General features: G+C 42.2%; 1 long non-coding RNA gene and 1 pseudogene across 1 annotated transcript; one reads left to right on the top strand and one right to left on the bottom strand.

Moving 5' to 3' along the window:
- Window positions 1-6,022: 6,022 nt before the first annotated feature.
- Window positions 6,023-7,767, bottom strand: LOC111554415 (annotated as a pseudogene).
- A 32,333-nt stretch (window positions 7,768-40,100) lies between these two features.
- On the top strand, window positions 40,101-47,382 carry LOC111554413. Its single transcript, XR_002735242.1, has 2 exons — window positions 40,101-40,406; window positions 47,091-47,382. It is a non-coding gene; the product is annotated as an uncharacterized LOC111554413 (long non-coding RNA).
- The last annotated feature ends 24,707 nt before the right edge of the window (window positions 47,383-72,089 follow it).

Here is a 72,089-nt window from a genome sequence, read left to right as displayed (position 1 = left end):
CAAGGGTATAGGAGAGAACCCAGGAGCCTACAGGGGAAAGTATTGAGAACCAGGGCTTAACTGTGGCGCTTGGCTCATGAGAGGGTGTCAAGACCATAGGTGTTTGGGTCCCATTTGCTGTTTGACGCATTTGTAAAGCAGAGACAGAGAGCAAGGTGAATGATGTGGAAACACTTTCTAGATCTTTCTGAGCAGCCTTGTCCTGAGAAATTAACTTGAGTGAACAATAGTTTATTGCTCTCTGTCACCTCAGAATCTTCCTCAACCCTCCTTACCCTGGGGGCAACTGAAGCATGAAGAAAACCTGCTATGGAAAGGCTGAGCAGCATTCCCAGGGTGGGGGTCCTCAGGAGGAGGTGTGAGGCAGGCATGGCTGGGGGTGGGTACTGGACCAGGACCCAGCTGGCCTGGTTTCCAGTTCTGACATCATCTGCACGTGTTACCTCGGAAGATCATCACCTCCCCCAAAACCTTTGTTTCACTATCTGAAAACGAAGGACAATGGATCAGGTAATCTTTAAGATTCTTCTTAGCCCCGGATCTGCTTCTATCCAGCTATTAAGCCTGTAAATTTTTCTATTGCCTGTGCTTGCCAGAAACATATGCCTCTCTCTTTTCTGCCTCTCAGCCCTTCGTGGCCTTCCTCCTGAGGCCTCCTGACTTCCCACAGCTGCCCTGCTTTGTTCCTCCACACACCAGGACACAGCAGCCTGCAGGAGCCAGAGACCAATCAGTATTTGATAAAGACAAATTTGTGCTCAGAACAGGAACAGATGTTTAGCCAATTAGGAAACAAAACCCTCTGTTGAAGTAGTTCCGCTTCCATCTGAGGACTTTGGATTTTGCTGTTAAAAGTACTAATTTCTTCAAAAATGCTTTGCAGAATCTATCAAAGCAAGGTAAGAGGTTAAGTCATTTGCTCTAGATAACTCAGTTACAATGTGGCTTCAGCACAATTACCATTCACAGATGTAAAACATCACAAAATCTGAATGTTCTAGAATGGAAGAGACCTTAAGGCTGTTCTTCACACCCAGTGCAAAAATTCCTCTGCAACCTGGTTACTCGGAGTGTGGTACCTGGACATCCTCAGCGTTATCTGGGAGCATTCTAGGAATGCAGAATACTGGGCCCCACCCTAGACCTGCTGATTCAGATCTCACGTTTTAATAAGATGCAAAGGTGATCCACACATACATAAAAGTGTGAGAAACACCACTCTACGATATCCCTGATCGATGAACAGCCTGTCTTAATTTAAACACGTGTAGACAACGATGTAGTTTGCTCACATTGCAGGGTGTTCTATTTGGGGATAGCTACAAACATCACAATGCACATTGTTGTAATAATAAATCTAGTGAATATTTATTGACCTTGGGCCATGTGACCTCTTCTCAAACCTCAACAAGTATATGTTGCCTCATTTAATCCTCACAACAGCCACTTGAGATAAATACTATTTGTTTTCACTCAATCCCCACAACAAGTATATGAGGGGCTACTCCCTTCTTTCTCATTTTATGAATGAGAAAGCTGAGGCCAGAGAAACTGAGTGACTTGCAACAGAGCTGGGGAGTGGACTGTAAACTCTCACCTCAGTGGTTTGGCTCCAGAGCCCAGATATAACCACTGTATTATATGCCTCTGTATAGTGAGCAAAAGTGCTCCTTTCTATTGTTTCTGTTCATGTGTCATCTAGAAATATGAGTAAAATTCTATTTTTTTCTATATGAAAACTTTAAATTATTTAAAACCAACTTCTATGATCACTCTTTAATATGTTCTTCATATGACTTAATTATATATCCTCACCACATTAGTCAAATCCTACTTTGTCACTAAAATGTGGCCTTCAGCATTGTATCCCAAACCTCAGCTATGTGATTTTGAGTAGGGCCAAGTTGTAAAATTATCTTCAGCCTGTATTGAAACAGCATACTTTGAATAATGAGGCCCAAGTACTAATGAATACTTTCATCGTCACAGCATTGATTGATATTGAGCTCAGTGTCTTTTTCACAAAGACTGCTATTAAGCCTAGTCTTTCTAAGTCTGTATTTGTGGAGATGGTTTTTGAACTCAGGAGGGTTTGCTTAAAGCAAACCTCTCATTAGCATCTTGTGCTTCTGCCTACACCGAGCTCAAGTGATATCCCAGCACCATCTTCCAGTGTAGTGAGGGCTGTTAGCACCACCACTCTCCAGGCTAGGGCTGAGTAGGGTAAAAATTGCTATCTGTTCTTATTAAATTTCATCTTGTTAGCTGTGACTCATTATTCATACTGTCAAATCTTTTGAATTCTTGATTCTATCACTCAGCATTTTTACCAGCCGGCCCACCCTTGTGTCATCTGAAAATTCGATCAACACACATTCTGTCTTTATTAAGCAATTTGCAATTGAAAGTGCTGAATGGGCCAAAGTTGAAGGAAGTCCCTAGGATAGGACCTGCTCCCAGAGACCTCTCCTGAAGGCTGACTTCAGATTGTTAATCTGTTCTCTTGAACCAGACATTTAATCATCTTACCATTTTGTAGCTCTTCATACAGCTTCTATGTCTCCATTTCCTAAAGAGGGATAATGATGGCCAACACCTCATTTTAAACTACCAATACCCTCCAGTGAGGTGGCCCCAAATGATTATGGTGGAGGCAGCATTTGTTTAATGGAAGGCACCTGGAATCAGTATTAGCGATAAGGTGGGTGTGAGCTCCAACTTGGCAACTTAAATTGTGTGCTCTGTAGTTAGGGTAGATCAAAGAAGAAACACTAAGAGTTCTATATAATAGGGGATTTCTTGTAGGGATTTGGATGTATGCAATTGTGGGAGCTGGTTACAAAGCATATGGAACACTGTTAGTTCAGTGTATATTGTTAGAGCCTAAAGCAGTAGGGCAATCAGTCAGGAAGAAAAGATGGATCTGAACTGGAGGAATACAAGGGCAAGCTAGGACTAGTGAGGATGTCCTGGAACTAACAGAATGGACTAGAATACACATCAATCTCTCATTACTTCCATGGCTCCAGTTTTGATGATGCAGGTGATCTATAGGAAAAGCTGGCTCCATTATCACATAGAGAAATATGCCCTTGGTCCTGAAGGGAGAGATGCAGTGGGAGCTGCAGGTGCTATGGGCCTGGCCCCTGCCCCATACTAGCCAGGTGAGCCGGCAGGTCAGCAAGGATGTGCATGACCTGCAACAGATGCCCTGCACTGACCTTCTAAGCACACGAATATGTCTGCTGTTTCATTCTGCCTTCCAAATCTTGTGCAATCTGTCTCCTTTTGCTATAGTAACAGAAACTATGCAGGGAAGGGAATCTGGGAAACATAGTTTCAGTTTAGCTAAATTGATATATACCTCTTTTAAACATCCTTACCCTCCAAATGAAGATAATGGAAAAACTGTGCTTCAGCCTAATATAATGCAACTATCTCTTATACAACTAAAAACACATAATCTTTTTCCCAAAAAGTGGATACAGATTCCTTTTATTCATCTTTGGGTGATGTCTATTCTTCCTCTGTTGAGTCACATTCCTTTTTGATATTTTATAACTTAGATTCTAAGATATAAAGTTAGCCATAGCTTATGTTACTTGGTAGGGGAATGAATAGTAGAGGAAAAAAGAAAACATTTGGTTGTTATGTACCAAATCATATTCATCTTAAAATAAGAAAAAAGTATTAGTAACTATTATCATCCTTGTTTCTGCAACTGACTACATGGTTTTAGCTGCTATTTATTATTACCTTCTTCCCCTACTCGTTCCATATTTCCTTTGCCTCTACAAACTACCTCAGCTGCTTGTGGTTCCTTATCAGATAGGCTGATTCAAAACTTCATCCCTAAAGGGGTTTGGGATATTAATAGTACTGCCTATATTGGATTGTTGAAAGTTTCCATTGACTTTAATTGTAGGTTCTGGAGTACTAGGAGATGCTCCAGGGATTCTCTTGAATTGCATGTAAATGCCTCCTTGCCTCTAATATGTAGTAGTAGAAACTCTATATCCTCTTAAAAGCATCAGTTATCCTAATGAGTACAGTGGCCTCCTTCTTCGTGTTGAATTATTGAAAGGAGGAACCCAAAGTGCCAGTTATCTGTCAGCTTATAATTTAAGTAAACATTGTTGTACCTATTGCTGGAAGCAGTCCTCCCTTGGGAATGAAAAGGGCCAAAGTTATGGGTAAATCAAAACTTTCTCTTGTGGAATACTAGGAATGACAATAGGAGAAATCACTCCCACTTTCAAAACCCTTTTCTCAGGATAAGGAATAAAATGGCTAAGGAAGAAACAGCACCCCATATACTGCTTGTTGATTTAAAGCACAATGTGTTCCTGGAGAAATTTCAGAGATCGGTGCCAATACCAAAGACCTGAAGGAAGTAAGATGTGATTTCTACCACATCTTTATTCAACTTGTCTATTTGGCTTGTGTAGATGACAGACAGATCTTGGAGAATGACAGTGAAGTATCACAAAAACAATCTGATAGTGACTCCAATTGCACCTGCTGTTCCAGAGGTGATTTCGTTGCTAAAGCGAATCAGCACATTCCCTGGCACCTGGTGTGCGGCTATTGACCTGCCCTTTTCTTTAGGCATCTTAGTATAGACCTTTAGTAGTTGTTTGGCTTTCATCCAGTAAGACCAACAATATACCTTTACTGTACTACCTCAGGCAACATCAACTCTCTAGCCATTTGTTATAATCTAGTTCTCAGGCAGATCATGCTGGTTCATTACATTGCCGATATCATAGTGTTTGAACCTCACGAGTGGATATTGCAGTAATCTATGATGCATTGGTAAGAAACTTTTGTACCCAAAGGATGAGAAAAATATATCACTTGCAAGATGACTTCAGTCATTAATCTACCCCAGGGCCAGGTGGTGAATCATCTAAATACCTGGATAACACTTGGATGCAGCCTATCTATCTCCATTTTCTCCAAGATGGTGACATCTGGTCACTCTATTTAAAACCACCACCCTTACACCAGTTACACAGTCTTGATCTATTACAGTGAGGGCCACAATGGTACAGTAGAAATACGTGTCATCAACATAAGAATGAGCTAGGTTTGTACCATGGTTTTGCCACTTATGCCTAAATGTTTCCTTGGGCAGGTCAGTTTCTTCAACAAAAATCCAACTCACAGAGTTGGTATGAAGACCACGTGTGATGCTATGTATGATGGAGAATGAATTTACATCTATAGAGCCCTTTTATATTCAGACACTTTATGGATTGTGTGTGTTGGGTCTATGTGCATTTTTATTACCTGTTAGCAGATGAGGAACAGAGGTTCTGCCAAGTGGATTCACTTGCCCAGGCTCGCACTCTGAGGAGGTGGTAGAACAAGGATGTGAACTCAAGCTGTTTTGTTTGCGAACCACTGTATTCTCTTCATTTGGCCTGTTCCCACTTTGCCATGGAAGAACGTAAACCCTAAAACACTAGCAGTGTATAAATACAGGTTCTGTGCTGTTCTTTGTGAATTCATGCTCAACTTCACTGATCCTTCCTTCTCCGATTGCCTAGAAATTCTCTGTCTAGCCATCTGGGGACTCTATCTTTAAAAAGATCAGAGTGTGTTTTTCTTTTATTTTTTAATTCTTATTAAAAAAATTTATGGTTTTATTGTATCATGAAACATTGAAATATCAGAAAAAAATCAATGTCTGGGTGATGAGGCAGCTGCTTTCTCCTTCACTTCCTTGTGTAATTAGAGCAACTTGTCAGTAGATTGTTTTTATTTTAAAAAAGGACAAATCTTTGCATTACTTAGGTCTTTCTAAGGCATGCACTAGTACAACACAAATTTCTCCCATCCTATGCAAGTAGTCTAGCATCCAAACATTATGAACATGTCGATGGCAGCAGTGCACTGCACCCACTCCCACCGCAGTCCTGCTCGTTTGTGTATGACATTTGGAGCAACTGGAGGAGTGTGAATAGTACTGACAAGAGGCAGGAGGGGGAAACTGCATGAGTGCCTGGCTGGGAGGAGGTCAGCCCATGCTGTGCAGGGCAAGCCTGAACATGTCATTGGTGCAATCCCACACCTCCTTGATGTTCCTTAACGGGAACATCTGGTGGAACCCTATGATGGAGTCTTCATCTGCCTTAAGCTGACCTACCACCATGCTGAGGACGCAGCTATCTGGTAGGGGCCTGTTACTGGGAAGTGCTGGAATCCTTGTTTCTTAGTCTTACTTGGAAGAAAGAATTCTGCCAAGAGAAAATTTAGCACTCCCACCTCCAAAAGAAAGATAATTTATTGAAGGAAAATAGAGAGCGGAGAGTTTATTCAGAGAGAAAGGACATTCTGAAAGATGAGGCAGAGTGGGCTGCTGAAAGAGAATGAGCCAGTAGCCTCTGAGAGTTCTGCACTCGGTTTTTATGATACCAGATTTTTTCTTGAAGTTCCCACCTCTGTCATAAGTCTCTGCTTTTTTACTTTATTTAGTTTTCCTGCTTCTGCCTTACGTCCCCCCCCCCCCTGTTTTCCCATTTAGTTCCCACCCCAGACTTGTGGACCTTTCCTTACTGAAGCAACCTCATCGTCTAGGGTAACACCTGAAGTTCCAGGAGATGAAGGATGCAGACACACAAAGAATGAGGTTAAGAGCAGAAATTTAATAGGCAAAAGAAAGAGAATAGCAGTCTGCTACAGACAGGGGTCCTGGGAAATGAGCTGCTCATCCACAGTGAAATGTAGGGATTTTTATACATGAGCTAGTGGGGAGGTGGTGTCTGATCTACACAGGGTGCAAAAAACAAGTTAGGATCAGGTGTGCCATCTGCATAGGGTGTGAATCTCTGGTATCCCCCACCCCAATCTTTTATTGTGCAGGTGGGTTCTCTGAGCATCTCCATGTTGCCCAGTTCTTTCTTACTGTACACATGCTAACAAAAAAGGAAAGGCGGACCCTGATGGTGGACTTGCCTGGCCCCCAGGTAGCCCTTTTCTGTTGGTGTAGCTGCAGGCCTCCCCTTGTGCAAGCTTCCAGCTTCCTTATCTATGTTTGCAGCTTGATCTTTCAGGCTACTGTTGGTTAGAAAAGAAGTAATGTCTAGGGCTGCTTTCTGTTAGAAGGGAAGTTCTGCTGAGGACCCTTGCCCTCACTATCTGCCTAAATAATTTCTTTCTATCTCCTTTATCATTACTATTCATTGGTGCACATGCATGGGCCCAGTGTTGGATAGGAATTCTACCGAATGGCTGCATTGCTCATTACTGCCACCCCAGGAAGGTTGTGTAGCCTTCAAATCTATATGTATTGTGCCTGCATATCTCTTAGGAATTTCTCTGTTGCCTTCTTTCTGCCTTATCAGCATGTAGCTAGCTACATTCTGACCAGCTAACTGCAGAGTGAATGATTACTGGGCATCTTAAGGGGTGTTCCTTTCTGCATAGGTATTTCTCCTCCTCTCTGCTCATATCTAGCATGCATGTTTTGGATGGTCCCTGGGGTGTGAGGTTTTCCAAACCTCCCTTTTCTCAGGGGCTCTCCCTTCCTGCTTATTTCTAGCTATCTGCCTACTCTAACAGGCTGATGATCTTGCACCCTGATGCTGTGCTGGATTTTCTGGACCAGAAGGGAAGGCTAGCTTTCTCCTGGAACCGCTGTCCTTCCCATGTAAGGCGTGACATGTCAATGTAAATTGCACCTACTTGGTTTGTATTGTAATCAAATAACTGGTAGCAATGTTAAATGAAGCTGGGTCCAATCTGCTCCCAAATTGGCTTGCCTCATATTCTGGCATATCATTGGCCTCACTGAGACCCAAGGGGCTGGCACAGTGCCAGCAGCAACACAGTGTGCTCTGCCACCACTGTCCCTTTTCCCTTGTCTTCCTTTGCCCGTTCCACTGCACTCTTGTTTTTGCTTGAAATTTTATTTTCCCATTTTGAAAATTGCCTTTCTATATATTTAGCAGAAACTATATTTAGTGTTCAAAGCACTTGAACGTATGTTCTCTCATTTGACAATCTGTGGAATGGAGGAAATTGTCTTTATTTTATACACAAGAAACTGTGGCTTGGGTAGGGTAAGAACGTATCAAAACTTACGAAGCTGATAAGTGGAAGACCCTCCTCCCTGCAGCTTCAGGGCTTTTTTTGCACTCTCTCAGTGCTGCAAGAGCCTCTAAATACCTGTTATATCTGGGAAGCCAGTTTTCTCTTTTGCCCTTTGTACCAGACATAGCTTCCTTTCGAAATATATGGGTATATTGTAATTCTCATAGAAGTTCTTTCATCATTGGGCTACAGAAGGTCCTGAAATTTCTCAGGATAACTTAATTCCAAAATTCTGTTAGAAGGAACACCCCACCAAAAGCCAGAACCATCAAAACTGAACAAACGTCTGGTTTATCAGGTATGTGGTCTTCTCTCAGCATATCTTATATTGAGAGTAATAAAAATGTTCTCAATATTCACCAGCAGCTTACTTCATTTCAGGTATTATTAAACTAGTCTTCTCTGAAACCTCCTATTAAAAAAAACCCACAAAACTCTTGAAAGAAGAATGATAAATGCTTTAAAAGTCCATCATTGAGCCAATAAGAAAGTTACGTTCTTCATGGCCCAAAAAGTATGAAAGCAGAAGTGAGAGGGTGGGTAAATTGCAGAATGTAGCTTTTTCACTGAGGCCACCTACTGCTTCCTGGGCTGAGCTTCAGATTTTGAGGCTGGAATAAGAAGTCAATACAAAGAGTTCATCTTATGTGGTGGGTCTAATAAGAGCCCATTGTGTAAAAGCCTATCACCTAAGAAGAGGTTCTAAAACACTACAGAAATCCTTACCAATTTTATTTATATTTTTTGTTTCCCCAACATTAGGTTGGACCATGTCAGAATGTTGATTCTTGACGATTATTGACCTGTAAGTGTGGCAGTTTCATGTGATTTAATGTAACAGAATGTCATTGAGAATTTTGCTCCTGGCTGTATCTCCAATGCCTAGAAGAGCATCAGGTACATAGTAGGTACTGAATAAACATTTGTTGATGGGATGAATTAATAAAATCAAATTGGAAACCAATAATCAAAAAACAAGTAGAATAACTGCATATGTGAGTTAAAGTCACATTTAAACAATCCATAACAAAAGAAGAATTTATAACAAAAATGAAACTAAATCTAAGTTTAATATCTGCTAGAAACAGAAGGAAAAAATAGGAAGCAGGGGGTGGGCTCTTGGAGCTGCCTTTAGTGAGATTTGACCAGATAACTGGGTAAACACATTGACTTCCAGGCTCCCCACTGTACTCTTCTTAGCTGTGATTTGCCAGCTTGAGATTTCTGATTTTCATTACCATCTGAATAACACAGATATTAAAAAATAAAAAAAAAAAACTCAAGTCTTTTCAATGTTTATAACCAAATGTAATTTCCTTGAGTAATGTACAAGTTCATATTCATAACAGAAATATGGAATCTCAATTAAAAACCCTATGATGTGAAGCTTTGAAGCCCTCCTTTCAAGAGTTATCCAAGATTATGTGACGTTTCCTCACCACCCCGTCTCTCTTTCATATTTAATCAGATACTGAGATTAGAGATGCAATTTCCTTTTTGTGTCTAGGGAAGTTTATCAGAATGCTGCACACTATTGCTTCCACTCTGCTTCTCCTCATCCCCAGGTTAAAGGAACAAAGTGTCTACCTTACATTTATTCACTAGAAATTATTTACTTTCTTGATTTAATGAACAAAAATACTGTGGTCACATTTTGTGTGGTGGTTAAGTTCAAAAGTCAACAAGTAAGGTGAAAATCATATATCGTTAAAACTTCACATGAAAACCTTTCTACTACCCATAAATTAAAACATGCAAAGTTTTAAATGTGCAATCTTATATAGTATTCCTGTGTACTGGATGAGAACCACTGAATTAACTAAAGACATAAATAAGTGAGAAGCATATCAGTAGATGTACAGCTATTCAAATCCTCTGTCTTTAACAAGATTATGAAATTCATGGGGTAGGTGGAGACTCCTAAAGTACTTTTTGTTTTAATGGTATGCCTCTACCTATATTATACCTGCATGTATTCATTCATATTGAGGATGACATGTTGCATTTTATGTGGGAATCAGGGCCTAACCCTAGGGCTGAGGATCATGCACTTGCATTTCTTTCTTTCCTTTTTTTTTTTTTTTTTTTTTTTTTACCTGAGGTGGAGTCTCCCTCTGTTGCCCACGTTTGAGTGCAGTGGCAGGATCTCAGCTCACCGCAACCTCTACCTCCCGGTTGCAAGAGATTCTCTTGCTTTGGCCTCCCGAGTAGCTGGGACTACAAGCACATGCCACCATGCCCAGCTAATTTTTGTATTTTTTGTAGAGATGGGGTTTTGCCGTGTTGGCCAGGCTGGTCTCAAACTCCTGACCTCAAGTGATCCGCCCACCTCGGTCTCCCAAAGTGCTGGGATTATAAGCATGAGCCACCATGCCCAGCTATGCATTTCTATTATATAAGCAAAAGAGATCACAGGGTACAAAATAGAGATTCAAGTTTTGGGCTAAATTGTTTACACACTGAACCCACATAGCCAGATTGCCTCCTTCCTAGAAAAAGTGTGGTTGTGAGAGAGGTGAATGGGCCTATTAGGTCCTGGGAGAGAGTGAGAAATTCAGCCTGTGGATGTACACCAGATCTGCTGTGAGGATAGCAGCCTACTGTTACAAAGGTCTGTTCAGCCCAGACATGCATGAGTTGGATTTTCAGCTGGACCTGGGATTAGAGTCTAGGTGCTTTAGGTAATGCCAGATCTGTTAGAGATATTTTCTTCCAGAGTTCCTCCTTGTTCTCCACTGCTTCTGGGGCCGGAAGACTAAGAAGAGACCCAGAGGTAATTTTACCGTGAAGATGGTGATGCTTCAGTTTAGGGTTCTGCAATTGCACGAGTCCCTTTTAACATCTGGGGAGGAGTCTTAGCAATATGATCAAATGATCATTTTTTCAAAATTTGTGACATTAAGATATTTTAAATGCAGTCAGCTAAGGCCACTCTTTCTTTCTCCCCAACTTCTCCAGACAAATCCTATTAGTTCGTTTTTGGTGGAGTAGTTGTAGACATTTCTGGGATCCAGCTAAGGAGAGAGTTGCATTGGAATTATAGTGAGTTGGGGTTTTGTGATTCACACATAAGTCACTTCCTTGCAGAGGTGAGTTGTAACTGACTGTCCTGTTGCATGAATGGCTTCCAGGATGCTCTTGCCACCTACTGAGATGACCTGCCTGGTGTTGGCAGGAGGATGTGAGGCCAGAGGCCATGCTGCCACGTGAATGTGTCTTACACAGCCTGGCACTGGATGCCAACGGACAGTGGATGAGAAACCTGAAGAGAAAAAGGCTAAGTTATGGTTCCTCCTCTGCCTTGAAAATGATGTCATAAAACTGTTGGCATGGACAGCTGAAAATGTAGGAAACGTACCAAAAAAACTATGTTAGGTGGTTAATTAATACAAATATCATGTCTTTATCTTCATTTTATGATGTTTGTGGTATTTGTCAGTTTTCTAAAATTTGCGTGCTATGATATACTTTGTCTTTTCTTTATAAGTAAATATTCACTTTTATACAAAATTTTGTTTTTGTAACTGTGCATTCGTTCCTAAAATGGGCTGTCAAAATTGTACATAAGCTTCAGGTCTCACTATAGCTGCATCTCTGCAGGCTGGACTCTTGGCCAAAGAATGTTTCCACACCATACCAAGGCTTTTCTTGCTTGCTTAGGGCATTCATCCACTGCAGGAACATGTGTCTCATGAGCTTCAGAGGTCACCAATCTTTTAAAGGCTACCTGAAATTGAGGACAGGTTGCAGTGCCCAGAGCTGGGTAGCATGTGAAGTCTGGCCTCTGATCTTTGACAGTAAACTCACTCTTTGTATAGGGAAGAACAAAGAATGGCCCATGCGGACCATGAGCCAGAAAGAGGAGGCTGCTTTCCTTCTTATTTGGGAGAAAAAAGGCAAATGAATACTTTGCTTTCATTCCTAGTTGCCCCTGGCTTGTGTGACCCAGAGGGTGGCAAAATCAGATAGAAGCTCTTCCCCTAGACAAAGGCGATCTTCAAAGCCTTTGTTAGAGAGAAGTACTGCTAGTCTAGGAGGCAGAAGACTCAAGTTCTTATTCATGAAGGTACTTCTGCCTCCCTGTGATTTACATTCCTGTTCTGTAAAATGGGAATTTTAGTCCCTTGCTTGATTGTGTTGAAGGACGTATTACACAATGTTGGCTATAGAGCCATGGAAGCATGAAATTCACTAAGTCCGTGTAAGAGATTTGATGAGTAGAAGAAAGTATTAAGGATTAAAATCAATACTGTTACTTAGTTAAACTTTCAGAAAATATTTTCCTGGACTAGCTGTGGGCTACAATAGGGGGGGTCCTGATTAATTATGGTCAGGGAGGCTTGGAAGATCTGGAGTTCTATAATAATGCAGTCTAATTCATGGGGGCCAATTTGTTCAAGCCTAGCCATGTTTGTCAGTATAATTGAAAGGAGAATGATCAGATTCCAAGTGCCCCAGCCAGTAGCAGACCCAGGGGACTGTGCTCTCGTTCTGCCTGGGGACCTCACTAGGCTGCTTGTTCCCAGGCTGGCAGGAAGACAGAAGGGAGGAAACCGTCTTTCTGGATTTTGGGCTGCCTATTAATCAACATCACTTTCCTCATTAATATAAAGGCATCCTCAGCTGCACATTTTGAGGAGATTCCAACAATTCGTTTTTCCTGTGGTTGCAGAAAAATCAGCCTTCATAATGAGGAGGAAAGCTGTGTTTTTCACAGAGCTAAATATTAATTCTTTCAGTTTGTCATTTACATATCCCTCAGATTAGGTTTACTTTTTCAATTTACATGACTGAAGCCCCACAGCTAGAAGATACACAATTAACACTCTTTCTCGGGACAGGGTCAGAGTGCCTGCTTGGTGGGCTCAGGTTTCTCTGAGGACAGTAGCTGAAGGTACATGAGAACTGGAAATTTAATTGGCATAACTAGGAGGATCTCCTTGAAGGCTGAGAAGATTCTCCTCTGCCAGTCGTTTCCACACAAACAATGTTGGCCAGAGAGTGATTCCGCTTTCATGTCTCTTCCCTTCACGGAGGGGAAGCGCCAGCCACTGCCTGTGTGCCTTTAGGGACAGGCTCTACTCTTCTCTGCCAGGATCGAGGAGTCCAGTGGCCACTTGGGAGGTATTGTCTCTTTGCCAGAGCTAGTGGTCTGCATGTGTCAACTAGATCTTCACCAAGGTTTATAGATGCTTTGCTCAAAAACTTGCCTTGGTGTTAAAACAGATGGACTGGGCAGGGTGCCGTGGCTCACGCCCGTAATCCCAGCACTTTGGAAGGCCGATGTGGGTGGATCACGAGGTCAGGAGGTCGAGACCATCCTGGCTGACATGGTGAAACCCCGTCTCTACTAAAAATACAAAAAATTAGCCAGGCGTGGCGGCAGGTGCCTGTAGTCCCAGCTACTTGGGAGGCTGAGGCAGGAGAATGGCATGAATCCGGGAGGTGGAGCTTCCAGTGAGCTGTGATCGCGCCACTGCACTCCAGCCTGAGTGACAGAGTGAGACTCCGTCTCAAAACAAACAAACAAACAAAAAAAGCAGATGGACTGAGTACTTTCTTCTGCAAGAAGCCTGTATGGATGTCCCAATACCTCTTCACTTCCTCCGTCTTTTCCTCGCTCCCACTATTCCCTCCTTCCCTCCATTACCTCCTCCCCTTCTTCCCCTCCCTTCCTATCTCCTTTCTTCTCTCTTTCCCTCCCTCTCTTCCTCCATGACTCATTTCCTTCTTCCCTTCTTCTCCCTCCTTACCTCTCCCTCCCTATCTTCTTTCTTCCTTCCCTCTATTTCCTTCTTCCCTTCCTCCCCCTCCTTTCCTCCCTGTCTCCCTCCCTGTCTTCTTTCCTCCCTCTCCTCCTCCATTCCTCCCTCCCTCTCCTTTCCTCTCTTTCCCCCGTTGCCTTTCATGTCTAGTGTCTATACGCTAGACACTGCCAGATGCTGGAAATACTATGATGACAAAGATGCAGGCTGGTGCGGGAGACAGAAACAGGCATGCTTAGGGCAGTCTGATAACCACCCCCATAGAGGAGAGGATAGGGTTCTGTGGCCCAAAGAGGAGCCAGGCCAGTGGGATGGGTCTTACCTCTGAAATCTCTCAGCACCCACTGTTGACTGTCGATACTGCACACTGGATTTTCTGGTACCTCTTGCACTATTATTTATCTGAAAGGTGTCTGTGATTCTGGTCTTAGGCCAAATTAAATATTCACATGTTCATTTTTCTCACCTATAAAACAGAAATAGCAAAACCTGAGTTCAGTCATGCCATGCTCTTAGAATTCCAACCACAGCAAATGCCTCCTGAGCCATGAATGGTATCAAATAGGGGTTAGGCTGCTATTTGACCTTTCTCTGTAAGTGACAGTTCATGTCATAGAATTACCTCTGATTCTTAGGGACTTAGAAGACCTCCTTGGAAAGCCAAGGCAAAAAAGGGTTCATGGTGTTGGATTCTTCTTAAAACTGCTGAGTAGCTGGATTTCTTTTCTGAATGCCTTCTGAGGTCATTTGAGGTTAATAAGGTGGGCAGTGTCAGCTTTTCATTTTGATCGGGTGAGAAGAATCAAAGTCAAAACTTTGTATCTACACAGCTGGTAGTTCTATTATACATATTATATAATATAATTTTGGCATTTGGCTTAGTGCTTAATCTGTGTTTTCTCAATTAAAAAGAGAATGTCTTGGTGGCAAAGAGTGCTGAGTCTAAGGTCAGATAGAGCCTCATTCAAGTCCTGATATTAAAATGTACCAGCTGAATAAACTTGAGCAAGTCACTTCATTTCTCTAAAGCTCAGTCTCCATTTCCTCTCTCTCAAGTAGAGACAATTGCACTACTACCTTAGAGAAATATTGTGATTTCTAAGTGCTCTTGTCAGGCCTTAAATATGCAATGATTATTTATTATTACGGAATACCAAATGTAGGCATGCTGTGCACATGTGAATCAAAGCATATGCCTGTGGTTTTCATGTACATTAGACAAAGCTTCCTGGCACACTTCACCTCACAGAGGACAACTTCGAGGTCCGTTCATTGGTGTGGTGGCTACTTGTAAAAGACACTCAAAGGGCTATCTCTTCAGCCCTCTTCTCTAATAATTGTCTCTCCTCATCCTTAATGTGGCCATATGAGAGTCACTATGCTGATAGAGTGATTCTGTTCCTTCGCCATAGCTTATTGGCTCAAGGTTCAGACTTGGGAGCCAGGGAGTTGGGTTAGATTCTTTCTTTGTCCTGTATCAGCAAAAACCATAGTCCAGGAGACGTTAGAGTAGCCATTCTTCCTGCCGTGTGGACCTGAGAAGCACAAGAGTTTGGTCTGGAGAGAGAGAGAGAAAGAGGAAGGAAGGAAGGAAGGAAGGAAGGAAGGAAGGAAGGAAGGAGGGAGGGAGGGAGGGAGAAAGGGGAGAGAGAGGGAGGAAAGAAGAAAGAAAGAAAGGATGGAAGTAAGGAAGAGATGTGTAGTGGATGTGCAGAGAGGAGTGGGAATATGAGCTGGGAAATGAATCCCAAGTTATATCTTGTTCCATTTATTCCTGAGATCTAGTCATATTCCGGTTTCTATGCTTTTTAAGATTATCCAGCTGAGTTTTAATAATTCATCTGTACTTTTACTTAAGCTATGGAGAGTTAGATTTTCTAAGTAATACCTTCTTCCACACATATTACACCAGGGAGAGTGCCTAGCACAGATGTCTAGCTGGTATTAACGGATAATAGACACTACACCCACCTGGTCTTTCTAAATAGTTGGTCATCATCATTATAATGACATTAGAGAGTTGCATACATGAGTTTAAAAATTACTTTGTATTTTATTGTTCTTTCTCTGAGTTAGTTCCCTCTGAATGAAAAATAAAATAAAATAAAATAAAGAAAGGTATCATGTTCTTAGTCCAGAGGTAGTCAGAACTAGCCTAGTCATATGAATAAGAGAAAATCTGGAATGGGGTTGTAGCTGCAGAAATTGGCAGTTTCTAACCTTGGGCCCCAGGAGATTAACAGATCAGGAGCACAAAAGGAAAAGTTCAGTAGAGCAGAGGTTCTAAGGGGCTTGCCTGCCCCTTCCAAGTATTGCTGGAGCCACAGTCCTGAGATGCTATGAGGGTCATTTGTCACAGGGAAGAAGATGATCCCTGAAAAAGATGTTCCAGGGTCCTGGGTTCCAAAGAACCGCCACTCTTACCATATGCTATACCTGCAGAGCTAGAAAGCCGAGATCCATCTCTCCTCTGGGGTGGTGGCATAAGAAAGCTGGTAGGAGCATGGACTCCAGAGACAGCTGGAGACTCCCTGAGTTCCAATCCTGGCTCTTATGTGTGATTTTGGGCAAGTTAGCTGATCCCTTTGCCTTTCAGTTTCTTTATCTGTAAGATATGGATAAGACTATTTTCCTACTAAGGTCTAGGAGATGATTAAATGGGTTAGTATATGAGTGTTTGGTACCTAGTGAGTACTATACAAATATTAGCATTATTGTTCCTGCTGCTGTTAGTATTACTAACAACAGCAGCCCTGGGAGCTCACAATCCACAAGGAGGCAGCACTGAGAGTCCTAAAAGCTAACCAATACAGGCAGTTCAGAAGGAAAGGCATTCACAATGAGGATTATGGAAATTGAGTAGAAGTACAGGGAAGACCTCCTCATCTTGAAATCTCTTGCTTGGAGGGAGCCTTAGTTTTCCTCTTGTCTAATAGCTGATAGACTTATGAATCTCATTTATAATATTCCTGTCACACAATTGTCCAACACATCTTTGCACACTTTTCAGTGAGGAACTTGTTTTTTCAGGTTAAAGATACCTTATTAAATGCTTTTGCCAGGTAACAAGTCACAGAAGCTGGGGAACTAGAAGTCAATCTTTACTTTTCCTTCTGTCTTATAGCATTTCTTTGCCCCTCATTCATTTACTAAGTCTTATCAGTTCTTCCCACCTACACCCTAAATGCAAGATAACTTGTACTTCCTGAAAGGACATGGTTCATAAAGACCATACATAGCTGAAAACTTGCACAAGTTAAGACTAAACCTCTAAAAGGTAGCCATGTTTATTTGCCAGCTAACATGTCACTGGCATCTGGTTAGAGTATGAACAAAGCTTCAATTCATTCGACCTAATAGTTTAGAAAAGAACCATGTCAATGCATTTTGCATGCAGGGATTCACATGATTTCAGATTGTCTGTATGAAACAAAACCTTGTTAATATTTTATCTCAATTTTTTCAAAACTATATAATTGAATGTACCTGAGATGGCACCTGAATCTGTCCCTTCCTCTACATCACCACCTCTCCTTTACTTTACTCGTCATCTCTTTGTGCATTGTCGAACCTACATTTTACGTAGTGATTACGATGTCTGTCTACGTGTCTGTGTTCCTATCAGTCTGTATATTGAAGAGTAGGGAACAATTTCTGTTGATATTTTTTCTCCATCTCTCTTCTTGCTTGGAAGTGAGTACACACATTCACACACACACACACCCCCACACACTATCTGAAAGTATTTTTAATTTTATTTTTATTTATTATTATTATTTTTTGAGATGGAGTTTCACTCTTGTTGCCCCAACTGGAGTGTAGTGGCATGATTTTGGCTCACTGCAAACTCTGCCTCCCAGGTTCAAGTGATTCTTCCACCTCAGCCTCCCGAATAGCTGGGATTATAGGCACCTGCCACAATTCCCAGCTAATTTTTTGTATTTTTAGTAGAGATGAGGTTCCATCATGCTGGCGAGGCTGGTCTCAAACTCCTGACTTCAGGTGATCTGCCCGCCTCGGCCTCCCACATTATCAGAAAATATTACTCTCTGTACACACATTCACACACAGTATCTGAAAATATTACTTCATTCAATCTTCCCAACAATTCTAGGAGAGGCAGGTGGATATTATCTTCATTTTTCTAATTAATAAATGAGGCTCAGGGAGGTTAATAAAATTGTGTACGGTCACGACATTCCCAAATGATAGAGGCAGCATTTCAACCCAAGCCTCTGACTGCAAAGTCTATTTTCTACCTACCATGCCAGAACTCTGTTCTGTATATTTGCCTTGCTCATTTGAAGCTTCTCAAGGACAGAAACTATGCCTTTTCCATTTTTATTTTGGTAGCCTTTAGCATAGTAAGCCACAGCCACATCCAGGCTGGCATTCACAAAAATTAATAACTGATGTGTTGGTTATTCCTGGAGAATAGTAGAACATGACCTGGAGAAATGAGGAGTGCTTAGAAGTGGAGCAATTTGGCCCGGCGCAGTGGCTCACGCCTGTAATCCCAGCACTTTGGGAGGCCGAGGAGGGTGGATCACGAGGTCAGGAGATTGAGACCATCCTGACTAACACGGTGAAACCCCGTCTCTACTAAAAATGCAAAAAATTAGCCGGGCGTGGTGGTGGGTGCCTGTAGTCCCAGCTACGCGGAGGCTGAGGCAGGAGAATGGCGTGAACCCAGGAGGCGGAGCTTGCAGTTAGCCGAGATCGTGCCACTGTACTCCAGCCTGAGCGGCAGAGTGAGACTCTGTAAAAAAAAAAAAAAAAAAAAAAAAAAAGTGGAGCAATTTGTTCAGAAGGGATGGTGATTACGTATTGCTGTCCTTTGAAGATGTTACTGCCAGGACACAGGGTTCTACCAAGCATTCTTATCATCGTTTCCCAAAATGATGTAAGCCAAAGTGAAAGTCCCTAAGACCTGGCTGTGATTTTGATGTTCACTCAGCTACTTGTTTAGTTGTTGACCTTGGTAACTGGTTTGTGGTAATTGATCAAATGGAAAAGAAAGAAACCAAACCTTGGAGTAAGCGGCCAAGCCTAGTGGATTCTTCCCCTTTTCTGTACCTCACCCACCGTGTTCAGCAAGCCTGGCACAGTTTTCCTTTTCAAAGTCACCAAGTCACTCCCACCTCAGAGCTTTTGTGCCAGTTGCTACTTATGCCTGGAAACTTCTTCCTCTTTTCTTCTCCTACCCAAATTCCTATTTGCCTTTTGGATCTCGGCCTCAATGTCTCTTGTTTAGTGCGGTCCTTTCTGACTTGTCGGTGTAGGTTAAGAATTTCTGTTAAGCTCTTGCTGAAATAATCCTGAACACCCAGACATTTATTACATAACTGTTTGCACTAGCATTTCGTATCTCTTTTGCATATTAGACTATGAGCTACTTGAAGGAAGGGACTGTGTCAATTTACCACTTGTCAGACCCAGAGCGCCATGTTTTGTACATGATAGGTGCTTAATAAATATGGATCCATGGTAAATGAACAGATGGGGGATAATAGGACCATCTCCCTATTTCTCCCACTAGAAGAAAATGAAGACAGAGAACAAAAGAGGTGATTTTCACTTTCACCTGGAGAACATAATGTTTCAATAAGAGAGAAGAGATTTCATTTTCTAGATTGTTTTCAGAATGTTTGTCATTTAAATTCTCATTTTATTTGCCAGTACACTTATATTACTCCAATAATGAAATTGAATGAATAAATTTTTGAGTCAACCAAGGTGACCAGGAAGCCTAGGCTGCCTGAGCTTGCTAGAGGGTGAGCAGTCTGCAGACATCAGGACAGGCAGAGCACTCTGTCTGCCTTTGAACTGGCACTTTCTCCTTCACCATTATCTTTAAACGTCAGATGTAAGTCTGGGAATTGCCCTGGTCTTCAGTTCTGGAATGTGATGTGTTTTAAATCTTTAACAATGAAAACAACAGGGGCCTAAGTTAAAATGAAAACTCCCCTTTTTTTGTTCAACATGTTCACAAGTTTTTAGGACTTGTTCATTTTCCATCTTCTAAAACAAAAAGGGTGATTCATGCTCACAATAGAGACATTATTGGACACAGAATATAAGGAACCAGACTGGTGTGGAGAATGGCAGAGAGCCCCAAAGAGCTTTTAGACTCTCATTAGGGAGTCTGGAATGATATAGAATTTAACATGTAAATAGGCTGACCGTGTTATTTATCTTCCCTAACTGAGACACTTATGAGAGTAAAAGGAGGTGATAATTATTAAGCTGGACTAACCTGTGTAAACAAGTACTGTCTGGGCTAAACCTGAACATGTGTCCATCCTTTATTTAAAAGCACTTTGCAAGAACAATGAAATAGATAGCTCCATGTAGTACATAACTCATTCATTGCTAACTGAATTTTATAGTTGATAATATTCTAGAAGTTCAGAGAAGGGGCCGGGTGGTATCACTGCCTAATACTGGGTGGTTAGTGGGGGCTGTAAAAAGAAGTTGTATTCTGAGCTGCATTTGAGAGGATGAGCAGATAGAGAGGTAGGTAAGGAGAGCAGATTCCCTCATGGGCATGAGGGGATAGAGATATTTTTCAGGATTTCATCCACTTATCTTGATTATTTAGCCCAAAGTGAAATGTGTGAAAATCATCAATATTTCACACAGAAGAAAACACTTTCTCTTTCCAGCCCTGCTTGCAGTGGAATTCTCTAGCCCTACAGGAAACTCAAACCATCCAAAAATGAGCCTGGATGTGCCAGAGGCAGTGCCCGAGTGATACCTCTCTTTCTCATCCTTGCCTCTTCTTTCTTTCCCTTTTCCCCTTCACTCTCCTTTCCTTTTCCTCTCCTTCCCACCCTCTTTCTACTTTCCTTCTATGGGCAATTATGCCACATACACCCATGTATACTCCATCCTGTTTCTGCCTAGGTCCTGAGGACCAGGGTGACAACAACAGCAACCAGGACACACTAGACTGTCAGACATGTCATTCTAAAATAAAGAAGCTGCAACTCTCCGGGTTGGGGTGACTGATTGGCTCCTGTCCAGGGAGCATGATCTCTTCTAGGCTCCCAAAATTCCCTCAACACTATCTTGAGAAGAAAAACTCCCAGCTGGGGCACTTCCAAAGAAAGGCACCTTCTTTGTCTCTTTCTTATCTCCGAGCCAAGGCTTAATACCATTTTTAGAAGATAGCCTGATCTATTTTTCAAGAGGATTTCTTTTAAAACAAACAAATTGCTGAGCATCATTGTTCTGGTTCTGCCTGGAGAGCTCACTCGCTTGCAGCTGTGAACTGTAAGCTCTGCTCCATCAAGGCAGCTTGGAGGGAGCTGTGTTGCCAGAGGGACGTGAATCCCCGGAGCCTCCAGGACCCTGCCCAGTTAATACAGCTGGAAAGGCAGGATATTTAAGTATATTAGCAGTAGGCTTTTAGTTTTTATCTTTGTGAAAAATACTTATTTTGTAAGTAAAAAATAAAAGTAAAAGTAAAAGAAGTAAACGTTTAAAGTAAAAGAATGTTTCACAATTTATAAGAGGTTTTGAGTGCCTCTCACAGTCAAATTTGCACACTCTTTTCTTCCTCTGGGAAGTCATAGGCAACACTGTCTCTACCACCCACTTCCCTGCCTTTGGTTCTATGGATGCTGGCTTCCCAGAAGGAAGGAGGCCTGCAGAGAGCATGTGCATCACTGCAAGCTGCAGGAAAGCATAGCAAGCTAGAAGGAAGGGCAGTCTGTTATGAGAGAAAGAGAAAATATTGATTTTTAAACCAGAACTGTGGAGGGCTGCATATTCTTTCCTGGGGAGTAGAATAAGAGGCTAGAGATCTTTTGGAAAATTCCACCCATGGAACATTGGGTGGAATATCCCACTTATATCTGGTTCACAAGACACTTCCACTTCCATTTCCACTGGTATCTGGTTCACAAGAATCTCTGGGAGAGTTCAGAATCAGCTGGCCATGATCACGCTGGGTTCCAACCTCATGTCTTTCTTCCTCTGTGTTCATTTCACTGGAGCCACATACTTTCTTCTTGCAGTGAGGGATGTTCTTTTGGGAAGGAGGCTTAGTTACAGATGTGGTCCACTTTCAGGGTTCATTATTTTACAGTGCCTGGCTGTTTTTGATCATGGGCTCATTTGCTGACCTTTTATGTTTGTTTGTTTGCTGTTTACCTTTTAAATCCAATTTTACAATGTCACATTGCTTTATGAACCAAAGTAGTTATAAAAGGCATAATAGTAACTGATTAATAAGTTAAAGCAAGTTCTCATTTAATGACTATGCTCAAGGCATTGTGTCAGTCACTGTAGAGAGATGGTGGCTGTATTTGTTCATTTTCATGCTGCTGATAAAGACATACCCTAAACTGGGAACAAAAAGAGATTTAATTTGACTTACAGTTCCACATGGCTGGGGAGGCCTCAGAATCATGGTGGGAGGCATAAGGCACTTCTTATATGTGGCGGCAAGAGAAAAATGAAGAAGAAGCAAAGGTGGAAACCCCTGATAAACCCATCAGGTCTCGTGATACTTATTCATTATCATGAGAAAAGCACGGGAAAGATCGGCCCCCATGATTCAGTTACTTCTCCCTGGGTCCCTCCTACAACATGTGGGAATTCTGGAAGATACAATTCAAGTTGGGATTTTTGGGGGGACACAGCCAAACCGTATCATTCCATCGCTGGTCCCTCCAAATCTTATGTCTTTACGTTTCAAAACCAATCATGCCTTCCCAACAGTCCCCCAAATCTTAACTCATTTCAGCGTTAACCCAAAAGTCCACAGTCCAAAGTCTCATCTGAGACAAGGCAAGTCCCTTCAGCCTATGAGCCCGTAAAATCAAAAGCAAGCTAGTTACTTCCTAGATACAATGGGGGTACAGTATTGGGTAAATACAGCTGTTCCAAATGGGAGAAACTGGCCATTATAACAGGGTTACAGGGCCCATGCAAGTCCAAAATCCAGCAGGGAAGTCAACCTTCAAAATTATCTCCTTTGACTCTAGGTCTCACATTCAGGTCACACTGATGCAAGAGGTGGGTTCCCACGGTTTTGGGCAGCTCCGCCAATGTGGCTTTGCAGGGTACAGCCTCCCTCCCACTGCTTTCATGGGCTGGTGTTGAGTGTCTGTGGCTTTTCCAGGCAAATGGTGCAAGCTCTCGGTGGATCTACCAATCTGGATCTGGAGGACGGTGACCCTCTTCTCACAACTTCATTAGGCAATGCCCCAGTAGGGACTCTGTGTGGGGGCTCTGACCCCACATTTCCCTCCTGCACTGCCCTAGCAGAGGTTTTCCATGAGGGCCCTGCCTCTGCAGCAAACTTTTGCCTGTGCATCCAGGCGTTTCCATACCTCTTCTGAAATCTAGATGGAGGTTTCCAAACCTCAGTTCTTCAATTATGTGTACCAGCAAGCTCAACACTATGTGGAAGCTGCCAAGGCTTGGGTTTTCCACCCTCTAAAGCCACAGCCTGAGCTCCATGATGGCCTCTTTCAGACACAGTTGGAGCAGCTGGGACACAGGTCACCAAGTCCCTAAGCTGCATACAGCACGGGGACCCTGGGCTCAGCCCACAAAACCACAGACCTCCAGGCCTGTGATGAGAGGGGCTACTGTGAAGTTCTCTGATGTGGCCTGGAGACATTTTCCCCATGGTCTAGAGGATTAACATTAGGCTCCTTGCTACATATGAAAATTTCTGCAGCTGGCTTGAATTTCACTTCAAAAAAATGGGTTTTTCTTTTCTCCTGCATCATCAGGCTAAAAATTTTCTGACTTTTAGGCTCTGTTTTCCTTTTAAAATGGAATGTTTTTAACAGCACTCATGTCACCTTTTGAATGCTTTATTGCTTAGAAATTTCTTCCTTCAGATACCCTAAATTATCTCTCTCAAATTCAAAGTTCCACAAATCTTTAAGGCAGTGGCAAAATGTCACCAATCTATTTGCTGTAAGATAACCAAGAGTCACCTTTGGTCCAATTCCCAACAAGTTCCTCATTTCTGTCTGAGACCACCTCAGCCTGGACCTTATTGTTCATATCACTATCAGCATTTTTGTCAAAGCCATTCAACAAGTCTCTAGGGACTTCCAAACTTTTCCACATTTTCCTGTCTTCTAAGCCCTCCAAGTCTCTAGGAGGCTCCAAACTTTCCCACATTTTCTTGTCTTCTTCTGAGCCCTCCAAACTGTTCCAAACTCTGCCTGTTACCCGGTTCCAAAGTCAATTCCACATTTTCAGGTATCTTTTCAACAATGTCCCACTCTACTGGCACCAATTTACTATATTAGTTCATTCTCATGCTGCTGATAAAGACATACACGAAACTGGGAACGAACTGAGGTTTAACTGGACTTACAGTTCCATGTGACTGGGGAGGCCTCAGAATCATGGTGGGAGGTGAAAAGCACTTCCTATATGGTGGTGGCAAGAGAAAAATGAGGAAGAAGCAAAAGCAGAAACCTCTGATAAACCCATTAGATCTTGTGAGACTTATTCACTATCATGAGAATAACATGGGAAAGACTGACCTCATGATTCAATTACTGCCACCTGAGTCCCTCCCACAACACATGGGAATTCTGGGAGATGCAATTTAAGTTGAGATTTTGGTGGGGACACAGCCAAACCATATCAGTGGCTTTCAGTGGAGATTATGCATTGGAATCTCCTGGGGAGCTTCTAATAAATACCTTACCCACTCAAAGCAATCTGTAGATTAAACATAATCCCCATTAAAATCCAAGTGGCATTTTTTTCAGAAATAGAAAAATTCATCTTAAAATAAATATGGATTCAAAGGACCCTGAATAGACAACAAAATATTTAAAAAGAACAAAGCTGGAGGTGTCACAGTCTTTAATTTTAAAATTTATTACAAGCTACAGTAATCAAAAAAGTCAGTATGGTACTAGAATAAAGATAGACATAGACCAGTAGAATAGAATGGAGAGTCCATAAATAAATCCTGGTTTATATGATCAAATAATCTTTGCCAAAACTGTCAAGATCATGCAAAGGGAAAAGAGATTTTCAACAAATGGTGTTGGGAAAACTAGATATCCACATGCAAAAGAATGACATTCTTATGACATATACAAAAATTAACTCAAACTGGATTAAAAACTTAAACATGAGACCAAAAACCATAAATCTTCTAGAAGAAAACATAGGGGAAAATCTTCACGACAATGAGTATGACAATGAATTTTTGGATATGACATCAAAAACACAGGGAACAAAAGTAAAAATAGACAAATGGGACTACATCAAACTTAAAAACTTCTGTGCATCAAAGAACATGACCAGTGGAGTGAAAAGGCAACTACAGATTGTGAGAACATATTTTCAAATCTGATAAGGGGTTAATATGCAGAATACATAAATAAATCTTACAATTCAACAATACAAAAACAAGTAACACAACTAAAATATGGGCAAAGACCTTGAATAGACATTTGTGCAAAGATAATGTACAAATGGCCAATAAGCATGAAAAGATGCTCAACATCACCAATCATTAGAGAAATACAAATGAAAACCACAGTGAGACATCTCTCACACCCATTAGGATGGCTACTAGCACCAAAACAGAAAATAAGAAGTATTGGCAAGGATATGGAGAAATTAGAACCTTTATACACTGTTGGTAGAAATACAAAATGGTGCAGCTTCTGTGGAAAACAGTATGATGATTGCTCCAAAAATTAAACATGGAATTACCGTATGATCTAGTAATCCCAGTTCTGGAAATATAGCCAAAGTAATAGAAAGCAGGATCTTGAAAAGACATTTGCACATCCATGTTTATAGCAGCATTATTCAAAGTAGACAAGGGGTGGAACCATCCCAAATGTCCACTGACAGATGAATGAACAAAGACAATATAGCATATAACTATAATGGAATATTATTTAGCTTACTAAAGGAAAGAAATCCTGTCACATGGTCTACAACATGGATGAACCTTGAGAATATTATGTTCAGTGAAATAAGACAGCCATAAATAGACAAATACTGTATGATTCCACTTATATGAGGTATCTAAAGTAGTCAAATTCATGAAGACATACAATAGAATGGTGGTGGCTGGGGCTGGGACTGGGGGGAATGGTGTCATTGTTTAATGGGTATAGAGTTTCAGTTTTGCAAGATGAAAATGTTCTGGAAGCACAACCATGTGCATATGCTTAAGATTACTGCACTATAAACTTAAAAATTGTTCAGATGGTAAAGAAAAAATGAAGCACCCCCAAATCAAAATAAACAAAAATGCCTAGACCTCCACCTCAGACCATTTGCAGCCCACTGTTGGTATTTCCATGAAGCTCCCAGATGACTAAGCTATGCTGCAGGGCCGAGAAGCTCTGCGGTAAAAAGAGATGGTGAGTGGGTAAGGACTGGTTTTGCCTAGGGGAACTTCATTCATTCTCTAGAGGGAATGTGCAGTGTATATCTAGATCATCATGTAATCAGTCCATTGTGATATGGTATGGGCCTTAGACTTACCAAGTGTCATGAAATATCAGAAGGTAAAGAACTTCCTTGCAGTATGGGGTGAGTTTCCAGGCATTTGTGACAGGCTTTGAAGAATCAATGGGGGTTGACAGGAGGGTGAAGAGGGGATAGGGTCTCCAGCTGTCACAAAAGCATGAGGGTGAATAAAAAAGCCTGGCATCATTAGGAAACAGAGGGGTATCTAATTTCACTTGAGTATGTACGATGTGTGTGTGTGTGTGTCGTGGGGGGGGCGGGTTATAATGGGAATTATACTTTCAAAGACAAGCTGATGCCAGATTGTGAAGGGTCTTGAATGTCATGCTAAGAAGATTATATATTATTCAGTAGACAATAGGGAGTCATTGCTTTTTTAGTAGGGGAATGAGAAAAGCTAAAACATCTGGGTGATTGAAAAATCCAGAGTGATAAGAGCTATGTTTGAAGAAGATATGTTTTACTCCTTTCTTAAATGACATATTCCAGCCAATATTTTAGAATTGCCTGTTTGCATTTCATGCAGGTTTTCAACACATGCTATTTCATCTTCCTCTGCCTGGTCCAGTGCCTCTGTTTCCTCTAACTTGAAGCTCCCTAGACCCCAATTCATCCAGTTGAGCAAGCAGAATTCACTCCACCTGGGTTCCCATCCAATGGGCCAAGTCACTTTGCAAAGTTAAAACAATCTACCTGCAAACAACTCCCTTAAGGGAGAGGCAATTTGTATTAGAAAGATTAGTGCTGACTTTCATCCACAGCAAAACCATTTTGCTACAGCACAGCCCTTTTTGTAAGCAGGAGCCAGATCCTGCCACAGAGCCGAGTGTGAATGCAGCTGATCTCGTTGGACAAGACTGCTGGGGCCTTTGGGAACAGCATGTGGCCACGTGTCAGTTTGCTTCTTTGACAAGTCTCTACTGTCTCTCCCCTAGAAAGCCTGGACAATTGTATTTTGTAGAATATTTGCAAATCTGCTCCCGGACCTTGACATTTCGAAACAACTAACCTGCTTTGTTTGAGAAATGCATTTAAATAAATTAATGAAACCAGTGCTCTGAATGAATCCTTTCAGCCTGCTTACAGAGAAATTTTGAAAGGGCAATATTATCACTGACAAAAGCCACAGCATCTGAGCAATTTGATATCCAGAAAGCTGCGTAGGGAGGCAGAACATAATGACAGTTTTACCTATAGCAAAACCATTAAAGGTCGCTTACCAGAAGGACAGCTGAAATCGAATTTGTTTTCAAATTACAAGATTAAAGAACATTCCTTGAAGAAAGTATTATTATACAGTGTCAAAAGAAAGAGAGATTAAAATGGTTGGAAGATGCAATCACAGCTGAGATAAATCCTACTTTCTCTGTGGTTTGCACACCCTGCAGTCTTTCTGGCTCAATGGATTGGGTGGGTTGGAGAAATTAGCAAGTGCTCCTCTCTCTAGACAAATCTTTCCCCCACTGAGAGTTCTTTTCCCCTCTGGTCTTACTGAAAACATACTTGCCTAACAGGCAACCCATGTGGAGGAGTGAAGGGTATCTTTCTTAATGGTGCCCATTGGAGAGGACAACATTAAAAATTCTCTAAAATGAAGGGGGCAATTTTGAGTTTCCAAGTCATTAGGCAGGTTTATGACTTGTCCATTTGCAGAGGAGCTGATGGGACTCTCCACACAGCCATTTCACTTAAAATGGGCTCATCTTGCACATGGCTTTGTTCAGTCTTCCTCTCATGCCCAGAACTCTTCTGGTGCAGGCTGAGGCTGCCTTTGGGAGACATGAAAAAGTCTATCCTGTCTCCTCTGCAGCACCATTTTACTTAAAATGCTATATAGCACCTCAACAAGACTATACTTGATTCTTTGCAATGAGCAAGTTAAATCAAATAAAACCCTGCTCTATTACTACTGTCAATTCTACAACATGTATCATGCATAAGTTCTTCACAAATATTAGCTAAGAGTGAACCTGGACTACCTTTTTGAGGGGTAACTCCAAGGTGTTTTCTGCATTTTTAAAATATTTATTTGAATACACTCCTTGAAAACACAACTTTTTCTTTATGCAAGACTTTCAGTAATAGACATAATTTGTTCAAAACTAGACAAAACAGAGTGGCAAGAACTAGGAAGATTATGCAACTTGACTATTTGGAATGTAATATATCATAATGTGCTATTCTGAACACACGAAAATAGAGAGCTTCTATATATATTGTCAGACTGATCACCCAGTTCTTCCTTATTCAAAATGTCTGCTGCAGACATAAATGCCTACTCAATGGCCACTGAACATTCTTTATGCCTCCTGTCTTCCTGGACCACACAAGTTTCCTTGCTGCCCTGTGCCCTTCTCAAATGTTAGTTCTTTATGAAACTTGCACACACCATCTCCTTTCTCAGTGCCTATGGTGGGTAGGAGGATCATGAAGAATTGCTGGAGAGCTGGGGCAAAGTCAAGCTGTCTGGATGCCAGAAGCTGGCTGGCACTGTCCTGTACCAGGAATGCCTGATCATCTTGCTTTTTCTTCATCCTAGATAAAAAGACCACAGCATTAGTGACAACCCAGCAGAGCTCCTCAGAGGTCCCTGCTGCTGGAACCCACACTCCCAACTTTGTTTTACAGCCCAGCCAGTAGGGCAAGAGCTATTGCTGTTGTGCTCTCTCTGGGAATCAGGAGGGTCTCCTTACAGAAGTCATCAACTAGCCCCTACCACACCCCAAACAAAAACAACTTAATTTGAACTAAACTTCAATTACTCAGTTAAAAGCCAGACTTTTGATGTCATCCTTGTTTCTATTCTGTTCCTTTTAACTCCCATGTTTAATTCCAATCTCACCGAAAGTGGGTCTTGAAGTTTTAGTGCCTTGTTTAGGGAACATGTCCTGTTTCTCAGAGATCCCAGTGAAAAGACAGATATTTGCTATCTATGTTACTACTGTGCCTACATCAGAGGCTAGAGATCAGGCTTGATATTTTAGTATATCTTTTTATTTGTCTGAATTTAGGATCAATTAAGAAAATAGGTGAAAAAATCAGAAATAATGATTAGATTAATGTCAATTTTATTAATCACTAACCTGAATTTGAAAATGTGGATTAAATAGGCAGCTACAAATTACACCTTCATCTATTTTTTTCCAAGTCTAGACTTAGAGTCTACCCATATTATGGAGAGGCTAGACATACTATAAAGATGTTTTTAGCTGGATTTTCTGCCTCATATAACTCTATGAGGGAGTTCTTAATGGTGCATCATCTTTTATAGATGAATAAATTCACAAGATAAGTAACTTGTCCAACAGTCATAACTGCTGCCTTCAGGAAACTTATATCCCAGTGGAAATGGGAGACAAGCTGTTAATTATAAAATTATATTGGAATACATTAGATTAAAATTTAGAAAATAGAATGAAAGGGACCTAATTAGGTCATTTAGTCATGGATGACTTTGAAGCTAGGTCTGAGAGGTGAGAAACACCAACCGTGAGAAAAGCATAAATCAAAGTAGGGAAACACCCAGCAAACTGTCTAGTTGATATAGTTTAGATATTTGTCCTCGCCCAAATCTCATTTTGATTGTAATCCCCAGTGCTGGAGGTGGGGCCTGGTGGGAGGTATTTGGATCATGAGGGCGGATCTCTCATGGCTTGTTACTGTCTTCATGATAGCGAGTTCTCACAAGATCTGGTCATTTAAAAAGGTGTGTGGCACCTCCCTTTATTCTCTTTCTCTTGCTTCTGCTTTCGCCATGCAATGTGCCTGCTCCCCCTTAGCCTCCCACCATGATTGTAAGTTTCCTGAGGCCTCCCTAGAAGCTGAGCAGATGCCAGCACCATGATTTTTGTAAAGCCTGCAAAACTGTGAGCCAATTAAACCTCTTTTCTTTATAAATTACCCTGTCTCAATTATTTCTTTATAGCAATGCAAGAATATAACACACTAATGCACAGCAGTTATTTAATAAATGCTAGTATCCCCTCCTTTGTCAACCTCTTGTTATAGAAACTTGACATGTGTATCAGCCAAAGGTTTTAAAATCATGGTGAAGGCAACTGTATCTCTAATACTGAAAAAATAAGTGATGAAAATCAGAGGAGGCCTTACCTTGAACTAGAGAACCTGCCTTATTAGAAAAGAGCAAATGTGATTGCAGTTCCAGGAAACTAGGGAATACCTTGGCTGTTATCCAAATGGAAAAGACCGCCACCCAGCCCCTCCCAACAAAAGCCTGATCTGGCACTATGACAGGAATGCATCTAGTGGACACCATCATATCCATAAGACTGGGGATGAATAAACCAATGGACTTGGCTAATCACATTCCTTAGAAAAATGTAGATATTTGTTCTACAACCAGTTTAAGGATCTTGACTCCTTATAATAATTTTGATGGATGGATGAATAGATGGATGGATGGTTGGATGGATGGCCTGTCTCTATGACATCTTTAAGTGATCCAATCATCACCTTACTATTGAGGACCGGCCAATTCATTCTGACAGAAGCTAGGTTTAGAGTTTAATAATACATTTTCCAGCACTCAGACAGGGGACCTATTAGGCTAGTAATGGAAGCTACACTTTCTGGCCAGCTATTTGTGGCAAAATGACTGTTCAATATATTTTGCAGCTCCTTGATAATCTATCCAGTAAATCTTCCATATTCTGTAGAGGACCTGGGAAATACTCCAGGAAACAAGGAAAAAGCTAAGATGGTATTACAACAAGTTACAAAAAGGGCAGATCCCTTTTATATGTTTTATGTGTTGGGATTATGCCTAAGAATTCATTTAAGCAAAATGGTTTATTGCTGAATCATGGGTCCAAAGTAAGTTAGTTTGGAGATTCTCCTTTTCAATGTAGCTCCGTTGAAAAGTGACAATAATTCCTCCATAATTAAGGGAACTTTGAGAAGCTAGATTGTTTTAAGAATGTCCTCAATAAATGCATAAGAAATACGAATGTGATATTTTGGTAAGTAAATATAAAATTTTAGAATAAGATAAAAATAAGCCAGTGACTTTATATACTTCCCGTCATCTTATTTATGCAATGGGACCAACTCACTTTGAATTATATGAGGATCCATTTTCTCTTTCATAAAATAAAGAGATTTATGAGAGAAAGGCCTAAGAGTTTTACAGGACAGCCAACTAAATGTGAGCTCTTTGTTTAATATATGAAATGGAAAATTCGATGAGCCTTAGGATGAATCAGTAGAAGTATATATTTCAAGTTAAAGGAGGTGAGGTCACTATGACAGTAATCACATTTTGAGAAGAACATTCACAACCTAGAATATTCCCAATAAAAAGCTTTAAAATATCAAGGAATATAAAAACTGTGACATATAAGAAAATGTTTATGAGCCTAGAGATTTTTGGACTGTAATAGAGAAGATTTAGAGGCCCGGCATGGTGGCTCACGCCTGTCATCCCAGCACTTTGGGAGGCCACGGCAGGTGATTCACCTGAGGTTGGGAGTTCAAGACCAGCCTGACCAACATGGAGAAACCCTGTCTCTACTAAAAATACAAAATTAGCCGGGTGTGGTGGCGCATGCCTGTAATCCCAGCTATATAGGAGGCCAAGACAGAAGAACCACTTTAACCCAGGAGGTGGAGGTTTCAGTGAGCCGAGATCATGCCATTGAACTCCAGCCTGGGCGACAAGAGTGAAACTCCACCTCAAAAAAAAAAAAAAAAAAAAAAAAAAAAGACAGACAAAAAGAGAAGATTTAGAGAAAAATGTGATTATTTAGACTCTATCTGAAGTGAGCCGACTAAGGAATAGGATGAAAATGAGAAGGAAGAAAACTTCAGGTGCAAAGGACCTTCCCATGAATGGAACTGTGTGAGCTTCCTTTTTGGGCAAAAGGCAGCCACAGGAAATCTTAAGCATAAGAAGAATCATGGCAATTGGTAAGAGGTTGAACTACCAACTGGACCTCAACATGCCAGTGTAAGTTCACTGCTGGGCTTGTTCTCAAGAATCATCTAAACGAGGTTGTTTAAAAAATAGGAATTCAAGGTGGGCCCAAACAATCAAGTCCAAAGCTATATGTGCGTTTATGCTGGCTGAGAGGGTGCCATGATCTGACATGGAATAACAGGGTCCAGGTGGGGTGAGGAGGTGTTGACGCAAGAGGAGATGAGGGTGGAGGTGGAGGCAGCCCGATGTTGGAGTCCGAGTGGGGTAAGAAGGAAACCTGAACAGGAAAATGTGGCACAGTAGTGTGGGGTGTCAGAGCCCAAGCAGGGTGAAGAGCAATGCTGGGGGCAGTGACGACAGTCTGGCATGTGTGTTAGAGCCCGAACAGGGTGAGGAAAGCATCTTTGCAGCCTGGCAGTGGGTATTAGAGCCCGGCTGGGTGAGAAGTGTTTTCCCAAAGGGCAGAGCAGAGGCAGTGCCGAAGGATGATGAGAAGGGTGCCTTTGCAGGGGAGCAGCAACTGTGGCAGCCCAGTGTGAGGTGTTGAAGCCTAAGAGAGGTGGAAGGAGCTTCCGCAGTGGGGGCTGGGGATGGGAGCATAACAAGCAGGAGTCTGTGGTGGGAGCTGGGAATATGAAGAAAAATAAAGTTAGGGCTCAAGCTTAGAAAAGTTGATAGTCTTGAGAAGGAGATGGCACATGAAAGGGATGTCAGGGTAAACAAGGTGCTATAATGCACCATGTCAAGATGCAGTGAGAAAAAAGTAGGGACCCAAACTCTTATTTAAGCACAGGTGACAGAGTATTCAACAAAAAGCCCAAATATTACAAAAATAAATAAATAAATAAAAAGGGCCAGTGACCAGCAACAGGGTATTGATTACATACTGAGAGGATTTTCCAAATAAGTAAGTACATGTGGGATTATGGGAGTCATGCTTCTCACTATTGGTAAAGAAAATTAGAAATATAAAATGGAAACAAACAAATAAACAAACTAGAATTGACTCGGGAGTGTTGAATTATAATTGGAGTTTGACATGTGAATTCATAGTTGTCAATCTGTAGATATATTGGTACATATAAGTAGGGATAGAAATTAATATACATCCCTGTATATGTGATACAGACACATACACACATACATTTCTTACCACTGAGAAGAAGGGGTAGCAGTGATACCTCAATAACAATGAACACACCTATATTGATATCTTGGTATCTAAACATCATTCTTCACTAGAAGGAACCATGGCTCCCCGGAGAAATAGCTGATTCTAGGGCTAAGAAGGTAAAGTACTAGATGAGCTAAAACATATTTTTCTACCAGAAAATAAGGAGGTGCTCAGTGAATGATGAAACATATCAAAAGGACACAGGACCCAGCTTAAACTGGCAAAGCTCAAATGGTGTCACATGATTAAATAATTAGTAACAAATCAATGTTAGCTCCCTTATTATTATAGTTGTACTTTTGTTGTAGAGAAGGTCTTCATCTGTAGAAAATGTACACTGAAGTATTACAGGAGTAATGGGGCTTTATGTTGTCAATTTAGTCTCAAATTATCTTGAGTAGATAACATGAGGATGGAGGAGTGGGGAATGATGCTTTTAATAGTCTTGGAACTATTTTGTATATTTGAAATCATTTCAAAGTTTAAAAAAGATATTCCTAGACCTCATTATAGACCTATGGAAGAATATTGATTTATGAAAGTGAGGCACAAGGATTTGTATGCTAAAGAGTTCATGTCATTCCTTGCTAGGTTTGGAAACCACTGGGCAAAATCACTGCTTTGCAGACTTTAGTGTGCATATGTTACATGGAAATCTTGTTAAAATTCAGATTCTAATTCAGTTGTTTTGTAGCAGGATTTAATTTTCTGCATTTCTAACAAGCCCCAAGGCAACGCCAATGCTGTTGATCTGCAGACTAAACTTTGAGTAAAAAACTAGATGATCTTTGAGAATATACTCCACTTGACAAATGATGAGAACAGTATTCTCCTTCCAGTCTTTGTAGAATTCATGGCACTAGAATTCATAGATTTAAATGTTCCTTCATGACCAGCCTGTAAAATAAACTGGCAATGGACTTCATATTTGTGGATGATCTTGCACCTTATAACAAAAGGAGAGGTTTGCCCCTGGAGAACATTCTGTCAGGCTCTGGGCACGACAATAAGAATTTTTGTTTTTTGCCAATATGACCAAAATCTAAGCAATGACACTTTATTATTATTTTTTCTTTCTTTCTTTTGTTTTTCTTTTTTTAATTATACTTTATGTTCTAGGGTACATGTGCACAACATGCAGGTTTGTTACATATGTATACACGTGCCATGTTGGTGTGCTGCACCCATTAACTCGTCATTTACATTAGGTATATCTCCTAATGCTATCCCTCCCCCCTCCCCCCACCCCACAACAGGTCCCAGTGTGTGATATTCCCCTTCCTGGCAATGACACTTTATTAAAGGTCTACAGAGGCCTTAAGAAAATGAAAAGTTCTTTGGGGTGATATATCATACTCTCTTAGATCATCGTTTTCTTAGAGTTGAAACTGAACTAAAATCAAAAAGATTTTTTTCCCCCCCTCAAAGCACAGGTGGAAAAAGCCTAAGAAGTCAATGTCAAAAATAATCATCTCAGCTACTTGGTGAATATCTAGCTCTTCCTTATGCCTCGGTCAAATCCCAACAGAGTGATTCCTTTATCATCTTTGTATGGAGAAATAATCATTATTACTGAGTGCCAAACCTGTGCCTGGCAATGGATTAGGTCCATTAAGTTGGTTTAATCCCGTATGTCTATTTTTTCCATTAAAAATAGCTCACTTTTGTCATTAGCTTCCTGAGTATCATTCTATGTTCATAACTGTTTTTTTCTTCATATAGATGTACTTATAAAATCATATATGGTAATGTTTATCCGTGTTTTACAGATGTACATAAATGCTATCATAACGTACCTTTCCTTTTACAACACTTGTGGTTAGGTTTTAAGATCTACATAGACAGATAGATAGATTGAAGAAGTATTTTCTTCTGTAAACACAATACATTTGGTTTATGGGCCATTAGTTTGTCTTCAATGTTTTCTGTCAAAGCAATGCTATGATAAGCATCTTTTTATATGCTTCTTACTTCATTTGTGCAAGAGGTTCTCTGGGGCATGTAAATAGAAACCAAATTGTAGGATCATAGGGTGTATGCATTGCCAGATTTGCTAGATGATGTCAAATGCCCTTGCGTAGTGGTTCTACCTATTTATCCTCCCTCTGGAAGTATAAGAGGGTCCCTGGATCCCCATATCTTTGCAAAGTATCGTTAATCTCATAGGGTTAATGATGTAATGTTCTTGGAACTGTGTCTGACACTTAATCTATGCATATCCCTACGACTGTTCTACAACAACTGCAATAACAGCTCCTATTACTATTACTCTAAAATCACTACTATTTACTTATTAGAGTATGCCCCAGCCTGGAATGAGTGCTCAGTAAATATCTTTTGAATGGATAGATGCCCAATCCCCAGAGCCATTGTATAAAGTAACATTATGAGGAAAATGAGGCTCCCAGAGGAAACTCACTTGCCCAAGGTTGCCAGTGATGGAACTGGGCCTGGGCCTCAGCCCTATTTCTCTGTAGTGTGAATTCAATTTCCATTATATTCCACTTCCCACATCACTTCAAGTAACAGTAATTTTTTATACCGTCCTCTCCTCTGTAAAAATTCTGGAAGATTAAAATCTGTAATAAACAACAAAAGAAGAATTATTTAAATATGCTGGTGAAGAGGATGGTTACTAGTTACATCCAGAGGCCTTGTTTAAAGGGTAGCTTGTATGTATTACCCTGCTCCCCTCTCTCCCCTTAGCCAAAGAAGCCTTGTCTCCCGGGAGGGACTTCACAGCCTCAGAATGTGCAAACAGAAGTCTGCAGCTGAAACCAAAGTGCTATGTCCCCCAGGCTGCCCAGGGGCACATTTCTTTCCTACCTCCTCTGTAAGCTGTGCCTGCTGCAGCGGCCTCCCTGGGGCAGGCGCTGCCTCATCTGACAGGCCATAATTTGGGTCATTACACTCTCCCATGGGCAGTAATGACATTTTTTCTTTTCTAGACGTGACCTCTGCGCAGCTGCCTCATGGGAGGGAGAGTTGATTACTCCTCCACCGGGGCTCCTGTCTTGCAGAAGCTGGCTTCTGAAGGCCACTGCCTTAGTCTGTGGAGCTGCCTGTTTTGTGGCTCTTATCTTCTCAGAGAGGCTCTGCACCGAAGAAGGGAAATCTCTTAAAAGGGTCACACCCTGAAGGCTGTGACTTGAGAATAGTGTGGGAATACAAGGGCCACAGGGGAAGCATTCCTGCTCAAAAACAGCTCTGCGTTTCACCCAGAGAGATGCATTTGCGTTAAATTCTGGGGAGACTTAAGCTCAGAAAAGCACCCACCTTAGAATTATGAGAATCATCTTGCTTAGGTCAGTTTCCTTCAAGAAAACCATTTAGATGAACACTAAAGAGGAAGGAAAGCAAGTCCTCTGGGGAAGAGGCAGCCGGAACAGAGCTACAGGGGAGTCAGAAGACAGAGCTGGTCCTGCTGCTCCTGGAGGTGCCAGGGGGTCACAGGAGGGGAGACAGGCTGGCGATGGATGCTGATGGTGCTGGCTTCCCCTTACAATGCTGTCTGAGTCAAAGAGGCATTTAGAGAGATGGTGGGATACGATGGATTAAACACACTGACCCTGGGGTCAGATAAAATGGGATCCAGTCACATTCTGACAATTACTTCCTTAGGAACATCAGCAACATGTCAAACCACTCTAAGTCGTTTCCTTATTTGTCAAATGAGGAAATTGCTCTCAGAGTCTTAGGGTCCTGTGCATCCCAGTGTTTTATGACTCTAAGAAGGAGCCATACTTCTATAAAACTGCCAGACTGGGCGCCGGGCTGCCCACGGCAGACACTGTCTGTCTTCTGGGCCTAGGCCCTAAGCAGCAGTTGATTCAGGGTCCTGACTGCATTCGCTCCAACTCGTTACCTGTGGCACTGGCTGTGGGGATGTCTTTGTCAGTGTGGAGTGCTACAGAAAAGTACCATAGACATGGTGGCTTATAAACAACAGAAATTTATTTCTTCCAGATCTGGAGGCTGGAAGTCTAAGGTCAGAGTGCCAGCATGGTTGGGTTCTATGGAGGGCTTTCTTCTGGTTGTATTCTCATGTGGCAGAAAGAGGGCAAATTCCTTTTTTGAAGGTCATTAATTCAATTCATGAGGGTTCTACCCTCATGGCCTAATCACCATGGCCCAAAGGAGTCACCTCCTTATACTGTCACCTTAGGGGTAAAGATTTAACATGAACTTTGAAGGGGCACAAACATTCAGTCCGTGGCAGGGAGTGACACCTCTGTAAGTACCAGGGATTTGGTTATTTGCCAAACTCTGATTGCGGTCTTCTCTATTTTCTTATCCCTTCTTACAAATCTAGTTTTCAAACTGCTAGCAATTGACCTTTTATTAGCAATTTAATTAATAAGTTATTTGTTTGAATTACTTTAATGTTCAAAAGTGATTGGCTAATTCTTTTTCTTAATCTAATTTCCCTGAAAGTGGGAAGCTGGGAGTAAGGGTATCTTGTGTTCCTGGTTGAATCCAGTTTCTCTTTCTGAGAGTTCTTAACAGGGAGGTATTAGACTCTGAAATGACCCCAGGGGATCATGTCTTCCTTTTCATAAACATCTAGCACTTAACCTGAACACAGTCAGCAGAAGCCAGGACATCATATTCTCTTGAAATGTGATTTCTGAATTTTTCTCTGCCTTATTAGCTTAAGTTGCAGTACATGTTAGAGAGGAGAGAGGACATAATAGTCATGTTAAACGCCTGTTAAATTGATAAATAAACACATTGAAAGTCTAAGAAATTATTGGTGACTTCATGAGGGTACGTTCAGGGTTCTAAGCAGAGAAGTTGTAGTCATGAATACTGTTTCAGCCTTGAGATGGGAGTGGAATCCTAACCCCTAGGGTTTGTAAGCAGAGATATATGGGACTGAGTGTCAGCACAATGCTGCCTGGGTGAGAAATAGGGGAGACTCTTATGCTTTTAATAGTTGGAGTCTAAAGGAGCTTGTATTCTTTATGGGGCTGCTTCTCTGCCCTTTGCTTCTCCATCGAGGTAAGCCAGTGTTCGGGAATCTCTTGTTGGCTAGCACCTAAGCATCCATCTCTTGAAGACTCCTTCCCAATTTAGAAACCCCACTGGCAACGTTACTGACATATGGTTTATGAGCATTTCAAGGGTTGAGAAACTACTTTCTTCCAAGAGCAGACTATGCCCTTCAGCACTGCTAAGTGGCTGTACGGGTACTAGGAGGCCACAGGTTAGGAGGAGCTGAGTGCTGCCTTGCTATAATTCTTTTGCATACTCTTTGGAGACATCTACAGGTCTCTGTGGCTACTTCTCAGACAACCTGAAACACCTTGACCTACTCTAACTTCAGGGCCTCCCTTTTCAAAGTTGATTATCTAGATCAGGGCTTCAAATATTCCTCAGTCCTGGGAACCCTCCCCTGAGCAAGCTCCAGTTGTGTATTGAGCTTTCCCACAAACATGTCATACTTCTGTCCCTAATATACAATAATCAAGACCTGACTATGTACCCAGGAGAATCCTAAAGGGGCTCTTCCATCCTGAGGAGTCATGAAGAAAGGAGGAAGTCTGGACTCTGCTGCAGATGGTTGGCTGGAGCTGGCCTAGAGCATGAGGTCTAATGCCCGAGGGAAGAGGCAGCTCTGGGGCCTCTAGTGGTCACTGTCTCTCTCTCTAACACACACATGCACACGTAAGCACATGCAAACACAGACACTTACACACCAGTTGGGGTAGAGTCAGTGAGAAGCACTGAACTGAATCTCTTCTCCTCTTTCATCTTTTCTCTGGTGGAACATCAACAGCAACTGCCCATCTGCCCCATCTAGGGTCTTTTGGCTGGTGAGAGGCAGCATGTGAGTTCTGTGTGAAGCTGTAGTGTGTCCTCTCTGCTCTTGGGTTTCTACTTTCTCAATTACAGAAGTTACAAGTTTGTTCCCCATTAGCAGTTAGGATTAACTCCTTCAGAACAAGTATTTTACCTTCTGCAGCTTTTATTTTGTTCTCAGCTCTATCATAATTCACAGTGTGACTTGGGACAAATTGTTTGCCCCTGTAAAGTGAGGAGATTGGATAAGGCCACCACTAAGTTCCTTCCTGTTTCTATAGGAACATTTCACCCTGCAGGACAATGAGCCAGAGCCTTGCATACCAGGGGCGGGCATTAGACCACACCTACTTTGACTGTCAGACTCATCTCCAGTGCTTGTGCCACTAGTGAGATGCACCTAATGGGGGACTTCATCCCCTACCTCACCCTGGTGTAAGTAGTTTACTGGATGGGAATTTGGGGTCCTAGAAGCCTTCATCTTAATATTTATGTACCTCCTCTGAATTGAACAGGTGTTATAAAAGGGCAAACTGAAGCTAAAAGCTACCTGGAGAAGATGCCTGGAGCAGGGTTCAAGATCAGTGTAGCTTTTAGTCTCAGCCATAAACCATCTGAGCTTTGGGTAAGTCACTTGACCACCAGGCCTGTTTCCTCATCATAACAGAATGGAATTCTGAATTCCCTTTCTGTTGTAATAGTCTGATTGCTCGAGTTTCCCTTAGAGAAGTTTCATACCTGTTAGACCTCCTGCTGCCAGGAACTAACCTCCTGGGAGACAGGTCTTATTGCCATCCAGGCATATAGGAGGGTGTTGAGAAAACACTTGTAGTAGATGCTAGACTGTGCCATTCAAAGCTAGCTCCCTTTGTTATTGAAGAACTTATTTCCCTACATGTCAGGACTTCTGCTGGCTGATGGCCCCCCGCTGTGAGCTCTTTCAGGCATCACCCTTGGCTGCAAAAGGGTCCCTCTCCTGAGGTTACTACCTGCATCCCTGGAGGCAGACTTCATCTCATGTCTTCATCCAAAGTTTGAACAAATTGGCTAAGAAGGTGCTAGACATGCAAAGGGACTAATTTTTTTTTTTTTTTAATTGAAATGTAGGAGGAGTATAGATCTCCAAGAACCAGAAGAGCCACATACATATGTAAGTGGATTCTGAAAGTGCTGAAGCGAGGGGAATGCAACATTAAGTTGGATGAGGGAGGATTTGTCAATATGAATGCACTCATCTGTGATACAGAATTTAACAACCTGGCAAGACCCCCAGGAGAGGGTTCTAACATGTTGTTAGGATGGCTCTGAAAAGCATGAAGAAACTGATGGCTCAAACCACGTAAGGCAGAAATACCAGAATTGCTATGGCAGAGGGTGGATCAAAAGTCTCAGAAAAATGAGCATGTAAGAATACTATGTACTATTTAATGTGGAAAGTCCACCATCTGGTTATATTTAGTGAGAGGACACAGAAGGTGCTCTGTTTCTCAAAGCAATACGAGATATACTAAAAAAAAAAAAAAACAGAAAAAAAAAAAAAAAAAATGCATCTCCCAGAACCTATTGGTGGCTGTCCCTAATAAAGAACTAGTTTCACTAATAGTAACAGTCTGATAAGATCCCCCAAATAATAAAAGTAGGGTGGTAGTGCCTAACAATCAGAAGAAAAAGAGGTAAAACTGTGGTAATGAGGTAGGTTAGAGAGGTAAATGAATGCTGTGTCCCAAACAGGTAGAATACGTGAGTCTGGGAAACAAGAGGTAAAAGAAGAAATGGCCAATTTCATCATCATCCCCAGAAAACTACTTGTTGGAATTGGAATTAGGGCTTTCTGCTCCCACAACTCTGGGCTCTGTGGATTTAGAAAATTAGGTCTTGATTTTCAAAGGAGATGTGCTTGTACCAGTGGACTTGATGAGAGTTCCATCGAACATTGAGTTTCAGCTGCTGCCAGGCATTGTGGGCTCTTTGTACAAAGGCACCAGGCAAGGAAAGGAGTTGCCATCAAGTTCAGGGGCAAGTGACCTTGATAATCAGGAGAAGGTAAGGCTACTGTTTTATAATGAGGGTAGGGAAAATACTTTTCCCACCCCTTTGCCTAACTTTAATGGTAAATGAACAAGGATGGCAGCCACGGCCTGAGAAAGGCATGATGTCCAGAGGCTCAGACTCCTCAGAGAGGAGGGCCTGGATCATGCCACTTAGGTAGCAGAGGTACTGATGGAGGGTAAAGCAATTGAGAATGGGTAGTAGGGATGGAGATGATTAGTATCAGTTGAGGCCTTGAGACCAGCTGTAGCAGCAGAAGCTGTAATTTGACTGACTATTGTTTTTATTATAAGTTTACCCAGGAAAAGAAGACCCCCATGAATCCTGGAGGATCTGATGTTGGAACTTTTATAAAAGGTCTCTGGGTGGCACAAGAGTAGATTATAGTAGACCTAAGATTGTGCTGCTCAGACCTTCCCCTTAAGGCAAGCTTATGGCTTACAGCTTACAGCCCACAGCTGTCTGTCCTGTCCAGGAATTGCCCTTGGTTGTGAAGAGCCCCCTTCCTACAAGCAGTCTTCCTCAAAGGCCAGTCATTGCAGAGGCATAAAGGCCACCCTCACCCCAACTGCAGACAATTCTGGAAGAGCATTCCAGCTCCAGGTTTCCCTGTGGGGTCAGTTGAGACTGTTGTCATTGCACTGAAGCTCAACAGTGCAAGCTGTTCCTCTACCCAGAGCTATTTGCCTTTCTTTCCCTCTAGATATTAATCCTGAGAGCACTGCCCAAGACACTTCCTGTAGGCTGCTATCTCAGAGCCCACTCTCTGTCAATCCTGACTTGCAGGAGTACGTTTAAAATATTGAGCTTGATACAAGAATTATCATCATGATAATAAGGATTATTTATATATTAGGTGCTCACTAAATATATGTTGAAGCAGTGATGAATGTCATTGCAGGACATTTTAATATGCTCATTGCTATAATCTCCTTAATGGAGTATTCATTTAACATGTCAAGCTCTAATATTAAGCAGAATCATATAAATCCTGTCAGAAAGAAAAAAAGCCTTTGAAAATCTCAGCATGATGCACTGTGTCTTTTAATGGATCTCCTTTGGCCTATTCTGTATTCACTTGCCCAACAATCCTTGACTATGGGCCTATCCTACATCTTTTTCTGGAGTAACCAGGGGAAAAGTTATGTAAATTGTATACATTTTAAGAATTTGATCAAACCAACTCTGACTAGATTAGAGGTCAGCAAACTTTTTATGTAAAGATGCAGACAGTAAATATTTTGCGCTTCAGGGGCCACATGGTCTCTGTTGTAATTACTGAACTCTGCCATGATAGGGTGAAAGTTACCATACATAATATGTAAATAAAAGGGAGTTACCGTATTCAAATAAAACGGAACTTACAATAATAGGTGTTAGGTCACATTTGGCCTGCAGGTGATATTTTGCCAATCACTAACCTATGTAATATACAGAATGTAAGAAATGAGATGGCTACTTGTCCTCCTTAGCCTGGAATTAGCTACCCTCTGTGTCATGTCCCTGGTTTCACAAATTAGCTAGTCTTCTCAATCAACAAGTATGTATTCAACCTACAGGTCCTAGGTATATAAAGGTAAACAAACATGATCCATGGCTGTTAGGGGCTAATAGAGAAGCAGAGGTGAGTCATGGTGGTACAGTTCCTTAAATATTACAAAGGATCCATGAAGAACAGAGTTCAGTGAAGACCCAGAAGAAGGGGTGACAGATTCTTCTTCCAGATTCTTTGAAAGTCATGAAATAGCGTGGTGTGTCCATGGGCCCTGCACACTTGGAGGTTTGGTGATAAGGGGGGGGTCTGTGATAAGAGACCCAGCTGGAGGGATAACCAGAGGTCAGAGCCATGGGCTTTATCCTCAACGCAATGGGAACAATTGAAGGGTTTTAATCAGAGAACTAGCATGGCGAGATTTGTGTTTTATAAAGGCTCCTCTGAAAGCAGATTGCCAGATGATTGGATGGGATCAGCAAGTGACCATAGTAAAACCAGAGCACTTATCATTTTCTGATGTTACAGGCAACCTACTTTTAGATTAAGTTTATTGTTTATTTCTATTTGTCCTTGCTAGAGTACAAACACCAGGAAGGCATAGATTCATTCTGATTCCCCAGTACTGTTTTTCAAGGGCCTGTAACAGTACTGGGCAATAGCAGGCACTTAATATGTACTTGTTGAGTGAATATAATTAGTAAATTAAAGGTTTCTTTCTTTTTTTTTCTAATGTATATTTTTAGAGACAGGGTCTCACTATGTTGCCCAGGCTGGCCTCACACTCCTGGGCTCAAGCAATTCTCCTCTTTAGCCTCTCATGTATTTGGGACTACAGGAGTATGCCTATGCGCCCAGCAGTTTCTCTTCTTGTGGTAAGAAAGAAGGTAATGTAATTCCAGTTTCAGTTTTATCAAAGGGCTGGAAGCAGAAAATATCTTCAGTAAATCGATTCACAAATATTTGGACTACAAGAAAGGCTATGGAAGATCCAAAATAACATAGATTAGCACAAGCAAAGATTCAAACTGAGAAACATTACCAGTTCCACAAAGGGCAGCTCCCAAGAGCAATGCGCAAAGGAAGAACTCTAGGCTAGGAATATGGAAATCTGTATTTTTATTTCAATCCTGCCACTTATTTACTATGTGAACGTGGCCATGCATCTTCTTACTCTAGCTCCCTATGGAATGAGACTGGTTCTTACTTATCTCAGCCTAACTCAGAGGGTCTAGCCCATAGTAGATGCTCAGCACACTTGTGTTAAGTGCCAGCTACAGCAGGAGTTAGGAGTGGACTCATGGTTCACAAAGTTGAAAAGGCAAGGCTCAGAGGATGGAAGGTAAACCCAATAGGAGTAAACCATCTCCTTTCACCTTTAATGACACAAAATTATGGCCAGGGATTCCCAGCTGCACCCCATCCAATTATTTCCTGGCTCTGTGGAAATTCTTGACAAGCAGATTTTTTACTGCGGGCAGAAAAATTCAGGCCCAGCTCAGTGCTCCATCTATAAGCCAGAGTCCTCCGAGAGAGGAGGCAGCTGCCTCCTGCTGAGGTCTGACACCCTCACTACAAGAAATGGGCTCCAATCTTAGCCAGGCCAGCACTCCACAGACACCATGGATGATCTCAGATCCCTGGAAAACCCTGACTTCAGTGAGTTTAAGGAGTGCTTCTTGAAACCAGACTATTTCCCTCATAGGAACTAACCAGGCCCTCTCTTCAAAGCTCTTCCCTATTTAATTTTCCACCGTCTGCTTGGGTCTCTGTTCTGGAATAACACTTTATAGGCAAACTTTGCAGTGAAGGCCCTTAAAAAGGAAAGAGAGACTAAATATTTTAGAAAAGAAAGAACTCAGAAGGCAAGAATCAGAAATCTTATCCAAACTGGTAGTGAAAAAAGGGGAAATTAACTTTTCTATTTTCACGAAATCTCTTACAAGGTTGGGCTTGACCTCAGTACAACTTGGGGAAAAGTCTCAGGCTGTTCTTCAAGAAGCCAGGCGTGAGGAAGCATTACCTCTATTTCTTTAGTTCGTTTTCTTCTGGAATGGAAACAATGGGCAGGGGAGTGAGATTCACCAGGAAAGTGGGGTGCACCTTCGGGCTATCCCATGAGCATGATTTCTTGTGTTTATTACCACTCCTCAAACACTTATCATGTTGGGCACTGTAGATATAAAGGTGATTTAGACAAAGACTCTGCCTGAAGGAACTCACAGTATACCAGGGAAAGGGAAGCTCAGCCAATTACAACACAATATGCCAAATGTGTGCTGTCATGGAAGCCTTGACACGGTGCTATGGGAACACCAACTCTGTATGTTTCTCAACCTGCATTGAATTTTTAGACCAGGTCTGGTAAGTTGGTGGGTTTAGTGCATCAGAAATCACTCCTTTGGAAGAATAAGGAATCTGGTGGGAGAGCTCATTCTGAGGGAAGGATGATGAAGGAAGAATATGGTGAAGTTGGTCCTACTAAGAAAACCTTAGCCATGGAAGGATAATTCTGAGTACAGTCCGGTATCTGCCACTAAAGGGTGAATGGAAGAGATGTAATGGGGAAGTACAAACCAGACTAGATACTCCACTTAAACATGTATGAATTGCTGGGGGCAGGCACATGGCTGAGGCACTCTCACTAGTGTAGTGCTGGAGCTGGCTCCTACCTGCTCACCAGAGCTGACTGTGTGCATCGCTCACCAGTGACATCACTACGGTAGCTTGAAATCAGCCATGGTGGGAATATTTACACCATAGAATTTGGCAAGCCCTATAAATCAGGACTATTTTGTCCCATGGGGAGCTGCTTAGTAAACATTTGCCAGCATATGACTCTCAGAATATAATCAACAGGCCGAAAGACAAGAAGATCTTATCTCCCAAGCCATTCTAGACCACAGTACAATTGGGCATGGTGAAGTTCAAAGAAAATGTGCATTGCAGAACACGCATCTTGCATACTTTATGTGCTTCTTGGAGTTTATACTACATACTAGCATATTAAAAGTTCTGAGGAAGTTGCATAAAGAAAGCTGCTTAATTTTTTAAATTTAGAGCAGTGCTTCTCAGACTTCAGTGTGTATACGATTCATTTGGGGATTTTGTTAACATTCAGGTCTGGGGTGAGACTTGAGTTTCTGCGTTTTTAAGAAGCTACCAAGTGATGCTGATACTGCTGGTTCAAGGACCCTACTTTGAGAAGCAACAATGTAGTATTCCTTATTTAATGATGGAATCTAGCATGTTCTTGTTAATCTGTGTAACACATGTTGGCATTCTGCAGAAACTTATCCTTGGAGTACACTTTGGAAAACATTTATAAAATAAGCACATGGTGGTATATGGGGTTGCGGGAGGTATAGACAGGCCCTGGTGGAGATTACAGTGTCCTCAGAGCACGATGGAAGCTGTGGGGGCCAAAGGAGCAATAATTGACCCTGGGGAGACCACAGTTTTCAGAGAGAAAGCAATGGAGCTTGGTAGAAAACACTGCCAAGACAGACGTAGAGATGGAGACCTATCCAAGGGCATATGTGAGCCACAGTGAGACATGGCATGGGAAACTTCCAGAAAGTCTTGGTGGAAATGTTTGACAGGGAGCTGAGTTTCTGCATCATGTAGATGGTGGTATAAGCAAACAAAATATTACATGTTACTGTGAATATTACCTAGTTTCTGCCCATAGGGTAGTGAAGGCAGGCCAAAATGAATACATTCTCTCAAAAAGAATTGGCAACAGTTTATAAGGGGTGACATGTTCTCTTGGAAGATGAGTAGAACCCCGTTAAGCAAAGGTGGAGTATGAACCAGGGAAGGAGAAGGCCAGGAAAGTGTGGTGTATGTGGTACAGGGAATGTGTTTTGGTTTCAAGGATCAGAGAAGGCAAAGGTATGCAGGGGACAGGCCAGATAGGGTGGAGCTGGGTCTCATGCACAAGCTCTTTTTTCTACCTAGTGTCTGACTCCTGTGGAACCAGAGGCAAGTGCTGTCTGGAGCACAGTGGGGAGCTTCGCATTCTGCAGAAGGCCAGGCACCTGCATGAGAGGAGACGCTAAGAGGATGGGGTTGTAGGGAAGGCAATGGGAGGAAAAACTGATTCCTAAGGAAATAAACTTTTCAAAAGAAATCACCTGAAAAGTCAGGGGACTGAATTATATTTAATGATTTGACATATTAGTTTGGCCTTATTGCTAAAGACAAAATTGCCTTTCCAAGGGAGACTCACCAGTATAATAAAACTGGAGGCAGTAGAAAGGCTTTCATTGGTTTCACATGGAACATGCTTAGTCCCAACAATTCAGCGACAGCACCATCAACCCAGATAGGGGTTGTGAGCAGAGTCCGAGATAGTCAGGAGGAAAGGAGAACGTGGGAGGTGGCGAGTGTCCACTGTAGCACCACTCACCGCTCTAGTCTGAGGACAGCCTGCTCTGTTAAAGCACCTGGTCCTCCTTCCCAAAGACTGCAGTCCCACCCTGTGTTATGTTTTGTTCTGTGTATGTGTGTGTATCTCTCCTGCTAACTGCTGAGCTTGCTAAGGAAAGGGACCTCATTTTGTGAAATAAATGATATTTACGAGCTCCTGTGCTATGGTCTGAATATTTGTGTCTCTCCAAAATTTGTATGTTGAAACCTAATCCCTCATGAGATGGTATTAGGAGATAAGGCCTTTGGGAGGAGATTAGGTCATGAAGGCAGAGCCCTCATTAATGAGATTAGTGCCCTTATAAAACAGACCCCAGAGAGTTGCCTCCTCCCTTCGGCCATGTGAGGACATATTGAGAAGAAGGCTAACTATGAACTAGGAAATGGACCCTCACCAGAAGTGTCTGATCTTGAACTTCCCAGCCTCCAGAACGTTGACCAATAAATGTTTGTTGTTTATTAGCCACCTAGTCCATGGCATTCTGTTATAGCAGCCTGAATGGACTAAAACAATCTGAGATTTCAAAAACGTTATCTCCTTCACTTCTCATAGCAGCTTGTCAAGGTGAGTGTGATGTTCCCAAATTTACAGGAAAGGAAACCAAGTTTCAGAAAAAATAAGAGGCTTGTGGAAGTCCTATAGAAAGGAGCTCTAGCTCCCAGTTCAGCGCTTGTCTGCAATATGATAGCTTTCCCTTATTCAACTCTGTATTCCCCACAGAGCTTCATGCAGACACACAGTAGGCTTGTAAGACATGACTCAGTGAGCAATATTATGTCTGTTCATCCTTCATCCAGAAATTGTTTCAGAATTGATACCGAATGACTAGAGGGATATTGAAGAAAAAGATATTGCAAACTCAGAATCTTCACAATGAACTTTACAATTTGGATTTTTGCCAATTATATGTAGCTTTTACAATTACAGGCCATTCTTTCAACAATGATGTCGCTAGGGTTTCACTGATAGACACGGTCTCTGCTCACAATCTAATAGCATCGAGGATCACATAACAAGCCTTGGGCACTGAGCTTAACATCTGTTTCCATTTCAAAGTCTCACCCACAATTTATCATCTGCCTCTCTGTCCATGTGAAATAAAGTCTGTACTTGTATCTTCTAAATCAAAATAAGCCTTAAAGCGCAGGTGCCATTTGAGTTTCTTCATTTATCTGTGGTCAGTTTTATTTGACCTCTTTATCTTGATGAGCTTAAGGCTGTAGATTTTGGGGCAAAGGGACCGTGCCTTTGGTGAAAGCCCAGAGCAATGTGCTTTTAATAATAAACAGCTAAGAGGGAGGGTGGAAATAGAAGATTAGACTCCGAGATTAAAGGGGTGAGTACTGCCAGAGTAAGCACGGGGTCAACTCAGGTGGCTGATCACTCTGGCAGTGCAGAGAAGGGATAACTACTTTAATCCGGGCATAACCAGGGCATCTTCACAGAAAAGACAATATCTACATTAAGACTTAAAGATCAAGTAGGAATGGACAAGCAGAAGTAGGAATGTGTGCAAAAACCCAGAGAGAGCAGACATCACGGTGAGGAGGCAAGTGGTTCAGGACAATTGGACCTGAGAGTCTGATGGGAGGAAGTGTCAGGAAAACACCGTGCTGAGCTGTTGGATTTAATAGAGTGAGCAATGGAGAGTCAATGATGGGTTAGACAGGGAAGTGGCCTGATCAGATTTTTATTTTAGAAATATTACTCTGGCTGTGATGTGGAAATTGGTTTGTAGTTAGAGCAATTATGAGGGGGCAGGGTGACTAGAGAGGAAGCTGCTACAGTTGTCCAGGTGAAAGATTATTGTGCTAAACTGAGCAGAGGCAGTGGAGATGGCAGAGAATGGGCAGATTTGATAGTTATTTGGAAGGTGTTAGCAGTAGAATTTGGTGAATAATTGGTTGTAGGGATGGAGACGTGGTCAAAGATGACTCAAGGCTGGTTGGCTTGAATCACAAAGAACCCAAGGTGATGTCATTCTCTGAGGGGAAGGTATGGGGAAGAGGAGAGTTTTCATTTTAACTTACACTGCTTGGGAATAGAGAATGAAGAGGAAAAGTTCATTTGTGTAGGAACTGAGGTGTCTGTGGGAGAGCCAGAGTGCAGGAGGTAGCTGGATATACAGGTCTGAGGATCAAAGTGAGAAGACAGAGCTCCAAAAATACGTCAAAGAACAGACCATAAACATTTCTAGGACAGGCTTAGCTCAATGAGCCCTTGAAGGAAGCTGAGAAAGAGAGGTCAGAAGGAGAGGAGGGAGTCCAGGGGGCCGTGGCAGCCGTAGGGCCAAGGGGAGAGGGCAATTCAGGAAGGACGAGTCTGCAGGCAGTGCCAAGTGTTTCACCATCCCATGCACTTCTTCCCTGTCTTGGGGCTTTTTCACTTCATTGATGTCGCTCAGTTATGTGGCTGAGGGAGGTTACAGGGAGCAGGCACTGAGAGTGATCTGAACCCCCCTGGGACAATTGTGGTACCTGGTGATACAGGCGTGACACTTTTTAAGTACCTATGATCCACATTTTATAACAAACTCAAGATGCCTGGGCCAGAAAATGACCAGGGGTGAAGGGACAACTGGAAATGTGTCATCTATTGTATTTATTCCTTGACTGTTAACATGTTGATAGAGGGCCTATTGTATTTCAGGATCCGCTAGGCTGTAGGCTGCAGTGATACGTGAAGTATAGTCCCTGTTATTATGAGGGAAGAAACAGGTTTGTGTTCCAAGTTTACAGAGGTTGATAGCAATTATTTAAATAATTATATGAATTATATCTGTTGGAAAGAATACAGAAGAGAGGTATCAAGTACCATGTGACTGTGGAACAGAGGGTTGAAAGTCATTTAGAAGATCAGGGCAGAACTCCATGAAGAAGGAACATTGAATAAGTGCAAATTGAAAGATGAGTAGGTCATGGGGTGCATGCTAACTTGTCAAAGAAGGGGAAACAGGGTTTAGACAGAAGGAACAGCCTGACTGAAATATCTCACGCAGGAGGAAGCCCGGCATGCGGGAAATGAAAGCAGCTTCGTGTGTTTGGAGCAGAGAGAGCTGAGACAGAAAGATGTAAGGGGAGCTGAGGAGGACGGCAGGAGCTGGACTTGGCAGGACATGGCTGGGTTTATTGGGCAGGTTAATAATTCAGGAAGGATTTAAGCTGGGGAGTGCTGTGATCAGAGTTGCATGAGAAAATTCACTGTGGCTGCAGGATGAAAAATGGACTGAGGTGAGCACGCATGGATACAGGGAATCCACATGTGAGTGGCTTTGAACACCTAAGTTGTGCAGCTTTTATTGAGTATCTACTGATTATAGCAACTGTTGGATGAGTTGAACAGTATGCAGGACGTGTGGGTTGGACAGTAAATATGGGAGAGGTATATATGTTCTTTAAGAGGCTGAGGTCTTTTTTGGAGCTGAAGTCATGAATCCCCAAGAGAGAAAATAAAATTGAGAGCTGAGTGTGATGAGTCAGAGGGTTCCAGTTGGGAGGGACCAGTGTGGCCTGGAAGAGTGAAAGAAAGAGTTTAAGTGGCAGATAGAGAGGTTGGCCTCATGCATGAATTCCCAAGGTGGACAGCATGAGTGATGGGGCTTCCAGGGGGGTCGAGGGTGGGGAGCAGGAAGAGCACGTTCTTTCTTGGAACAGGACATTGCAGGTCTCTTTTCCCAACCACCGGAGGTGACTCCCCTGTCCACACAAAATTCTGGAATCGTCAGGCTTGCTTGATTATGTATTAATTTATGCATTTATTTATTTATTTGAAAATGGACATCTCTGAGGAAGTTTTCTTCTCCTTCCTGTCATTTCCCAGCAGAACAATCAGCTTTGCAAAGCTTCAGATTTTAGGGCTGATCATGTTTCTTTCCTCCCTGGAAAAGAACTGGAAAAAACATTTGCATGGTTTTATGAGTCTTATTACATAGCTTTATGACTTGTACATGTAATAATAGCAAGCCAGACGTTCATGGTATGTGTCTCCAGAGGAGTCATCATTTGACCATAAAAATGTAAATCCATTTGGAAAAACACAGACCAGTTATTGAAAGTGAAGCCTGCAGACCATGTGCCCCCGGTGATCAATTAGCAAAAGCCCAGGGACACACATCCTCAGCTCGGACAGACTCTGCAGACCATCTGGAAACAGGCGATGCTTAATAATGCAGAATAATAAAATCAGCTAAGTTCCCATTTACAAATGAAATAAATTGAAGAATGAGTGATTACACTGATTTACAGTGCATGAAAATATTTTCTGCAAATTGGGGGCAGGACTGGGGCTAGAGGCTGAGGAGTGGGGAAATATGGTCACAGATTCCTGTGCCCATTTTGTGAATCCTAGGTGAAGCCAGACTTTTGAAAATATGAAACCACAGATTGTAGGTGGTTGATTCTCTCTGCAAAATTGACCTGTCGAAACCCTCCATGAATGACTGTACTTTCTCTGACAAACAGATATCAATATCTAAAAATGCTTCCTGCAATTTATTTCCACAAAGCAATAAGATAGTTTCAGACCAATAAGAGCTCACTAAGTGATATTCTCAGCTCTGTCACCCCTGCAGCTATAACCAATGAAATGAAAAGGTAAGAGAGATAAAGCAAAAATCAGGGGTCACCTGCTATAACCCAGTGGGGTTCTTTATTCTGATAGGGCAAGCTTTACTCTTTTCTTGTTTCATTAACTTTTCCTCTAAAAATCTTATAGGTCTTTCACAAGCAATTAAGACCATTATTTGTTTGACTATTAAACAGGGAACCCAGAACCTGGAAGTTTATGTCACATACAATTGAGAAGTGGTTTGGCTGGAAGAACTTGACTGGGGAGCAGAGGAGGGCAGAGCCCGAGTGTCCCATATTGTAACTGCCCCAGTTCTGGCGCTGGGTGCGTGTTAAGTGTTTGTTGCTCCTCCAGCAGTGCTGTGCTCATTCTGCAGCAAAACCTGGCAGAGATTTCTGTGCTGGGTTAGAAGCAGCAGCAGCTTTTCTGGATTTGTCATATTGGAAGCAGAAGCATTTTATCAGCCATCCAAGAAATGTGTTCCTGCTACCCCAGCACATTCTCCTACTTCTAAAGTTACATCTAACACCATTTCTCTTTCTTTTATGTCAATCAAATATCTAACAAACCTAGATTGGTGTGGCTAGCCTTCTGCCATATGGTTTGGCTGATGCGTTGCCTTGCATGTGTGCATATGTGCATGTGGGAGTGGTGATGGGTGTGGGAGGGTTGAGTCGAAGGAGACTGGGAGAGGAATAGGGTTGAAGTAGCAAGGGTGGTCCTTGGGGCATTCTGAACTGGGGAAAGAACCCTGGTCAGTAAATCGCAGAGGAAGTAACTCACATAAAATTCCAAATAAGATGAGTGCAATGCACTTTGAGGCTCTGTAGGAGGAGATAGATCCCTGTGTCTTGGGAGGGGCTGTCGTGGTGTGGTAATGTCTAGGTTAGACCTTGAAGATGAAGGTGGAGGAAGGAGGGGAATGAGGGAACCCTGATGGTAGGGGAAATGTTGGCCTCTATAGAGGATGCTGTAGTGTACCATCCATATACCTTCTGTAGGACTGGGGATTTTGATGGCTAGCAGCTTATAGCTGAGTCTTACACCCAGGCCCAGAATTATCCTCAGCTGAGGAGAGCTGCCTGTTTTAACATCACACCCCCTTTCCAGGGGGTATCCCACATCCAATGGCTGGTTGATACAGAGGTTAAAAGGCCTGATACCCCTGTCCCAATATGGGAGAGTTTGGCAGGACCATCCCAGCTCCTGAGCACCCAGTGGGAGGCCTTTGTAATTGCATCACAGTCTTCTGGTGGATTCTTTGTTCACTCTTTTCCCAGTGTTGATCCTGACAGCATCATGTCCGGGTATGAGGCCAGACTGTACCTTTCAGCAAAGGGTCTGCCACTGGTCCCAACACAAACAAATGATAAATGTTTGAGGTGATGGATATCCCAATTACCCTGATTGAAACATTACACATTGCATACTTACAACAAAACATTGCCTGTACCCCATAAATATGTACAACCATTACGCATTCATAAAATTAAAATAAAAAAGATTCTGATGCCCACCTCTTCTCTCCTTTCTCACTCTCACTATGCCGCTCATTATCTTTTCCTGGTCTACTGTATAAGCCATAGCTTCTGACCAGGCCTGTCTCTCAAAACCCCATTTCTTACATCAAACCTTCACAGATGCTGTCAGAGCAGTTGCATAGAAACACAAAGTTCTAATTCTGTATTTGAAATATAGTTGTTACCTTCTTTATAAAAATCAAAGTCTAACTCATCAACCCATACACATCATTTATCTTTAAACTATCTTTCCATATTTATTTTGTCCCACTACCCCTAGTTCCATCAAGGCAATGCTGTCATGCTTTACTCTCTGTATAATTACTCACACATGTGTCTCCTCCAGAGTGGGGGTGGTGTCATTCACCTCAGTATCTTCTTTATACTGAGTAAGAGTACTTCATGGACACTCAGCAAATATTAAAACAGCCACTAAATTCTCCCTGTGGTTTGCATTTTTGCTGTCGTCCCAGAGCAGCTTAGAGCAACAGCAACTACCAAGTAGTCAACAAGACCCAGCTGAGAGCCTCTGTGCATCTTGGCCACCTCCAGCCACTTTAAAGCTTCTCCCTCTGATTGCTCTGGGGCAAAGCTGCTCCCAGTGTGACCAGAACTACCAATTAAAATCAAGTCAGAGCCTTCTAGTTTTTAGCAGCAACTGCCAAGAAATGGCTTTCAGGCAACCATATCCTTTATCCCACTGTTCTTTTGAGTCAGCCCTCTTGAAATTTCCCTTTTCTAATACTCTGCTTTTCAAAGAATTATCTGGTGCAGTTTTCTCAATGTCGGATGAATAAACCATAGCCAAAGGCTGAGGTCAGCTGTGTCCGGATGTTGTGAGGAAGAAGGTAACTCGACTCAAAGTCTTTTGTCCACAAATCTCACCATCTGCTACTTGTTCTTGGATACAGGAACAATTCTAAGATGCAAGGACAGCTTATTCCTTCTAAAACTATTTTCTTATTGAATTAACTCATTGGGCCTCAGCTTTGCAGGGGTCATGAACAAATTTAAGTCGTATCAACTTTTTGACAATTTCACAATATGAAACTGTAATAATTAGTTTCAATTTTTTCCTGTTACAGTTTTAAAAAACCCTCTAATGTCTATGTTATATGTACTTTATAACGCATCCTTGAGTTAATGATGCTTACAAGAAGTGCCCTAACGTTTGCATTATTAGTCACCCATCTTCAAAATATATTATGTCCTTGGCAGATTTTTGTGTCATTTTTAGATGGTTCTGTGAATATGCAAATTATGTCATCTGTGACATAGGTTTATATGACAACCTCTGACCACAGGCCCTTATAACGAAGTGCCATAGAAATAGCGTATGGTGTGTAGGGCAAGTGGCTGTGGAAGAACAGGGGTCCCTCATTGTCCCGGGGGGGCAGGTGTATATATCAATTACACTTTCGTATTCTCTATGCCTGAGAAAAAAATCAACAGTGGAACAGCAAAGGTTAGAACAGAGGACAGAATGACGTCTCCAAGACCAAGTGCCCTAGGCCAGCAGAATGCTTGTCAGCTACCCCCAGCATCGCTCATGGGCTTCTTCTATTTTACACTAAGAAATGTGTAGAAAAGATCATTAAAACAAAACACCACCACACAACAGCCAACAATTCTCCCACAAAGAAATCTGAGACTGAAATACAGGCAGTAAATCTTGGGATTTGGAGATCAGGATCTCCGTGCTGCCCCACATTTCTCTTCTTTTTGAAATGCTGAAAAATATTGAACCTCACTGCTGTGTAACAATGCACTTAGTATCACACAGGTGTTCTGGGTGCTCTCTCTCCTCCATGTCTTCCATCAGAGGATCTGGGTCAGGATTTTCCCATTTGCTGGACAAGAGCAAAGGTTCAAGGCTTTAATGACAGACTACAGCTCTGCAAAGACTCCTTCAACCTGAAGCTCACCCTGTGTCCTAACCCCCGCCCCCACCTCTCTTCCCAGTGATTGGAGAAGCTTAAGGAGATGGACCCTAATCTTCTATTGGTGAAAACCAAAGGCGTCTGAGTCTTTGGGAACATGCTTGTCACTCTGTGATGTTTCTCATATGTTCTGTTAGTCAGACTGACTTCTTTAAATTCCCCATTTAAGTCACTCCTAGAAGCTTAGACTTGTCTGAAAACATGATTCAGGTTTTTCTGGATTGATACTTAGAGAACTATAAAACCCCTTCTCAAAGAGAAAAAGTGATGAAAAATACAGGCCAAAGGAGTTTTCAAGGGTTCCCTCACAGCAGAATCTGATTTTAAGCTGGATTCTTAGTATTTCATGGACCCAAATCCAATGTCCTTGGTCTCATCCCTTTGCAGAGCCCCAGAGTAAAGAAGAGAATCATGGAGGCCTTGTTAAGCTGTTGGGAACCAAGAGAAAACACTTTGGGTTTTGCACAGTCCCTGGATTAGGAGCATGCAGCGCTGAGCCTGCTGGGTTGATAATAAAATCAAGCCTGGGTAGTCCTTTGTGAGGCTCTTCTCAGGGGCAACTATCGAATTCTCTCTCTGCCCAACCCCTTGTGCTTCTTGCTAGGGGGTTGTCTCCAGAGCACAAGTGGGAAGGTGGTCACATTTTTTCTGGCAGCTTAGCGATTCTTCTACAGTGCAGCTGAGGGCCCTTTGGGTGAAAGGCAGTAAACAGATCACCTGGTGATGAATGCTGCCCTTCTGACTGGCTGGAACCTTCTTTCCTGCAAAGCTGCCTACAGTCTTTAGGGAAGGCAATGAATGGGGCCTGCACAGGAAGCATGAATAATCCCAGTCTATTTACTTACAAATGTGTAAAGGTCTCACGCAGCTCAGGATGGTTTTGAATAAATATGCTGCTCTCTCAAGATCAGCAGCCCTATAGATCTGGAGACAGAGGCTTGCTACTCCCCAGTGCTCAGCTCATACATAAATAAAAGATGCTTATTGGTTCAGCTGCCAAATGTGACATGGTGATAAATTTCCAAGGGTGTCACTCAGGAAGGTGACAATTGCAATGCTGATGGGCCTGGGGAGGCAGACTACAGCTAAAGTATCTATGTTCATGGGTCTAGCGCTAGTGTCCCTTGTGGGATGGTGACCTAAAATTCTGGTCACCAGCACAGCCTGGCTTTCTCACGTATCTCACCTAGCACACACTGTAAAACAAGGTGAAGAGGCTAAAAAGACCTCGTGCACTAGACACAAAGGAGAAAGAATGAGAGTGAAGACTCCATCTTAAGGCTTACACAACAATGTGATAGTGTCTATGAGGCCATCTTTTCTTGCCAGCAGTTCTGTCCCATCCCATCCCTATTCTCTTTGGTGAATTCTCAGAGAGTTTTTCTAGTGGACATGGTGTGGCAATAATCCTTGCCTACAGTTTTTCAGTGCCCCCTGTGTACTTACAGGATAAGATCCCAATTTAGGAGCATGGCCAAAAAGTTCTTCACGATCATGCTGTCTCCCTCATGGCTCCATCTCCTACCATTCTCTGCACTTCTGCCATAATAAATCTCTTCTTACCTAGGCACATCTTGCACCTGCTGTGTATTAGTCAAGGTTCTCCAGACAAATAGAACCAAATGGATATACAATAAACCCTTAAACAACACAGGGTTGAAATGCACAGGCCTAGTTCTACTCAGATTTTCTCCTACCTCTGCCACCCTTGAGAGAGCAAGACCGACTCCTCCTCTTCCTCCTAGCCTGCTCAATGTGAAGGTGATGAGGATGAAGACTCTTATGATATCTGCTTCCACTTAATGAGTAGCGAATATACTTTCTCTTATGAGTTTCTTAGTAACATTTTTCTTTCCTGTAACGTAATTTATTGTAAGAAGCAGTATATAATACATACAACATAAAAAATGTGTGTCAGTTGTGTTATCATTAAGGCTTCTGGTCAAAAATAGGTTATTAGTTACTAAGTTTTGGTAGAGTCAAAAGTTATACATGAATTATTGACTGCACAAGGGGTTGATCCCCCTCACCCCAACGTTGTTCTAGGCTCGATTATATATTAGTAGCTTTATTTTAAGGAATTGACTGACATGGTTGCGGGGGCTGGCAAGTCTGAAATCTGCAGAGAAGGCCATTGGGCTGGGAATTCAATCAGGATTTCTATGTTGCAGTCTTGAGGCTAAATTCGTTTTTCTCCAGGAAAGGTCAATTTTTGCCCTTAACGGCCTTGAACTGATTGGATAAGGCTTACCCATAGTAAAGAAAGTAATCTTCTTTATTTAAAGCCAACTCTTTATAGATGTTAATTACATCTGCAAAATACCTTTACAGCAACATCTAGACCAGTGTTTGACCAAACAGCTGGGCACCAAGCCTAGCCAAATTGACACATACAATTTAGTCATCACATGGTGTCCATCTGCTCCTGCATACTATTCTCCTTGTCTAGAACTGTACCACCACCTCACAGAATGCACACTCTTCTGCCTGTTGAATGCTTATTCATTCAATCATCTCTTTCTCTACAAAGCTTGCTCCTCACCAAGGAAGAGTCTGACACTCACTCCTCCCTGTTCCCATATGTCCTTTGTTCTTTCGTCATAGCACGTAGTGTATTTTATAGCAGTAGCTAACTTATTAAGTTAGTCTTAAGTTAGATTACTAGGTCCTTGAAGGCAGGCATTTTATCTTTTTCATCTACGCATTTTCTACTCTCAGCCCAGGACCTGGACCTACTACATGTACTATACCCACTACACCTACTATAGTAGGTTGTCAATTAATATGGGATGAACAAAGGATTTATCATTACAATCCACTAATAAAACCTCCCATTTGGCTAAGTTGTAATGTAAACAATCTGCTCATTGATTTGGCTTTCACTTTCATCATGAACAGTGTACAACCCAATGCATCTCTGAACTATCTAGAAGATATCAGCCACTCAGTCTGCATAAATTTGGGATCAGTTTGTATTCAAGCCCTAGGCTACTCCCTCTGGTTCGCTCCCAGTTCTGCAGGGAGGAGGTCTCTCAAATCTTCCAAAGTGCTCCCCCTCACTCACCCCACTGGGTGCTACTGTCAAAGCACACACACCTATTGGAGTTTCTAATGTCTAAAAAGGCACTTTTCTTTTCCTTGAATAAGATCTCTACTAGAGGGAGGAAATTTTCCAAGTACTTCAGGCCCAAGCAACTATTGAAACAGAAAGAGAGACAGAGACAGAGAGAGATATGATTTGGAAAAGACTTGTTCTGATTGGGCATTTTTCTGGCTAATTGGTTAACAACTTGATATGGTTTGGCTCTGTGTCCCCACCCAAATCTCATCTTTAATTGTAATAATTCCCATGTGTCAAGAGTGGGACCCGGTGGAGAAAACTGAATCATGGGAGTGGTTATCCACCACGCTGTTTTTGTGATAGTGAGCAAGTTCTCACGAGATCCAATAGTTGTATAAGGGGTTTTTCCTCCTATGCTCAGCACTTCTCTCTCCTGCTGCCATGCGATGAAGGACATGTTTGCTTCCCCTTTGTCCATGATTGTAAGTTTTCTGAGGCCTTCCCAGCCATGCAGAACTATGAGTCAATTAAATCTCTTCCTTTATAAACTACCCAGTCTTGGGCAGTTCTTTATAGCAGCATAAGAACAGACTAAGACACAACTCAGCAAGTCCCCTTGCTCATCTACTCAGAGCCTTGCCCCCAGCACAGTTTTTAACACTGATGAATTCACAGATGCTGAGTTTTCTGTTGTTAACTCAACATCACCACTTTCTTCTTCCAGAGGAGAAGCCGTGAGCCACATTGCATAGCCTTTCCTTGCTCCTAAGGTTTGGGGGGAAGAGTCAGCCAAGGAGTGACATTCACATGACATTTGGAAGGCAGGAGAGGAGAGACTAATACTCCACAGACACAGTAGTAGACTGTTGTGTGAGTTTCTCTGCAAGTCTCTAATTCCCAAATTAATGCCTTTATAATATAAACTGAGGAGCTTCTGGCTGCTATTTTCCTCAGGATACCCTGTTATCTTATTGTTTATGGTAGATTTTGACAAATCATTTGGTTTCTTAGAAGCTGGATGATAGAAAAGGCCCTGGACTAAGATTCAGGGATTCCAGTGATATGACAATCATGGCAACTCACTTCCTCTATTTCTCATCAGTAAAGGATAAGTTGAACTAGTTACTTTTAAAATTAACAATTAAAACACAAATCCTTATCAATGATATAAAATGTGACATCTTAGATGTATTGCAGGTCTACTAAACTCTACTGGAGATATTGTGAGAGCCATTCAGTACAGAGGCAAAACTTGCTTCTCAAGACTCTGGAGTCAAATGCATTATAGTGGTAGACTAGCAGGGGTTAATACTGAAAACTGGAGGATCAGATGGACAAGGACTCTAGGACATAGCATTCATCTGGGTGAACATTAGGAGTGTCCTTTCAGTGCCCAGTGCAGTGTCCTGTAGGGGGTCTATGTACTGAAGACATAAATAGAAAAAAGCAGTAATTCTTGCTCAATGATACCCTATCCTTCAGACTTGCAGATGAGGGTGTCCCAGGCAATGGCGGTGCTGAGTAAACTCAGAGTTTTCTGTGCATTGCAACCACTGGAGTCTTTATTAACAGCTATTCTCTGTCCCTGGAAAAACCCATCCCCAAGATAATCTTTGAAGCCTGACCTGGCCCAGTAATAGCTTATGGATTTTAGAACAAAACCACAAGAGATGGGTGGACGGTCAGAAACCTTCAGAACAAGTACATGATGTAGAGCTCAGAGTGGGTGTCCAAGCCTTCTTGGTGGAATATGTTTGAGGATACATCTTCTACTTTGCTCAGGGCTGGCCAAAGCATCTTAAAACCCAGCTTGGACTATTTGCCTTGTACTTGGTGGTGGTAAGGGGCTTATTTCAGGTTTTCTTGCTGATCTTGTCTGAAAACCAACCAACATACACTTCACCCCCCTACAAATACCCCACAAACCTCTGATGAAAATACCATAATTTAATTTAAATGATATCATGATACTCTTTTCCAGGAACTGTGATGGCAGATGCTTAATAAGTGGAGATAATTATTATTAAGTTGTTTTTCCTTGCAAAGGTGGCTAATGGAATAGCCTATTATATTTGAACAAAGTTGCAATTACTCAGCTCACTTGACAAAATACCTAAAAATTCTTTGATTATACAATTTTAAAGAGAAAGAATCTATCAGCGACTAGTTTGCAAAAGCCCTGTGGGCAGTGGGCATTCTGATTCTTTGTCTCCTTACAGCTCAAAGCTCCATTTTAGACACTAGGTATTTAATGAATATTTGTGGTTGGCATGTTCTAAATGGGTTGCCAAAAATCTCCCAGAGATATTCTTCAATATCCTTTTTTCCTATCCGCTAGAGAGTCATTTCAGCCCAAGGCATCACACTGTGTAGAACAGAGCTGCTTTGGAAAGTGTTGATTTTTATGCATAAAGCACAGGATTTATTAAGAAGAGAATGGGTTCCTCCCTTAGGAGACACTCACCCCCTTGAGATAGCCAGATGTGAACACGGGAGTATAAGTCAGCAAGCTCCACTGGAAGGACTTCCTTTTCAGTATTCAGACTGAAAGCACCTGTCTGCCTCCTTGTGCCCCTCCAGAGAAGAGCTGCTGGTGACATAGAGTTGATTTGAAGAAACCCTTAGATGGATTTGTTTGCGTGTCCTCTTTCTGTGTTTTTCCTCTTCTGAAATTCCAACATGTTGCTGTCATGGTGGCAAGAGTGAACACTATAGCAGAAAAATGTATCTGCACTTCCTTCCAGACTGACCCTGTTTTCCCCTCAGGTGAAAACTTTCCAAAATTAGACTTTCTTGATATGACATTTCTTGACATGAAGCTTAACTCAGTAAAGAATGAGGTTTGAACTATGGATTGTTTTTGAGAAATATAAATTTTTCAAAATACACTTTTCAACTGTCGCTTTTTTTTCCTTTTTGTGAACGCACAAACACAATGCTTGATTTTTAGTAGTTCTTAATCATTTATTGCAAAACATACAGTTCATTGTAAATATTTAGCCTACGAATTGATTGTGGCATAAGTCTAAATACTGTAGCTGGGAAATTATTTATCTAAGTTTTAAAAGTTTAAGATTTGATTCCCAAAGATGCCAGTATAAGCAGGTAGATTCTAGTTTAATGAATTCAGGATTACTGGTAAATGAACATATGTTTGCATTTCAAAAATTATGTTTGCATTACACAAGAACTATACTTAGTACCAAGGAGTTGAAATCAGCAAATACTTTGCTGTGTTTTTGACTGTAAGCCAGATGACTAACTTTGATAATAGATGTGCAAAGAAAGGAAGATTAACGAAGTTATTGCTGTTTCATGATGTTAATATTGGATTTCCTTTGGTTCTTACTGTGCTAGAAGTATTTCACAAACACAATGTCACAACAGTCTGGTCACATCTCTTCTCCCCCCTCATTCAGATTATCCTGACTTCCCTACTTTTTGTCAATTTTATATTGATAAAATATTATCTTAGTTAATCCTTCTCCAAAACCTGAAGCTATTGTTAGCCATTATTTCTACTATCCAACCAATAAAGCCTCAAGTTCAAATTTTAGCCTTTAGATATTTTAAAACTGTTTAAGCTAGAAAACAACTTCTGATGTATAGTAAATATGTTTGAAGGTATTATCCTTTTGCTATAATAAATTAAATTAAAAATCCACCCAACTTTCTGATGTGGCAGGTAATTTTTATGACTATTTTGTTCATCAAAGCAACCTTATAAGATTACCAGTATTACTCTCCATTTTACAAAAGAGAAATTTAGGGCAAAGAGAGGTTCGGTAATCTGCCTGAGTTCCCAAAACAGGAGAGTGAAGCTGGGACTTAAACCGAGGTCTGCCTGACCCCAAGTGTTCTTTGTTTTCTGCAACCCCAGGCTGTCCAGAGCATCGAGACATTAGAAAGTAATGAGCATATTCATTTCATTTGGTTATATACAAGTCTGTAATGATAACCGTCCAGCCATGAGGATATAGTATTTCAAACAGCTGATGAGTCCAGAGACCATTTTCCTTTGTAGACAGTCTTCTCCTGGGCTGGAACACTCTCCTCTTTTCAGGGACCCTATTTCTCCAAAGTTTGGGCAGGCAGAGACACCTTGAACTCCTCCACCTTCTTTGCTATGCCTAGCCTTTCCTTCAATTCAACCTCAGTAGCATTTATGAACTTAAGAAGGGGACGTGCGTGGCAGAGTGGTGGCAAAAAGAAAGGAGACCTGGGATGCCTCTGGGAGACATTGTTGGTTTCAAACAGGCCTACCCATAACTTTTCCCTAACTCAAGACTGCTGTCCCTCAGGAGAGGGATGGGACTGTGTTGGGCTCTGAGAGGTGTAAGGATTGTTAGAGCCTAAGTGGGGTAGTAGATCACTAAACAGAGGATAAGATTGGACTGTGGTGGTGGGAGCTTTGGTTCCTGAGAAGGTGGGGAGCAGGGGTAGGGTCTGGGATAGGGGTGTGGCTCAGGGCAGGGGTAGAGTCTGGAATGTTGCCTAGGGCAGGGGAAGGGGCAAAGACAGGGGTGGGGTCAGAACAAAGAAAGGTCTGAGAGGAGGGAAAATACAAAGACTGGAGGTGAGAAGTATGTATGCCTCTCCTTCCCAGTGCTTCCCTGCAGGGCCTTTCACCCACCATCCGCTGCAGGCCCCTCCCTGCACACACACAGCCTCTCCTGCAAATGATGCTCCAGATCTTCCCATTTAGGAGCTTCCCTCTATAAACTGCTCCCCACCCTCTTCTTAAACTCTCAGTTACAGGTCAAGCCTCTTTCCTAGGAAGCCATTCTTGTTGGGCTGGGTGATAGGACCACCACCTTCTCCTTAAGACGCTGGCATGTAGACTACAGTTCTGTGTTCATATGGATCCTGTGTTCAGGACATTTATGCCAAACACAAAGCCCAGGAGAATGGAAGCCTGCCTTTGTAATGCATACACATTAATTGATGGTGGAGTGGTGCAAGGAATCTCTCTCTCCTTCCTTGCTAAGGGCTAATCTAGGCAAATACTAGGGAGTTGTAAAATGTCTCTCAAAGACCAGGACACAGAGCTCTAAACCTGTGTTAAACCATGCTTCACTGTGCATAGGAATTGCCCAGTGATCTTGCTAAAATAAAAGTTCTGATTCAATGGGTCTAAGCTGGAGCCCGAGGATTTCTTCTAGCTGATGCCTGTGCTAAATGCCACATTTTGAGTAGCTCTGTGTTTGCACTAGCGGCTCCAAGCCCTTAAGCTGACACACCCATGGACACACACTCCAACTAGCTCTCAGGATGCATCCCCATTGCTGCTGCTGAGGCCATGAGGTTTTCTCTGCATGAACAGAGTCTGAACTGGTGATCTTTTAGTGATCTAATTGTCCTGGTCAAAGAGAAGCTCCTAGAAACTCTCACAGCCTCTGTCTTGCTTACTGTGCCTCCTCCAGGGCTCTGGGACTCCTCTCTTGCCCCACTGTCTGCCTGGAAAGAGGGACAAGTGTGTTTGTCAAGCTCATGGCCTGATAATTGTGCTTCCACTGCCTGAGGCTTGGGTTTTGAATTTTTCAGCAGAGAGAGAGAAAAAAAGAAAAAGAAAAATACCCACAAAAAACAAGAAACCTGCACTGGGAAATAATTTCCTAGTTGGTGGGTTCTATAAAGGTTATGTACAACAACAGATATACCACATAGATACTCCGGATAACAAAAGAGACATGCTTCGTCCATTGCTGACCTCATTGCTGGGTAGTGATGGTGACTAGTGACCCTTGGTGGCCCTTCCCACTGGACTCAGCACTCTCTCTCTGGCCATGATTAATTCTATGCCCTGAACTGAAATGACAATCATTTTTTAAAATTCTGTTTTACATATGCACCTCTGGGGAGTCCAGCTAAAAGCTCTACTTTTCTAGTTCAATTGTAGCACTATTCTTTGAGAGGCATTGACTGCAGAGATGCTAAAAGGATGCCAGTTCAGTGAATTATTGAGTTTTAGCCAGAATCATATGCTTATATGGATTCAGGTAGTGCTTACTGAAATATAATGCAGACCTCCCTTTTGCCCTGGGCCTCTATGATCATAGGAGGAAGAAGAAGGAGCATGGGTGGGAGTGACCTATTACAAAATCAATGAGCTCGGGCAGCCCCGCTGTCTGCCTGCAGTACCTGGCTGTCCTCAGATACAGTCACAGCTGTCAATCAGCTCTGAGCAGATCTTGGCTGCCTGTCTCCTCATCTTTCCCCAAGTTCCTGGCTGTGGGAATGGAAATCGAGGCAGTTTTCTACTTATTTAAATATATCATTCAAGATTCTTTGTATAAAAGTGTTTCAACAACATGAAATCTCTTAATCTCCTATTTAAAATGACGCTGGAGATTTCAGAGCAGCGATTTTGAGGCCAGTTGAATTTCCAGACATGCGTGAGCACACAGTGTAACTGGAGAGCCTGTCAGGTACCTGGAGCTGCTAGTTGGATGAGAATAGAACTTTCTGGCCTAAGCATAGCACCTGGGTAGGTTTTGCTTTTACTTCAGCCCTCAAAAGAATGAAAATGTCTAGTAATGTCTTTCTGGTGATGTGTGTGCTGGGCATCTTACTTGGATCTTTTCGATTTTATAGAATGTTTACCTGTGCCTCAGTTTGGGTTAATCTAACAATAAATAAAATAGTAAACTTTGACTTCTAGGTAGGCGAGTGAATCAGGAAACAAATTTGAAAATAAATAAATGCATAGTCTTAAGCAGGAAGGGAGCAGCTGGCAACTGGAGATGAAAAGAACAGGTGAAGCTTAGAGAGCCATGGGGGAAGTGAAATGCTCATTCAAGTGCCCACCAAGCTGGGAGTCAGGCTGCAGCCAGAAGGGGGCGCCAGAGCCGGGAGCAAGGGCGTCTGTAGAGAGAGGAGAGGAAGGAGGGAGCTGCCCTTAGCTGGCTCTGGTGACATAAGGATGGATTTTGACTGATAAAGACCTGCCTCAGGGAAATAAGGGGTCTGGAAGAGGTCATGGCCATCTAGTCCATTCACGGTGCTGGGGTCTGAAGGTTGTTGTCGCCCTCAAAATTCCTATGTTGAAATCCTACCCTCAATGTGATGATATTAGGAGGTGGGGTTTTGGGGAGGTGATTAGGTTAAGAGGGTGGCACCCTCATGAATGGAATTAGTCTCTACTAATCTCTACTAAAAATACAAAAATAAAATAAAATAAAATAAAAAATTAGCAGGGCGTGGTGGTGGGCGCCTGTAGTCCCAGCTAATTGGGAGGCTGAGGCAGGAGAATGGTGTGACCCCAGGAGGCAGAGCTTGCGGTGACCTGAGATTGCACCACAGCACTCCAGCCTGGGCAACAGAGCGAGACTCCACCTCAAAAAAAAAAAAAAAAAAAAAGTGGGTGTCGTAGAGCGCTCCCTTGCCACTTCCACCCTGTGAGGACACAGACAGTGGGTGTCATCTATGAAACAGAAAGCGGGGCCTTACCAGACACCAAATAGATGCCAAATCTGCTGGCACCTTTACCTTGGACTTACCAGTCTCCAAAACTGTGGGCAATAAATTTCTTTTATTTTTTTTTTTAAGTGAACCACTGTATGGTGCTTTGTTACAGCTGCCCAAATAGCCTAAGACATGCTTAGATCCACAGGAGATTTCATGAGTTCTCAGAATTGGGTAATGATGTTCTACCATATTCATATCTCTCCTTCTCAGTGCTCCTGGGAAAGGAGCAGGAGAAATGCAGCGTGGCTTTGCAGTCCAGGCTCACCTCGTGCATGCAGAATGACCCAGATAAAGTGTTCACATGGTAACAGAGACACTATGTGCACAATACTTAGCACAGCATGTGATCACTAGTCAATACACATTAGTTCCCACTGCTCATTTACTCATTTGGTAAACATGGATCAGGGGCCACCCTGTGCTTGGAACTGGGGTTACAAAGGAAAAAAAAGAAAGTGTGTTCTCTGCCCTTTGGAAGCTCGAAAGGTTATATAAACACTATCCCAATGCAATCAGCTAAATGGTCAAAAGGGGAATAAACAGAGAGTTTATGTTGTGAAAACATGGCAGAGGGAACACTGACTGCCTCAAGGGGTCAGGAAAGGCTTCTAGGAGGAGGTGACATTTGAGCTGGTTCACAAAGGATAAATGAGTCTATATAAAGTCAATGAAGAAAGGGGCAATCTGGTCTTTGGAGGGCATTCCAGGATAGCATGTTAGCATGAGAGAATGCTCTTGAAAGTCAGAAGTTCTGGTTTTGTGGCCAGCTAGACATTTGTGGTTGTTGATGGGAAGGTGTACAGAGGACATGCTGGGAGAGAAAGTTGAAAATCAATTCAGAAGAAGCCCTAACAAGTTGTTTTGACTTTATCCTGCAGTCAAGGAGAAGTCAAGTGGGGAGGGTCTATAAGAAGGGTGTGACCACACCTTGTTTTAATGTATCCTGCAGTCAATGGGAAGTTGGGGGGAGGGTCCATAAGGACAGTGTGACACAGCTGGTCTCAATATACCTCAGTGTCCTCATCAGTGTGACTGACAGAGACACTCTGGGAAGTTGGTTAGTCATTGTCCCTGAAGTCTTAACAGATTGATCCTGCTGAAAATACACCTACCTGTTCACCAGGTGTCTGAAGAGAGGCAGGCTTGCTCCTTTCCAGGGCACCAGGCTGAGAGCAGTGTGCTGCCTTACCATTTCATATCACTAAGCCATGCCCAGTAACTCATGCGGCAACTGCCCTCAAATGTGTCCCATCATCAAAATCAAATGTAGGAACCAAAGATTTTATTTCTCGGTAGTTAGCATTTATTCTTCCCTAGTTGAGACTCTACAGCCAAAAGTGTGTTCCTCACTTTACCATGTCCCGACTGCGGCCTTTGATCAGGCTGCTGACTATCTCTCTGAGTCATTTCGTGGTCTGAGGGCCGGAATAACACATTAGGCGCAGCTATCAAGAATCTGTCCCAGCCCTGCTGCCTCCACAGTCCATGAGTCTAACGCTTGTTCATCAAAACAACCCTTTGGCAGGCTTAGTGATGCTATGTTGTCAAGCTTGAAGCAGAGGTAGTTGACAAAATAAAGATCAGACCAATGCCCATGTTTGAATTAGTCCATACACTTTTTGATATCTTAAGTCCGTTCTCTTCCAGAGTTTTCTTATTCTTTACTTACAAAATGAGGTGACTGGACAAGGTGACCTTTAAGGCACCTTTCTCTCCAGATTTCTAGGGCTTGCTGAAGCTCAGTTTCACCTGAAGTCACCGTAGTAGATCCTCATTACTCCAGTGGATGTGCACCACCAAGAGGTGGCTGACGGCAACAAAACCCACTCATGGAAAATTCTGGCCATGCTGGCAACTGCTGAAAGGCTTAGGACCCCCCGAGGCTGAGGGCTATGGGCCAGGGCATTCAGCCATCCGTGACATCACAGGGCTGCAGCCTGGATTAGTGCAGTGCAGAGCACACTGCAGGGACAGGGAAAGGACACGGATGGGTCACCCCTGAGAAATGAAGCCAGTATGGCAGGAGCTCAGGGCTTAAGAGCAGGGAGGGATTTGGTACATTCAGCAATTTGTTTAAACTGCCTTCAGACAAAGAGAGAGAGAGAGGGAGAGAGAGAGAAAGTAACAAAGAGAGAGAGATTGAGAGAGAGATTTTAAATAATGACTAAGAATCAAGATTCCAGCAGCAGAACAGACGTTTAGGTGACCAAAGGGCAGGGGAGACATTAGTCAAGCCCACAATTCCCAAGATTTGGCTTATGTCATTACTGTTTTCACCTGAGTAGTTTCATACATTTCAAACATCCTACACCAAATAATAGTGACTATCTATTAAGTTTTAGTTACCGTTTTAAGCATTTTATGGGTAAAAACAGTGTGCAAAATCTTAGGTAATACTTTGGGGATATAGAGGAAGAGAAAGAACATTAAATTTGCCTGAGGCCGCACAACTGGTGAGTGGAGAAATCAGAATTGAAAGTTGGGCGGTGTGGTGCCAGCACCTGTTCTCCTGACCCCTGCATGATTCTGCTGTTTCTCCTGACACCTGTGTGATTCTGCTGGTTCTCATCCCTGCGTGATTCTGCTAGTATTAGTCTCTCAGGCTGCTGTAATAGATTACCACAAACTTAAGTGGCTTCAAAGAGCATATATTTACTTTCTTCTCGTTCTGGAGGTCAGAAGTCTGAATTGGGTTCAGTTTATAGTTTAATAAAACTGTAATTGGAAATATAGTGTTTTGCTGAGTTCTTTGAGTTATTCTAGTAAATTATCAAATTTGAGGGGGGTCATGGATGTCCCTGGATTTGTAGCCGGTTAGTCTGAACTGAGGGCAGTCTTCTCGTGGACCATGCCCTTTAAGTTGTGGGGTCTGCCCTAACTCCGGGTTGTTAGTGGCAGAATTGAACTGTAGTCTACCAGTTGATGTCATAATACTCCCCGCATGGTTAGTGCCAGAATTGAATTGTAGGGTACCAGTTGATATCATAATACTGTCCTAACTCTGGATTGTTAGTGGCAGAAATGAATTGTAGTCTACCAGTTGATGTCATAATACTGCCCAATCTCCAGGTTGTTAGTGGCAGAACTGAACTGTAGTGTACCAGTCGATGTCATAATACTGTCCTAACTCCCGGTTGTTAGTGCCCAAATTGAATTGCAGCGGAACAGTTGATGTCATAATACTCCCCGTCTATAATCCACATGTCAACATCCTTAACTTTTCACATCTATGAAACCCCTTTTGCCTTGTAAGGTAAAAAAGTCACAGGTTTTGGGGACCAGAATGTGGACATCTTTGGGAGCATTTATTCTGCCTATCACACTGTTTCAAAGCGTTTATACTTTGTTAGAGAACCTACCATGTGGTGGGGTAGATATCAGAGTCAGAAGCCACCAGTTGAGCAGGAAAAAGCAGAGAGGTTTTGAAGCTGTCCTCTAAGCTGACAAACCCTGGAAGAGGAATCAGGAGGCTTTTCAGCCCTGCTCCTCCAAGGACATAGGAGGCTTCAAAGGCACATTGTCTGACTACTTTGGCCTCAATGTCCTCATGTAAAAATGGGAATAAATATCCCCTGCTTAGCACTGAACAAAATTCTGTAGGTAGTTCATGATGTATGTATGTATGTGTATATATAAATATTTATGAAATTCTGTAGGTGTGTATATATATATATTCACACACACACACATATATATATATAAATTTGTAAATGATTAAAATGTATTCTTATATAATATTCTTATTCTGCCAATAAGTAAGTACAGAAGTCAGTTGAACCTTTATTAGTTTCAGATTTATGTATTTAATAAATGCACAAGCCTTTGACAAACACTCATAGATTTAATTATTATAATATCCTTCTTACATGGAACTATCCCCACTAGATAAGAAAATGGAGGCACAGAGGGGTTAAGTCACTCGCCCAGTGTCACACATCACATAGTTGGTAAGTGGCAGAACCAAGACCCAAACGCAGCCAGTCTGACTGCAAAGTCCAGTCCCTTAGCTGCTCCATGCTGCCTGGCCAGGTGGCAGAAAAAGAGGATGGAGTATGAAAAGAATGTGCTTTTGTTCTATCTACTCCTAACCCAGCATCAGGGAATTACTTGGGAAGATCTACAGCATCAGGGTCTCCAGCAGGACATGCCAGGAACCCAAAAAGCACCCTCCAGGACCATGAGCCTGCCCTGGACATTGCATGTCACATAAGTTAGGTGGATGTCACCTCAGATTGCTGGGCACTTTCACATTCACAGTAAATGCACACTAAAGCTGATAGAGTACTTGTTCCCATATGTGAGGTCATCCCCCTCTCCTGTGCTCCTTCCATAGCTATCCTGTGAAGTGGCATATCCCAAGTTTCAGAATATTTGAATTATTTGGCTTCTAATATTTGAATTATTTTTTCTTCTAGTTAATTGAAATGCCACCAGAAAAAGAAATAAAACATTGACAACTACTTGCTTAAAGTCTCAATTTGTCTATTTATCAAATGATCTAAACTTGGACACGACTGCGCTTCGGTTTCGTCATGGTCAAATAGGGTAACAAATCGTTGACAGGACTGACTGCAATGACATATTTAACATTTCTTGCACAGAGCCCAGCTATGTTGGAGATCACCAACTCCTGCTTCTGACCCCTCTCTTCTTGCTTCATTGCTCCCTACTCTGCTGGACACTCACCCTCTTCCTTTCAGTGCTGCTATTTACAAGCCTTGGCCCTGCTCCCTCCAAGTCTCTGGGGCCATTCCCTTCTCACCCCTCTCCAATCTGGCTTCTTGCTGGCTATTCCTCTGAAACGAAGCCTGCATGCCACCAGCAGCTTCCTAGTTACCAAAGCTGTTTTCTTTCCTTGGTCTGGAACCTGTTTGCCCTTTTGGAAACATCAGGCCCCTGAACAGCAAACAACTATGGTTGCTTGCAGTCTACAATCCACTCACTTCCTGTGTGATTCCTCTCCTGGCCTTTAAATGGCTTCCTGTGGTGTGGGCTGTGCTCTGTCCTCCTGCCTCGCTTCCTGCATCTCTGCTTCTGATGATTCCCTTTCACTGGCTCCTCTTGACCCTTAAACATACAGATGTTCATCGAAGTTCTGCTCTCTGTACTATTCTTTGTTATACTCTCCTCATTCTTGTCCATAGCTTCCACTTCACCCATGTCCTGCTCTATGCCTGTCATTCCACAATCAAAATATTTTATGCCAACTACCTCTCCTCTGATCTCAAGATCTGTATTCTCAGTTCCTAAACACTGAAGCGCTATTCATGATGGCACTCTGAACATGCCCACACTCTGATCGTCATCTCCATGCTGCCCCAAAAGAGGTGCTTCATTTGACTTTTTCTTGGTAAATAGGCCATTTGTCCCATCTCCTTCTCAGCAAGGCTTTCCTGAGAAAAGTCCTCCTCCTTCTTCCATCAACAACGCAGAAGAAATAGCTCCCTCCAGTGAGTTTGTACCATATTTTGCTCACCATCTAGAGTAATTGGCAGGCTAAGTTTCAATTGATTTTCTAGGAACCGATTCCCCCTTTCTAGATAGTGAGCTCCCTGTGGGCAGAGGCAGGGCATCATTTACCCAGGAAGGATCTGAGTAACTTCATAGCCCTCAGCACCCATTTGGATACTCCAATTATTCACCTTTCCCCTGTGTAGGTCTGACTTCACCCAAGAGTCTATAAATTTACTGAAGCAAAGATGCAGTCTGTGTATTTCTGTACGGTCAATAATATTTCTTTGTAATAGTAGACACAAAAAAATGCCCTGTTGAATAAAATTATTTTTAGCTCCCTTAGTAGCTGTTATGGGCTGAATTATATCTTCATGCCCAAATTCAGATGTTGAAGTCACAACCCCCGTATCTCAGACTGTATCTAGAAACAGGATCTTTAAAGAGGTAAATGTAAATTAAGGTAAAATGAAGTCATATGGATAGACTCTAGTCAAATACGCGTGGTATCCTTAGAAGAAGAGGAGATTAGGACACAGAAACACACAGCCTGAGGGACAACTATATGCTAGAACACAGTGACAATGCAGCATCTGCAAGCCAAGGAGAGAGGCCTCAGAAGAAATTCACCCTGTTGACACTGCAATCTTGGACTTCCAGCCTCCAGAACTGTAAATCTCTGTTGTTTAAGTCACCCAGTCTGTAGTATTTTTGTTGCAGTAACACTAGCAAATTAATACACTAGCTGAATGCTACTCACCAGTTTCAGTGGTGAGGTGTAATACTTCCTTTCAACTTGACACTAAAAAACTGTATTTTCCTTTTATGTGTAGAGATGGCTCAAAGTCAGACATT

This window comes from Piliocolobus tephrosceles, chromosome 15, assembly GCF_002776525.5.
Source record: "Piliocolobus tephrosceles isolate RC106 chromosome 15, ASM277652v3, whole genome shotgun sequence".
NCBI lineage: Eukaryota > Metazoa > Chordata > Mammalia > Primates > Cercopithecidae > Piliocolobus > Piliocolobus tephrosceles.
The sequence above is the reverse complement of the archived record's forward strand: the minus strand, read 5'-3'. Positions and strand labels throughout refer to the sequence as shown.